General features: G+C 40.3%; 1 protein-coding gene across 2 annotated transcripts; it reads right to left on the minus strand.

The window, feature by feature from the left end:
• Positions 1-1,676: 1,676 nt before the first annotated feature.
• On the minus strand, positions 1,677-37,521 carry FAM204A (family with sequence similarity 204 member A). 2 transcript variants are annotated; one of them, XM_003994454.5, is made up of 8 exons: positions 37,412-37,521; positions 32,411-32,652; positions 31,778-31,865; positions 31,608-31,638; positions 31,347-31,446; positions 20,216-20,305; positions 5,757-5,863; positions 1,677-5,461 (listed from the first exon to the last, which is right to left on the minus strand). In XM_003994454.5, the coding sequence occupies exons 1-8, from the start codon at positions 37,482-37,484 to the stop codon at positions 5,410-5,412; spliced, it is 783 nt and encodes a 260-aa protein (XP_003994503.2). In that variant the 5' UTR covers positions 37,485-37,521; the 3' UTR covers positions 1,677-5,409. The 2 variants fall into 2 exon arrangements, with proteins under 2 accessions (XP_003994503.2, XP_006938278.2); XM_006938216.5 differs by lacking the exons at positions 1,677-5,461; positions 5,757-5,863 and adding an exon at positions 13,357-13,876.
• Positions 37,522-72,089: the final 34,568 nt, after the last annotated feature.

Here is a 72,089-nt window from a genome sequence, read left to right on the forward strand (position 1 = left end):
CCTAACGCGGGCAGACAGTAGGGCGCAGCCATTCTAACATAAAGGACGTGTTGATGCGATTTCAGAAAAACAAAGCTTAAAACTACCAAGTACGGGGCAAAAACAGTTGCGTGCGTTCCCGAGCCTGACTCCGTCGATGACCCTCACCTTTGTAGCGAGTCTAGGAAACAGTGAAACTCAGGGGTCAACACCACTCGCCGTGAGGTGGGCACGTGCGGATCAGTCACTAGGCTGGCGAGAGAGCCCTAGCTAGCTGCCCTCCAGGAAACTCCTTCCTAGAGACAAAGCGTGCCCACCCATGGGACCAAACTTTTAAGTTCAGGTTACTTATTACATGTAGATCATTCCTTTGCATTTGGCAAAGAAAAAGCCACAGACAGGTAAAAATCAAGTTGTCTAAAACATGGGTTACAAATACTTCCCATCAGACTGTGCTTATTCCTCTTTGCAGCCACAAGAGGTAGCGTGCTATCTGGCATACGGTAGGTATTCAGTAAATGTTTCTTAGATATTATGTAGGGAGGAATTCACAGCAATGGAAGGCTTCATTGTTTCACTACTCCTGTGACATTCATAATTACTTCTTCTAGTATTACCACATTACAAATGAAAACTTTGTATTCTGGGCAGTCATAATTATACACTATCCGTCAAACCATAAAATGTTTATAGCTGAGGCACATTCAGCCTGAAGATGAAGTGATATATTAACTTCTTGATCAGATGCCAGGGCTTACAGATGAATATGAAACAGACATCAATAATTACAGCTTGTACTGTAGCTGTTGGTTTCTAAACCTTTAAGTTCAATGAACAAGTAATAACTGGACAGACACACCCTTCAGAAATTAGAGGTGGGAAAAGATTACCTCATTCCATACCTGTCACACAGCAGGCCCCCTGCAGCAATTCAGCAAGAGGCAGCCCATGGCCCCTGGAGGAGGTTCGGGCCGGGGCTTCTAGAGCAATGCCAGGGAGCAGGCACAACGCAAACCGGGCCTAGGAGCACCCAGGAGCCAAGGTTTTTCGTGGGCACTACCCTCTGCTCTCCTTCCATCCCCTTTCATTCTGCACCTCCTTAAGAAACCTGTTCTGGATATAAAAGGCAGGTACCTAAATTCAATGTTTTAAAAACGTCATCTCAATAAGGAACATTTTTATACCTTTTCTAACAAATCTAAAAAGCGGCTACTAACACTAATAAAAAGAGAAGTACCCCTCAGCTAATTCTTCATTTTACAAGCACGTCTGAAAACACTGCAGACTTCATGGCATTTAACGGAGAGTCTCCCGGAAGGCCTGTAGTTGTGTTCCGGGGATCAAGACTGCAGGGGCCGGTGTGGCAGGAAGCTACTCTGATGGCACCACTGTATTTGAAGAAACGCTAGCAAAATGAACACTTATCTCCTTCTACTCAGAAGGAGAAACTGTTGAAGAAGCAACACGCTTCGTTTTAACACTGGCGCACAATGGGTTGGGGGCTCCTTTCTCAGTCTCTCCATGGCCGTCTAGATTGGCTATATACTGACTGCCACGTTCTTGACGGGAGTCACAGATCCCTTTCACGCCAAGTCTCGATGCGGAGGACAGCTCAACGCTGGGAGTGCGTGCGTGTGTGCGTGTTTCTTTCAAGGTGAGTAGTATGGAAGGAGGATAAAATAATAAAGACTAAAGAATGCAGTTCTGCTCATTTTATCAAAATCTATAGAGAACATCCCAACCTCAAAAATGGAAAATGGGTCTTATTGTCTCAGTATGCTACAGAGGTCATGAATAGATACACGCTGATAAAGCAATCGTTTGATAGTTCGTTGAAATTTACTCTAACATATATTCCACTTTCTGGCAGAAAGCCTCTCACTAATTTAAATCTGAAAACCTAGAAAGATGCTCTGATTACTTCATAATAAAAATTAATTCCTTGAAATTCATTGCCCTGGGTTTCTAATGCTTTAGACTTTCAAAGTGCTTTCAGATCCATTACCATGTTAAAAGGCCCTGATGCCACAAATACCAATCTACATTTGGTTTTGGAAAAAGATTTTCGTGTACATATTTTGTCCAAATATTACTATTTGTTTCATGAAAGTCAGGACTAAGACTTTTAGTAGAGTGTAAATTTTAAGCCAATGAATAAACAGTTGGCTTGAAAAAATATTAAATTGACATGCAAAGCATTTGTTGCTCTGCCAGATACTAAAAATAAAAGCAACTTCTGCCAACATGGAAAAACTTGAATTGTTTCAGTTGGTTCTGAATTTGACTACTGGGTTTCACGAAGCTAATTTTCCAAAATGAGGTCTGACATAACATTACCTTGTTTCCCCCAAGCCTTATCTCATAAAAAAACACACACACAATTGGCATCTTACTCAAATATCAACCTCATACGGTACTTTTTATAGGTTAGCAGGACATAACATTTCTAAAACAGTGGTATCTTTACCTAACAAACAGAAATTTGGACATTTTGAAAATTAACTCTCATATTTTAAGAATTAAACTCAAACTTGTCTTAGCGTAAACAATAAGCTATGTTATTAAAATACTGAAAAGAGAGCATTTTAGACCAAAGGTATCAGGGAAATCAGTAGATTTTAAATGTGAGGTTCTAGGCTGTTACTCAAAGTTCAGATAACATTTTATTCCCACCCCTGGCCTGCCCCTCCCGTAGCTGTCTCTCTCTAAAAAAAAAAAAAAAAAAAAAAAAACAAGTGTGCTTAAAATACGGAGTTTGAGATTTATGATCAGTTGCAGAAACCTGTTTAACTAGTGATTTACAGTTTTGGCCAAGGTATTTAACTCTGTCATCAGAACTAATTATAGCAAACCTGAGATTATACATCCAAACTCTCCTTTTGGTGAAAGAAATAGAATGTTCTGCTGAAAATCAGAAACATCCTGAGGGCTCCCAACCAACTTTACTTCTCAGAACCAGCGCTATAAAACTCGAAATTACTGTTCCTTAGTAAGTTGTTTTAGCCTGAAGTACTTAAACAGTAAATCATAGTTACGTTAATGCCATACCAACGACTTGAAACATATTAATCTCGGTTAACAATAACTGAAGTTTACACCCCTCATCTAATTCAGGCACTCGAGCAGTAGTAAACGCACATGCTGAAGCTTCAGGAACTGAAGTTATTACTGATCCAAAAAGAATCCTCATTTCACTGTGGACAGATGGAGAAGACAAATGACTATGCTTTTTGGGCAACATGGGTGCTCTAAGAATAATGTTCCCATTTTATTGCTTTACTGAGCAAAATGTCTAATTCAAATTAAAGCTGGTAAAATAAAACTGGTCCCAAATGACATGTCAGCAGGGTCAATCAAAGACACCCAGCCCCTTCCTCTCCCCCGAAACCCCTCTCTTACCCCCACTCCACCTGCTGTACCACATTTTAGAGCTTTTCACAAACTAGGTCCCCCCAAAAATGGAGACTTATGAGATGCGGCTCCCTTCATCGAATGAGTCCGCTGCTACATCCGATTCCACCAAGGCGCCTTCACCGGGTTCAAACGCTCCATGTGTGTCCGAGCCCCGGGGCAGGGCGGGGCAGGGCGGGGCAGCACAACTGTCAGCGAGGGACAGGCTGAAGAAGGGCTTCAATGGCTGGACTTCGGGCCACAGGCTCCCTGATCAGCCACCAGAGAGGCCACTCCAGCAAGGCCTCAGCATGAGCAGAGGTAAAAACATGCCTCCAAGGGTCACTAAATGCTCTCAAGAAGGGGACACAGGAGAAGGAAAATGAGGCAGAGGCTGCAGGGAGATGCTGTCTCCGGGCCCGGTGTGCCCAAACGTCTACCCCACCCGCCTGCCCAACAACAGCTTCCTGTTTCAGACAAAACACTGAACCGTGTAATGGCACGTCCCCCACGATGGATTATTTTAGGGAAAAGATTCCCATACCGTCAGTCTGTATTCACCTATTAGGAGTTTGAAATGTAATGTCGTGGGTAAACGCAACAGGAGATATTAAATCATAAAACGTGAGATTTTCCAGTATTTGGCCTGGACACCTTTTCGTGATGAATTCTGTAAGCAGAAACACAACCTCCTAAAATCTTGCTTTTTCCATACTGGCTTTTCTCACCGAAGCGGAAGCAAGATAGGATTTTTATTCTCTTAAATACCAGCTGGTTATTGACTTATTCCAGAACACAGAAAAAACTTAAACATGCTACCATAAGTTATAAAAATTTTGTTGCTACTGTAAGTCTAAAAATAACAAAGTAATAATAATGAAACGATCATCATGACTCATTTTCTGGGTTCCTGAATTTATATTCTCAACCCCGAGGAAGTTTACACCAGACAGCTAGAAAACCTCTGGCGGAGGCTGAGGAAGGCAGGTGAACGGCCGAAAGCTGCGATGGGCAATTCTTCCCTCTTCTAAGCGCTGGGCAGGGAGGGGCCAAACCAGCCAACGTCCAGGCCTATTTGCCAGCTTCGTACGGGATTTCTCAAAGCCCCTCTAGGAAGGCCTATGAAACACACATCTAAGAACAACTACTTCCCCCGGCACCGATCCACCTCACCCTCATTAACACATCGAACCTTTTAAGAAGGAATGGGGAAGAGGAGTAAAAATAATCAAACTATGTTCCTGGAAGGTTCCAAGTTATACTGTCTGGAGGTAGTCGTAACTGGCTAGTACGGTTGTGCCATTTTCTCTCCTAAGAGCCGTATCACAATTTAAGGAACAACAAGGCTGAGAGAGATATTTAGGAGGACATTTCCAGGCCGAGCTAAAGTTAAATCCTCCTCCAAATACTACTTTCTGCCCTTCTTAAAATTATGGTATTTTATCTCAAGGTATACAAAAATTAATCAATTGCTTTCATCATTTGATTGGGAAATATCAACTCTATTCCCTCCAATAAAGAACCAATAATTACTTTTATGATATTAAGATAATTCAAGTCATCTGTAAAAGTATCGGTTGAGACGTTCTCGTACTTACGACTAATCCTTCGTAAACAAACGCCAATCTTACAAACACAACTGCAGACGAAGTACAGGTACGCTGGGGACAGATAAGGAAGTACGAGGAGCTCACTGACTATGCTACACCGAACAGACGAAAAGTAAAACTGACTTTATGCTGGAGCGTTACATAAATAAATAATTAACAAAATCCTATCTTTCTTCCTGGTACGTACACTTCGATTTCGTGCACAAATAACAGAATGCTCCGCTTCATTCGTGTCAACAGAATGAACTCTCTAGAAAAAGACTAAAAAGGTTTAATAACCAAACCCCACATTTTACGCTTATGTTTCTGGCTTCTGGCAGTTCCCTGACACAGTTAACATCGGCAGGAGTATCTTCTCAGTCAATTGAGCAGCTGAAGACTCAAAGAAAAGCCCAAGTGAAACTCAAATGCCTTGAGGAACGCTGGCAAGCTACATATATCCCATGTTGCTCTTGGTTTCCCATCTCTTCTTTGCTTCAAACCTAAAATAGAAAACATAAAAATCTCAATTTATTTCTAAACACTTTCCTAAACACGCTTACTCAGTGCCAAAGTAAAATAAACCGAAACATTTTCGCATACTCCACTGATGACAAACTAAATATGAAAAGGGATGAAGAAATGCCCCCGTGTTTATAATCTGATAAACGTGCAGCAAAGACACAAGGACTAAAATGAGTGAACAATCACACACAAACCGGATTCACACAACGGATCCCAGGATTTCTGTAATTCCTATGAAGTTATTAGAATTACTAGTAAAAATCTTAAACTCACCCCCATGCAAGCTTCTTCTTTTTTCGAGCAACCTGTGAATTTTCAGCATCCCGTTTGGCTTTTACAAAGTTGTGGCAGGCAACCGCTTTGGCAATTTTCACACCAAGCTAAGAATTACAAAGGAGAAAACCAAACAAACAAAAAGGTGAAAATAAATATTCCAGCTGATACAAGAATTACAGTAATACAAACACTTGAGAACTTGCGGCTAAGCCAGCCATACCTGCAAATCAGAAATTCTTATGCTCAGGCCCCCGTGAACAAGCAAAGTAAACAAATGCACTCCGTGTGGCCCATACTTCCCTCACCTCCCACAGGCCCCAGACCCCGGTTGTGCCAGTCTCCTGGATGGAAATCCTTCCCAAACAGAGCCCCTCGAGGGTCCACAAGGATATGATGAAGATCTTCAAGCTATTCCAGCATTTCAGTAGGCCAAACAGGAATTTACCCCTGATAAGGCTGCGCAGACTGACAGAGACATCAAGTTTCTTTGCTCTGGGCTAGAATTACAGCAACTCAGTATGGTCACATCAGCTATCTCCTGCTGATCAGAAGCTCTGATTGGCAGTCATAGATGTGATTAATAAAACATGGGAAAGCTAATTACTGCTTCATAAACGCACTTTGCATGATGGGCAACAGCTTTTAATTCACCGAGAGAGAAGAGAATATAAGGGGTGCTAAGAGGTGAAAAGGCTGGGCACGCGGACCACGGTACCTAAGTGCTTCCTCTGCAGGCCCCTCTACTCCTGCTCCACCTGACGCCTATCTGCCCCGGGCCGGTAAGGTCAATGAAAACCAAGCCTCCTACCCACCCCACCCCACCTCTACCTCCTAAGTTTTCTCTAAGCCAACCTAAAACGGTCTCTGTGTCTGTATTTCTCCAGCCCTTCAGCCTCTACGCCATCATCTTCGGTTCCCACACACAGGCCTACACACGGCTCTCTGGCTGCAGAACTGTTCCTCAGAGAGTATCTCCAGGACAGGATGGTCATCTTCTAGTTCTGGCGGCTCTGATGTTAAAAATACCTGCCTATATGAACAGCTCAGAGATATCTGTGAAGAACCCAGGTTGAACAACAAAGGCTAAATATACATCTCCTTCTGGGGTCTCTTTCCCTTTCTTTCCCTGGAGTCACCCTAATGAACGTTACCGGACAACAGACTTGCGGAAGAGAAGGAAGGACCTGGAAGCCGCTGTCAAATCAATGTGTTAAAGCCCGAGTTTTAGGGATCTGCTGGCCAACGGTGAGGCATCATGGGTGGCTAAGACCACACGCGTGAGAAGTTGATTTAGGAAAATGAGGTTTCACATGCTTGACATTTCTTTCAGCTCGTTTCGGAGAAGAGTTTCCTTTAGGATGAAACGAACATGCAGGAATCAAGCACTGCTCGGGGCTTATAAATGAGAGCATAGAGTGGTTTGAGTTTCCAGTCCAGGTAAGAATACGCACCAAGAATGGAAGCAACCCAACAATCAAGCCAGAGGGCTGAACTGGTCAACACCAGCAGCACAGGCACCGATGAAAGAATGATCAGCCTTGACTCGAGGGCCCACCTGGGGAGGCAGACCAACCTCAGAGTCTCAAAATTCGTACCAACGCGAGCAGCACTTATCTTTTTTCACAGGACAGTATTCACTCAACAAATATCAGGAGGGCGCAAACGCATGGCTTTGCCAGGCACTGTTCTAGGCACCGGAGACACAGCACTGAACAAAACCAGGCTTCTTTTCACACCGGGGGCTGGGAAGAAGGGGTCGCCACTTGCGCTGCTTCAAAACTGGCCTTCTCTTGGTTGTCTCTCGGTTTCCGGTTGTTCATCACAGAAAGGTTCAGATACGTCAGCTAAGAAAGGGCTAAGAATCAAAGGGCTGCAGCATCATCATCTCCAGGGAAAATGAAACGGGACGGGCACCATGTGGCCTATTTATCATTAAGATGGATTCCCCTGAAAACCTTCCCATCTGCCATAAACGTGAAAATCAGGTCAGCACCTGTCGCGTGAGGCCAGCCGCAACTACACTTATCAGACAAATCCCCGAATCCCACTGGCTGCCCTTGGACTTTTTGTTCCGCTTCTGGTCGGCTGTGGCATGGCTGGGCTCTCCTCCGTCTCGTGGTGCCGGCCTCTCAGCGTGTGACTTTCGGGTTCGCGGCGGCAGAGGAAGGGGGCGGCCGGAGGGTCTCACACTGGCTCTCAAACGCTTTGGCACGGAAGTGACACACGTCACGTCTGCGCACTGCCCTCTGGTCGCGACTACTCACGCAGTTCCCCCTGAAGCCGGGCAGCCGGGGACGTCGGGTGCTGCGGGCGAGCAGGGGAGCAGCGAGTGCACCTAGTGAACGGCCTACTGTCGTAAAACCCAGCTGGCTACCTGTGCTGATACGTGTGCTAGGTCTCTCCACATTCACGTAGAACATTCAGTATCTTCCCTGCCCCTCACCCTCCAAAAGGTAAAACGTGGAACTCTGCGTTTTCTACTTCACCATATTCCTATGTGTTACGTATCAAATGCCAACTTGGTACGGGAGAGCTTTGCCAAGCCCACCTCCCAACAGAAGTCCCAGTCGCCTAGTTCATCTCCTATTGAAACCGAGCCTGTGCAAGGAGGATAAAACAAAAATGGTCCGAACCATATCCGCCATGTACCGTCAACCACGTGAAAACATTATTTCCTAAAACCGTTGTAAATTAAGAGGTAGTTTACATGTTTAACTTACTGAGATTTTCCAGCGTGGGTTTTCTGGATTGGGGATTGATAAACCAAAGAGTATCTCAGCGTGTTCGACTTAAATGGGACGCTTCATCTCAACGCGGTCACGCGCTCTAAGAACGTAAACGCTTTTCATTTTCTGGCAACGTTCAGGCCAAGCCAGCGCACTCAGCACCACAGTAAGGATTTAGAGCATACATTCCACAAGACATGGTATGAATCTGTTAACAGTAATTCATTAAAGTGCATGAAACATGTATTTACATGAGAGGGCTCCAGCATTTCTGTGGACTAAGTACATATAATAAATGACTGGGTACGTAGGCAATACTTTCAAACAGACCTCTTCGGGTACAAAGTGTATTTTCTAACTGTATTTTGCCTTGGGTTAGGTTAAATGGAATGTTCTTCGACTGATAAACATTCAACAAGCCTGGTCTATGTATTTACAGAAAGAATCTTTTAGCTTGTAATGATGATGAAAAGTCATATCAATTTTGTGTCCTTCACACGCTTAAAATGTGTCTCACTTATTCCTGTGGGGAAAGAAAAAAAGAACGGAAGTATTTGGAAATATGAAAGGATAATAAGATCTTCTATGGAAGAGACAGTTGAGAAGAAACTCATTTTCCCAGGCAAGATGACGAAGCCAAGTTCCCGGAGATAAAAGAATATCGTGCTATGTTTCAGTATTACAAATAACACAGGCCAACGAGAATCCTTTCACTCCCGTAAGAAGAAAAATGCATCCTCATGCCCAAAGTAAACATCACAAAAGCTTGGCCGATGGTTTTTATATTAAAAAAAAAAAAAAAATGTTTTGGGTCATCAGATAACTATAGCAACACAATGTGGCAAGAAAAATTTTTAAATGAATAAAAATATATACAGAATTTCTTGTATGTGTAGCCAAAGTATCAGCATTTTCCATATAGAACATCCAATATTTTGCTGCATTTTAATTAAGGTGTCTAAACATTATCACAAAGAACTGCAAATTGGTCAGAGCAAGCGGTAAGGAAAATTAAGCTCTAAAGGCTTTTTATCACCATATTTCAGGAACCAAGGGTGTAAAATGTTCTAATTTGGGATATATTAAAAGCCATAAAAGGTCTTTCAAAAAGATTAATGGTACTTTGCTTGGATTTAAGATAAGGGCTTTAGCTGGTTGGAAAAGCAGGGCCCTGGCTGGACCCTTGGGGCATTCATCTTTACAGACACTTGGAAGATTTGTAAAAGCGTCTGCATAACCTCAAGCAAATGCACGGCGACATTTTTTTAATTCCTTTCAATTTTACAGGTTTCGCATGTGTAAATCATATTGGGTTGTAAAAGAGATATAATGGCGCATCTTGTAACACGGTAGAGATTTTTAAAAGACAAACTTTCAAAATAAAGTTGGTTTTTCTTGCTAAGCCTTTGCCATTCTGAAGTTTGCTGATAAACATCTGAAGCATCTGATTCAAACAGCTTAATCTAGCATAACTGTAAACTTCTTATCCATTTCATAAAATATTTTACTCATCTCAAAATTACTAGCTTGTAGCAGATTTACGAAGTTTGCCTCCCTTTTGAACACTTTCAAGGCACTTATTTAAAAATACCAATTATCATACTTTAACTTTTTATGGAATAATAGGTCTCTATGAAAAATATTTATGCCATTCTCTTTTGTTCTTTAATTAAATGAAAACAGATGTTTTCTGAAGTAAAGCGGAACCATTACTGGAGTACTTAAAGTGTTAAGGTCTTTAATTTTTATATCAGTTTGGTCGACAATTCCTGATTGTCTTTACTCAAGCTCAACATTAATGTCAAGCGAGTTACCTAGGAGACGAAAGAGATCAAAGAGACAAAAACCCCTCCAATGTCTGATTAATCAAGCCTGCAAACAGCTTATTTCTTTTAGCCTGCATGCAAGTATGAAAATGAGATTCTGGGAGCCGAACATTGTGCAGATTTGTTCATTCTTATCAGAACAAAGCCAGCGGCAGCTTATTTCATGGATCATTGGCACTGTCATCAGTGCTACACAGAACGGGTGACAGCTCCTCATTTTGAGGCTTGAACAAAATTAGCAAAAAGTCGGCACAAATTAGCCTCTCATCTTTTTGGTAATATGACATTATTCATTTACTTTTTATCCAATTTTTAATTTTTTCCTCGTCAGCTATCCCCTTCTAGTGTCTCTTGCATGGCATCATAAAACGCCTTCTTAAAAACAAGCAAAGAAATAGCCAAAGTTGAAATAACATGGGAAGTTCAAAAAGCAAATAAGAAAAAGCTCTTCCAGGAACTGATAATGCTTTGTGTTTTCTACAACTTTCAGAACTTTGCACTAATATGGATAAATAGCTCAGGATACCGTGCAGTTCAGGAGTTTCGTGGAATCTGTAGCATATTTCGATACAGAGTGTGATGTGGCTAATGTGTTTCACTCAAACCACAATTCAGTGTGGTGTGTGCTATAAAGTACACTCGGGGCGTCTGCGTTTGGACCGGTACCTCTCCGCGGCCCCACCTGAGATGCCAAGGCTGTGACGGCTGCAAACAGGCTATGCTCCGCCCAATCATTTAAACTCCAACCTGACTTCCAGTCGTCCTCTCTCTGTTACAGTCAACGGCCTAACCTCACTCACTGTCATCTCCAAAAGCACACACACACACTTACGCATCTGTGTGATGGTACAAGCACCTATCATTTATTTTATACCTACAACTGCCTATCAGTTAAAGCCAAGTAGTTTTTACTTTCAAAGCATAACCCAACAAGTTCTGTTTTAAAAAACACGTAAGTGTATGTGTGTGTGTGTGTGTGTGTGTGTGTGTGTGTATATATATATATATACACACACACACACACATGCGCGCGTATGTGTGTGTATATACATACACATATATAAACGTATATATTATTCACCCTGCAATTTATAAAAATAGTATGTATTCGGTCTATAAAGTGTAAGAAGATATACTTTGATTCATATACTCAACTTTGATTTCATAGTGAAATAGTTTATATAACACCTGTTTTAATGATGACTATTAAGGCTTCAAATTATATGTAGATTACTGTATTCCAAAGGAGGGTGAAAAGACGTTATACTGTTGAAATTACTCCTGGATATAGATGATTTATATTCAAGCAACTTATCCCATTCATAAGGGAAAAAAAGCATTAAAAAATTAACCATAAGCTGTTAGATGCTTTACACAGTCCCCATAAGAAAGACAGTTTTTTTTTTAAAGAACTGTAGTACTGTTTTCAGCAATTTCTTTATCTCTGTTCTTCTAAGTAAGAAAGCTTATTAACAAGCTTTGAACTTAAAATCACATTTACAATAATGTGCCATCAACAGTTTTATAAGCTAATTAGAAAAAGATTAATTAATGACTGGCTGCTAATAAAATGGCAATCATGAAGAAAGAAACCAAGGGTGCTAAGCTTCAACTACCACCAATTAAGAGCTAATTACAAACAAATTATATATGTGTTTTGCTGTGGGCTTTAATTTACTAAAATGGTTTTAATTAAAAGAGAAAACATGCTGATTAATTGAACTGCAGAAAAAATCTACAGTATAAACTGTGCTTTGTCTGTCTCTTTAATTAGACTTGTAACATCTGAAATCTTTTCTTAAGGTTTGTTAAAAGCACAGATAAACATAATTAAAAGAGAGCATAAGGAACACCATTCTAGGTGATCACCCAATCATACCCCAAAGGTTAAAAGAAAATATCCTCAATGCAAGGAGATATGAGTAAGCACCCCTAAAAACCGGAGAGAAAAACCCATCACTCAGTACCATTTTTATTTTTCCCATATTAAAATGCTCCGACTTCAAGCCTATACACAATTTTTATGGGGATGAATAGATCTTTAGCCTCAATGTAAAGGAATTCGAACAGCTGGACCTTCCCTTACCTGGACAGGCAGGGCTTATTTTCCATACATTGTGCTAACTGTTCATCTGTATGAGACTACTGAAATTACTTCTAAGGACTGAGGAGAACAAGGCTTCAAAGAATTAAAATCACCATTTAAAAGTCCCCTGGACTACGTTCAGACTACAAAATGACACACACAAGAACATTTAAATTACAAAACCACTGAGAAATGACCAAAGTTAATGAAAGTAAGTCAGTTCTAGATGAGCCTTAGCAGACACACGTCGCCCCGCCACAGCAGAGAACACCCAACCTCCCCAGGTGGCTGAGCACGCTGTGACAGCAGTAGGCTGCCCTGGGAGGGCTTTTCCCTCCCCAGTGTCCTAGGTTCCTTTCCACTGCCAAGCAGAGAAATATACCACAAAGAAAACGGTCCTAAACTCTCCTGACTGGAAAGAGGAAAAAATAAAAAATAAAAATAAAAAAAAAACAAAAAAGAAGGAAGAAAAAATAAGGGACAGAAGGCAGAGCAGTAAAATTTCAAAGACAGACATAAAATACACTTTGCCAGAGAGTTCGCAGGCATTAGATGACTTGTATGTAATAACGTATCCTTCATACACACCTCCTGGTCCTAGCAACAAAAATAATAACCCTGCTGTAAAAATGAAATGTTGAAATGAAGATATTTTAGAGTCTATATATTTGTAATATTTAATGCACTTTACTTTGTTTACCCGACCTTCAGTGGCAAGAGATCACAGTAATTAAGAAAATACAAAGTACCTGCCATCCTTCTTAGGGTCACATATCCCAGTGGTGAATTCTTGTAACAGCTAAAGGGAAAATACATTCAGCCTCGTATCTGAAGGAACCGTTTTACCTTTGGAAACACGGTTGTTAAGGTATTTCTACCCAAGAAAAGTATCCACAAAAATGAAAAGAAAATAATTTTGCCCTCCAGATTATAAAATAAACGAGCTTAGAACGACAAGATTTGCTTCACTGTAATAGGTCTTTCAATTCAGCTTTTATTTATTTTTTGGTATGTAATGCAAACACATTGGCTTTGAAAACAGCACTGCTGAAGAGTAACTTTAAGCTTCCCAAGTTTGACAGAATCTCTATTTCAAAAATTTAAACAAATATTTCAATTCTGAACTCTATATAAGATAATGTTCCAGGTATTCTGATAGGTAAATCTGGCAAAATTGTATTATCTGGGGAGGGTGGGGTCATTGAAGCTCTTATTCCGTTAAGATGACAGTGCATGTACGTCAACAGAAAACTAAAAACCAAAATGAAGAGACTGAATTGTAGCCGAGTCCCCTCAGAGAAACCAAAGCCTAACGATGAAGCGCACCGGAAACATTCTGAATGCCAGAGCAAGTGCCGTAGCACCCGAGCATTTCCGAGAAAGGACGTCTTAGATGTGAACATAAAATGCAGAAACTATCTCAAATGTATGTATACCCTTCTTCAATGAGAACGCCTTCAGAGTTTTGAGGAAATTGCTCTAGAAATAAAGCATAGGCGACAAATTAATAATCTCCCCAAATTAAGAGAGCATTTATTTAACTAGGAAAGAACACAACCCCATCAATTCAAACATCAGGTTTTTCAAAAGGCCATTCCTACCTTTATTTAAATATTAACAAACTATCTATATTTCAGCATTATTAACTTTACCTATGTTTCGGAATCCAAAACTTTAAGTAGCCTTAATTTAACAAAGTTAAAATTTAATTCTCAGTTTAATTCATACTGCCAATGTAATACCCTTTCTAGGTTACACAAAATAATTACAATCTTACAACACGAAGCACTGACGTTTTCAAAGAATTGAGTTTAGTTGTTGCTGTCAAAGGCCATCCTCTTGGGAGTCATTTACAGAAAAAGTATTCTTTCAGGGCGTAAGCTATACAAAGTTCAAACGAAATTCACAGGCAACCTCTACTCCCCATTCATTCCTACTCGGACACTGCGCACTTGTAACTGAAAGCAACCTGAGCTATGTATCCAGTTCATGCAGATGTCATTCGTTCCCTGGTAGGAACCCACTGGTGCCAAACCAAGGGGCTTTTATTTATCCGTGTCAGGCTAACAGGAAGATGCCTAGAGAAAAATCCCCTTTCCAAAATGTGACATCCAACCTAAGCGCTGCCTACTTAAGTAAACCGAGGCTTTAGCATTTAATCTTAGCCTGTTTGTTTCTACTGATTTCTATAAAATTTGGTATCATTTGGATTGTAAAAAAGATAACGTGTCAGAAAAGACCAGTACCAAAAGATGGAATTTGTTCAGGATCACTATCGATGAATGAATGGAATGTACTTCCAATTCAGGCCTGAGGTTAACAAGTCACAAATATGCTCAAATACTTTGTGTGTATGTGTAAATGATACTTTTTGTAAAAACAACTTTTTTTTTTTCAAATTAGAACAGTTTCATCAGTATGACACAAACCCAAGCATATTTCTCCTCTCTATCTCCTCCAAGATTGTTAATGAAAAACAAGTATTTAATCAACAGGAGGGACAGTCCCAAAGCAACCAAATTACAACATGGCAAAACCAAAGATGTTAGCACAGTCAAGACTTCAAACACGTGAATTTGAGCCTTCCCCTAAAACCAGATAATATATATCTTTGATGTCATCATAAATTTAAGGGAATGTGATTCTGGGAAAAGTATGCATTTGCTTTGTCACAAGGACAGCGCACGGACAACTGGCAGACCGTTGTTTCGTTTTGTTGTTGGGGAACTGTGTTCAAGGCCCATTCGCAGGCATGGTTCTACTTTGGGCTTCATTTTTTTTTCAATACTCATGCTGCCCTATTAGTTTCACAGGCTTATAAATGTTAAACATCAAAAATTAGTTTCACTTATTATGGTTGGAAAAGGCTTTAAGAACTCTGGGGTCTGTGCCTCTGAGCAAAGGCTTTATCAGTAGGTCCCAGTCACTGCTTCTTGAAAAAAGAACACGGGACTGATTAAAAACCAATATACCTGATTTCCAAAAGGACACCTACCATGCATGTATACATTTAATTCATAAAGGGTTTCTGCCCCAAACTCACAATTACTTATTTCTCAAAATCCCATCTCTCATATCCATGGTGATTAGCACCAAGGGGATAAATATGAAAAATTAAATCTCAAACTAAACTATTTATTCAAGAATTCCATCTTGATTACTTTAGTCATTCTTCACGGGTGTTTAATTAACACGACATCAGTATCTTTCCAATGTCTGTGCCTGAACAGCAAACACTTTCCAGATGTTTTGCCACTCACTTATACAAGGAAAAGAAGAGAATTTTATTTTTTCTTGTAATCAGAATTCTGTAACACCACACTAAATAAGTTAATTTATTTTACTAAAACAAGGCATTATACTTATATGGAAGCAAGAAAAGAAAAAAAAACACTTGAGGAAAACATTTCATCCTTACAAGTGATGAAAATATCCTGTATTTCTGAAGCAATCTCACTTGTCATAAAGGTAACAGGAAATCACACCCTTAAAATGGAAAATACCTAGTCAGTGCCATGCAATTCCCATTTCTAAAACAGCAGCATAACAAAACAAAGCACAAAAAAAAAGAAACCTAATATCCTCAAAGAAAACACACGTCTCTGCAGCTGGGAAGGCACATCTTCCGTGCTTTCTGACATGCGCCTTCAAACGGCAGAGAAAGGGAAGCTCACAAGCGATCACTGCTAGCGGGGAAGGCATCCCTCCCAAGTGCGTCATTTAAAAAAACTATATCCAATTCTCGACTGTCCAGGTTTTTCTGCGAGATTTAAAGTATACATAGAAGATTACATAATCCACTATCTCATTCAAGACAAATTTTGGGTTTAGTTTGCCAGGTAAAGACGAAAAGTTCAATCACATAATGTTTTAAAGATCTGGTTTGGCAACCACCATAATAATAACCGTCCCAAAGATGAAAAGAATTAGCAGTAGATGCTAAACCTACTGGGTAAAGTATAATGAGAAATAGAATATTTACATAGTCTCAAATTCTCTCCCATCTCTCCATGAGATATGTATTAATTACATAAGGGACAACAGTCACGTTACAATAATGTGGAGAAACCTGGTGACACCACCTTAACCAAAAACTCAAAGTGACATCAAAAATTGGGACAGATATCATGTGCCTCCTGATATCTTGCATTGAGAAGAACACAGAATCATTTCTGCAACACCCCTGCCAAAAATGCATGAGGAAACATCAGACAAACCAAAATTGAAGGACATCCTAGAAAATAACTGGCCTCTACTCCTCAAAAATGCTAATGTCCTAAGAAATACAGACTGAGGAACTTTCCAGATTAAAGAAGAATAAAGAGACATGACAACAAAATGCAATGTCCTAGACCAGGAAAAAGAAACTGTTCTTTTAGCTATAAAGGAAATCTGTGAGACATTTGGCAAATCTAAATGAGGTATATAAATTAGAATGAATGGCAAAGCAAATGTTAAACGTTAACATCTTGGGTATCTGGGTGAAGGTAAATAGAAAATCTTTTCATAAACTTCGCAACTTTCTGAAAGTCTAAAATTATTTCAAAATAAAACTTTTTTAAAAAAAAAATCAAATGTATTCAACTCTTAAAATTTTAGCATTACTAACTTTACCTATGAAAAACATAGAGCCTGCAGTAAAGTGAATGCTTCTCTCCGAATCACCCTTGCCTCAGGTGGGGGTGCCAATGAACTGAAAAAGCCAAAAACCAGAAAAACAGCCAGCCACGGATGGGTCACGTGGAGCCCACATTTTAATGCTGTAGACGAGGCCTTGCATTCTTCTTTCTCCTGTTAATAAGCAAGGACCTGAGAAAACCTACTGACCTGGGGCCACTGGATGAGTCACAGCCAACTTGTTATTTGGTAACAAGTAAACAAGTTGTTTGGTAAACAACTCCTGGGTCTTCCAAAAGGAAGAATGGACAAGCACCAACCAGGGTACACCAGTCCGTCCCATGATCTTTGGGACAGAGGTAAAGATAAAGAAGTCTGCAGCGTTTCTGAAAACAATCAGGAAGCCACACCCTAAGGCCCTGCTAGTTTTTATTAGGCTTCTATCCTTGGCTTTACTGGAACTATACAGTCATCTCGGAGATCAGCCACACGCTGATGGTATAGCATTCGCTGGAGAGCAAACGGGAACAAACACCCACAATTTTTAAAGGGCTTCAAGAGACACGTGCTCAAGCACGTGTCACAAAATGCACTTTAGTGGTATATGTTAAGTACCGGTTCTCTAGGGAGCCTTGCTTCTGACCCAAATGAGAGATTCAGAAAAAGCTGCCAAAAGCTTCCACACCTACCTATTTACAGGTGACCAAGACCAGTGATTGGTGTTGCCGCCCTAAACACCTTCAGTCTCTGAGAGTCTCTGCCACTTATGTCTTCAGCCACTCCTCCCTACCTCCATCATGTGTCCCTACCTCCTACTGTGTCCACCCCTCCCTACCCTTACAGCCATACTACTTTACTCTCTTCCAGCCCCATAAGCATGTCCCTCCCCACCCTCCTCTGACATTTCACGGTGGACTCCCCCAAATTTGGAGATGATATAAACTACTGATAAAATTTGCTACATTGTGTATATTTGCAGGCTACCCAAGACGCTTACCTACTACCTCTGACAACAGCTCTATGGAAAACTAAGTGCCAAGTGCCAAAACAGAACCAACAAACACTAAGTGCTCTACTGTTGAACAGAATTTTAAAGATGGTCTTTTGACACACAGCTGATTGTAGAGATAAGTGCCAAGTACCTATCAAATTGAAGAAGCCACTCTACTAACTGCCAGCTAACACTTAAGTCCAACTGAGGTTGCAGGACCATTCAACACACTATCAAATTCAGTTCGTTAAAAGGTTATCCCTGAATCTTTCTATTTGAAAACAGAGTGATAAAATGCTATTCTATCCAATGAAGGCTATAATCAATAAAATCAAAACACGGCTACTCTAAAGATGAAAGAGAGCAAATGTCAAACTTACAGCACAAGAAATATAAGCTGGGAAGGGAAGAATGAATTTTAACAGAAAAAAAGGAAACTGATTTTTTTTAAATGTCGCTTTTTTTTCCCTAAAGTTTTTCTTTCTTTCTTTCTTTCTTTCTTTCTTTCTTTCTTTCTTTCTTTCTTTCTTTCTTTCTTTCTTTCTTTCTTTCTTTCTTTCTTTCTTTCTTTCTTTCTTTCTTTCCTTTCTTTCCTTCCTTCCTTCCTTCCTTCCTTCCTTCCTTCCTTCCTTCCTTCCTTCCTTCCTTTCTTTTTTTAATGTTTGTTTATTTTTGAGATCAGGACCTGGGCCAAAGCTGGCCATTCAATCGACTGAGCCACCCAGATGCCCCAAAATGTCACTTTTTGAAAGGCTGCATAACTGCCATTTATGCTGCTTCTTACCTATGTCCCAAACTCAAGCTCAGAACTTCATAATTTCCTTTAGATTAGCCGTTAATAAATAAATACACAGACACATTATAAACAGAAGTATTTAACGTGGCAACTGATTTTAAAGGCCTATGAGAAAAAAAGGTAACTTCTGAATCCCTAAGCCTCACTTCTGAACTTGTTCATTTCCCTACATAAAAACCCCAGATACTTATGGCCTGTAGCCAAGAACAGAAAACAAACCAGCAAACAGCCATCAACAGATTGTCTGACACTGGAAGACAGAAGGGTGAGATGGTGTTTCCATAGAAGAATTTACCGAAATAGTAATTCCATCGTTAATCTCAGTGTAGAACAAATGTTCACCTGCAGGCAAGTAAGAAAGAATAGCACATGTGGCCAACAGTTTACACAGATGACCTATGATGCTGCCTATGTAATTAAACACCAGGGAGTAGAGTTTAAGAATAAGGTGAAGTTGGGACGCCTGGGCAACTCAGTCAGCTAAGTATCCAATTCTTGATTTCAGCTCAGGTCGTGATCTCATGGTTTGTCTGATCGAGCCCTGAGTCGGGTTCTGTGCTGAGCGTCGAACCTACTTGAGAGTCTCTCTCTCCCTCTTCCCCTCCCCTGCTCATGCGCTCGCTCTCTCAAAATAAATAAACCCTAAAAAAAAAAAAAAGGCAAAAGCAAAGAAAAACAAAAACAAAAAAGAATAAGGTGAAGTAAGTAGGCAGCTTACCCAAAATGGGAAAGCTATGGTCGATCTTTTTTCCCAAAGAGGACAAAAAAGAACCACAAAACAACACTAACAACAATAAAACATACGCCGGTATGAGCTCTTAGCTCTTGCTTAGTGACACCTGACAGCAATTCCCAATTGGAGAAATAGTCCCCCCAAAAGGTGCAGGCCGGAATCTTCTGGAAGCCTTGTGTACTTGGAAAAAGAATATGCGATATATCTACTAGTTTTATACTATAGACTGTAAGTTTTAAAAAGCTGAAAATTATTTAGGGCTGAGGGAGAAGTTCAGAATATGCAGTAAGAAAGCGTGTGGGGAGCGAGGGCCAGGAGAACGTTGAGAGATGTGGCGCACAGCTGCCCTCAGGGAGAGTTAAACTGAATTAAAGATGCAAATGGAAAAAGAAAGCCAGTCTTTTCATCATAACTGGCAAAAAGCTCTCTGAAACCTAGGTGAAATCTAGGGTTGAATATCAATCATGGATTATTTCCACCACAAGTTTCAAACCAGAATGATTTAAAAACATTAAAGACAAAAGTAAAACCCAGCATTTCAGCATAAGTGGCAGAATAAGAGGGAAGAAAGTGGGCGGAAAAGAAAATCTAAGATCAAACATTTGAATACTGAACTTACTCATGATCACAAAAAGAATGCACATTTATTTTAGAAAATCTGCAAATACCAGTTTGACTCACCTCTCGCGTGGCCAGCTGGTTGCTGAGTTCCTCCGCCTTCTCGATGTCCCACTCTTCCACAGCCTGGTCGATGCTCTTTTCAAGGCCGGACTAGAAAGAAAGAAAGGCAAACATTTGCCAGCAAAGACTATGTCACAGGACTACGCCGAACACGTTGCATACTTAGGTCATTTAATTTTCACAATGAGCCCTGTGGCAGTCTGTACCACTCCCATTTACTGAGGAGAAGGGCACGCAGAGAGATCATAGGGCTTTTTCGAGGTCCGATAACTTCTTGAACTAAGAAAGAGGAGATGCCAATCCAGACTTCTGTGACTTCAAGGACTACGCTTTCCCTTACTAACCATACAATGTTAATGATAATAATGGTTAAATCGATGGCATGCTTATTATTATTACTGGCTTAGTACTATAAGAAAGCTCATTTACCCTCATAACAACTCCACAAAACAACACTGCTATCCTGTTTCGAACACGAGGAAACAGAGAGGCCTCAGACTAAGTAGGCCAAGGTCACAGAGTCTGTAAGTGGTAAGGCTATCACATGAACCTGGGTGTGCCAGAGCCTGTGTTCTCAACCACCCCTTTCCTCTGCCTCTTTTCTCTACTGCCCCCTCCTGTAGCCTAAGGCCCTCCTTCAACAGCCCGTCTAGCCTCTGACTAGAGGGATTAAGCTGGATATTAAATACAGGAGGAAAGTTACATACCAGAATGATTTTACTTTCCTATGGAAACGTATTTATTTACCAGCTGAAGATGCTTTAGGAAACGATAATTAAAATTTTCATGGGATTACCAAACAGACGAGGTAGGATTCATCACACATTTATGGAAAGACGCTTAGACTTACATAATTGAGTTTTAGCTCGTGGAAATAGTTACTACGGAAAATTAAAAAATTTTTAAATGGTCTAAGACGTTTCTCACAAGAACGTTTTGCCCTAACAATGGCTTAGCACATGTGTCTTCCACGTTTTCAGTTCCCAACTTCTCCCTCATCTCGTAAAGGGGACCCAGGAATGCCTCCTCCCGTCAGCCAACTGCTTGATTATACCCATCAACGAGGAGAAATTTCATTCCTGTGCAGCCTTTGCTGAAACAAGACTTAAAAATGCCCACACATAATCTGCGTAAAAAGATTACAGAACACAGACCCGGGAGGTTATCACCAGGGTCCCTGCTGAGTGAGGATCGTTCTTCCACACAATCCCTCATCCCACCTAAGGAAGGACCTGAGAGGATGACAGCCTTTTCTCTGCCTTGCTCCCAACTGCAGCTCGAGACCATCATTCAATAGCCCTAGTCCCTGAACCCAGGCCAGGTGGCTCTCCTGTCCTTTTCCCATGCGGGTCCTACGATCACTGATCGGTCGCCAGCTACTCTTTTTTGTATTTCTGCAGAAATAGTCTCCCATAGTCCTTCTCCTCACAGTCCAAAAAACATGCTGGACTCACTTTTCCAACGTCCTTCATCCTCAGGGACCTCTAACTAATGTCCCACCCCAGAGTCCATACTCTAGGCCGGGGACACTTCAAGTGTGGTCTGTGCACCAGTTCAGGTCTGTGAATGGTGCCAGTCCATGAACTGAGCTTGTGCCAGGATACAAATCAACTTTTGTTCTGACTTTTTTTTTTTTTTTTTTTTTTTTTTTTTTTTAGGGGAAAGGGGTAAGGGAGGAGGACAGCAGGACTTTCTCAAAAAAGAAAGCAGTACACGGAGTTGTATTCAGACACAAGCTCTGTATCTCCTGGAAGACCAATACTCTGAATAAGCTTGCTCTGGGCCACGTACTACACATCACCTGAAAGCTCCAGTTCCAAAGCTTTACAATCTGGAATTCTCTCTGAACTCAAGATTCTGTCCTTCCACTTATCCCAAGTCTTTGCAGCCAGTGAACCTTGTCTTCGTTTGTAACCCTAATCCTGGCACCACTGTATTTATTCCCGCCGTCCTCCAGCCCCTTTCTGGATTCTCCTATCCTCCCTCTCTGACCTGCAACCCATGATTAACCCTTTCAAACTCTAAGCCAGCGGTTGTCAAAGTCTAAGTTTGGACCAACAGCATCAGTATTACCCAGGAACCTGTTAGAAATACAAATGCTCTGAATCAGAAACTGGGATCGGGACCCAGAAGTCCACTGATGCTAACTAGGCCCAAGTTTGAGAACCACCGACCTAAGCAATATTTTTCATTTCCTCCAACATCTTACTTTGTTTTGGCCATTCCCAACCACTTGTTTCTACCACTTTAACACCTAGGTGTCTCAGCAGTGGCAGAGAAAACCCAGTAACTCAATTCACTGGCTTCTACTAAAAGTTGTTTTTCTTTCTTTTTTTTTTTTTAATTTTTTTTTTCAACATTTATTTTTTTTTTGGGGGGGGGACAGAGAGAGACAGAGCATGAACGGGGGAGGGGCAGAGAGAGAGGGAGACACAGAATCGGAAACAGGCTCCAGGCTCCGAGCCATCAGCCCAGAGCCCGACATGGGGCTCGAACTCACGGACTGCGAGATCGTGACCTGGCTGAAGTTGGATGCTTAACCGACTGCGGCACCCAGGCGCCCCTAAAAGTTGTTTTTCAAACTTAGCTGAGTGGGCACTGAATTCTGCCCTTGAGAATTCCCACATTCCTCTAAGAAATTGTTACTTTTCTTATTTTTCCAAATTCCCTCAACCCTACCTCCTTCCTTCTCAGATTACAACCCCACCCTCTACTTCATGGGAGGCTGAGGCAAGGAGAGAAGGGGAAGAGAAGAACCAAAGGTACTGGATGTTCTGTGTCCTTTCTACAACCTTCCCCTCATCCAACCTCACAAGGTGAATCTTCACCCGCACTGTCCCTCTGCCCCTACGGCCTCTGAGAAAGAATCATCTCTTTCCAAAACTAACCCCACCACCTGCGCTCATCACAGTCCTACCTGCTTACCTGTCATTCAGAAGCCTGTGTTTAAATGTTCTCCTCTCTCTTTTCTTCATCTTTCTCACCCTACAAACACACCTGTCCACCCCATTCTGGACCTGGGGGTGGACGGCATGACACAGCTTGCTTTCCTTAAACTGATCTCTTCTTAGGCTGGTACTTCATTTCTCTCTTGTAAAACAATGTATCGGTTGCCTCATGTCACCCCCTCCCCCAAATTCCATCCTCCATTCGTCTGGTCCACATCCTTCCCTAAAACTTGCTCCCTCTACAGTCACAAATGGCACTTTGTCCTCCTCCTATTTGATCATCTACTATGTCAACTATATCCTTATTCTTAAAATATCTCCCCAAATACCGACCTTCAATTTCCTTGGAGGCCCTTCATCTTCTCTTGTTGAATTATAACTCTAATTATAACGGTCCTCAAGGTTCTGTGATTGGCCCCCTTTTCTTCTTACTCTTCCCTCTTCTCAGTAACGTACTCAGTCCCAGGGCTTCAATTACTTCTTATAAACTGCTCTCTGTATCTCTGTGTAACTCAAACCATCTGAGCTCTCAGCTATACCAAGATCTACACCTCCAGCTACTTCCTAGTTACCTTCATATTGAAGCCTTGCAAAGGTAGGGTCTCCAACTTTTCGTTATGCCTAAAACCAAGTTCATCACTTCCTTCCCTGCTTCCCCCTTAGAGATGACCACCCACTGAGTCACCCCTACTAGAATCCTCGCTAGTCTTCAGTGCCTCCAATCCTTCTCTTATTTTAACTCTTTTTGTAGGGTATCTCATGCCACCTTCCTGGGCTTCTTCAGGGCCTCGTCATCTCCTGTTTGGAAGATGAGAACCCTCTCCAATCTAGTCTTCTATTTTTCTAAAGTAGAGATACCATGTCATTAGTCAGCTTGAAAACATGATCACTTCTTTATTCCTTTTTATTGCACTGAAATCCCTTCACAATAGGGTCCCCAAATGCTTTCTTAACCCCATCTCGGGCAATGCTATACTTCCCAATCTCTGGTCACATTTACTATTCTTATATGTCCCCTGTGCCTCTGATGTGTTTCTGCTGGAAAAATCTTAACCGTCCTTGTACAGCTCGTGGCGAATGTTATCGTCTCCACCTTTGCAGGTTCCCTCACCAGTACACACCCACCGATCCTGCTTCACTCTGCCCCGTGCCCAGTACCTAACTGCCTTCCGCACTGCTCTCGCCACTCTCTTCAGCACTTGTGGGTGCAACACACTACAGTGAGTTGTGGGTCTGTCTCCCCAGCTGGGTTCCAGGCTGACTAAGGACAGACATGTGTGTCACTGGCTTGGTGTGTCCCAGCACCCGTCTTCTTACATGTTACTGGGTTAGTGATCACAGTGCAATAATCCACGGTTGCATTAATACTGAAAGGACACCCACCCAAGGGAGGAACATTTATCCACCACTTGGACAAGAAAATTCCACAACAGTAATATTAGGGTATTAATACCCCAATGGTTTAAAAGTCATATTTTATTGTACTTATTTATATATAAATCTTTCCATTACTAGAATATTCGTTCCTTTAGGGCGTGGAGAATACCTTCTCCACCTTGGACTCCCAGAGCTTAGCACAGTACCTGCCTCTGGACCTTTTTGTTTACTATTTTTACAGTATAAGTAAAGCATTTTATTTAAGAAATGCTAACACAATGGCCTAATGGGCACTCCTTCCTGAACAGAATATTAAGTATCTCCTCAAACAAGTAAGAAAAGAAAATACTAACAGCAAACTCCAGTTTTCCCTGTTCCACAAATTCTGGGGGAGCCAGTGATCTCAACCTTTTATTTCAACAACCTGGTCACTAATAGCATCCATTCTTGGGCCTGTCTGGCTTATTCCACTTATTAGCTCTATGTAGTTCCCTCCGATTCCGTAGGCTTCCTAAGATTAGGTACGTCCTGGCTGCTGCACTCTTTTCCTCCAGAACCTGAGTAACCATACATCCGTGAATAAAAAGGAATCCATTCTACTTCTTACCACCAATACCTTGAATAAACCAATGATCTGCTTGTCAAAGTCATTTCGCTGCGTCAACTTGCTAACTTACGTCCTTTTGGTTTTTACAGAACCACCATTTCCAGTTAACATCACAAGGGCAGAAAACAAGGATATGCCCCTCCTCTAGAAACTTACATCAACTGCTGAGCTTGTAAGTATAATTTTCACTTAAAAATAAGTCAGCTAAAATTACAAAACTATCGCTTCGCCATCAACCCACTCCCATTTCCCCAGCCATTCCCAGCACTGGTGTAATATAGTAGACAGAGACTGGAACAGAAGCCAGGAGAGGTGGCCACGGCTCCGGGCAAATGAGATTTCCCTAAAGGAAGGGCAAAGCCTTGGTTTCCTTAAAGAAAAAGAGACGACTGGCTTGATAACCCAAATTCTCTCCTAGAAATAAAATTCCACTTACATGTTCAACTTTGTTTTTAGCTCTTTTAAGTTTTTTTTTTTTTTTTATTCAACATATTTCACTAGACAGAACTGGGATTTTTTCCTCCCTTTTCTTTTTTCCTTTTTCTTTCTTTTCTTTTTGACAGTTTATTTAAATAAAATATAATAGTGCCATTTGGCTCTGAAAAATCTCTGATTCTGTATGCACACCCAAACTTTCTGCTTCTATAAGAAAACATTAACATTCCAAATACACTCGAAATGCTTCACTCGTGGAAAAGCATCCTAAGGTAAAATATTTCCACTATGTTAAGACCGTAAGTTAATAATGGTTTACAAAGAACATGGCTGGTGAGGTCAGACCCAGAGTTCAAATTTGAGCTCCTCTACTTAGAGCCAAGAAACTCTGGGTGATTCCTAAACCTCTACAGGTTACAGTCACCTCACCCTCACAAAAAAAGTGATACCAGAGTCGCCACAAGTTTATGGTAAGGGTCAAAGAAAATATATGTAAAATACCTAGCAAAAATTTTAGAATGTAGCATCATTCGATAAAGAAGTTGGTCATATTATTTTATCTAAATCAGGGTACCATTATTAAAACCAACATAAGGCTTAGCTCTGTATGGCTACCGACCTCATCACAAATCATCAAGGGCTCAGCCCCAAGCATAAGACCCAAGAATTCAACGTAGAGTCAGTAGGTAGTCTCACGAAGTAAGATTTGAGTATTAAGGCTTTTACAGTCTTAAGTTGGACCCGAGAGTACCTTTCCTGGAATCGTCCATGATGTCTCTCACACCACAGAAGGTGCGAGGAGGCACAGAAGCACTGATGACTCAGCAGGGCCTAGGTGTGCTTCTAAGATGCCTTCCGGCGGGAATCAGAATTTAGCTGAAGCTATCTATACCTCAGTACAGACCAGTTAGGGTGCCAATTTGGCCACAGATGGAAGATCATCGAAGGCCGGTATCTAACAGGTCCCCAACGAGGCAATAAGTAACCTCTAACTAACAGTTTTGCTGCAGATGCCAAGAAGGCAGGATGACAAACATCAAAGAAACTTCTGGGTACTAGGTTTAACATTAAGGACCAATCCTCCATATGTGCATGTGCACAATCTCTTTAACATGTGATTAAGGCTCCTTCAGTCAAACTGCACAATATATTTCTATAGAAATGTTACTGTTAAATATTCATTTATTTAGATAATATATTCAATTTTTAAAGCTGAATATAAATGCATTGTCTGCTATAGTTTGCTGTACTCTAATTAGACCCAAATATCTAAGGGAAAAAAAATAGGTGATCTCTCCAAAAAGAAGTGGGGGGGGGGGGGGGGGGTTAAGGCAGAACTAAGAATTAGTGGTATTACCTTTATGTATAAATCATACCTACTTAAATTATTTAAATCAGATAAATAAAAACAAAGTTGGGCTATTACTTAGGAAACATCTAGATTTGAGACCAAATGACTTTGGTTAAAGTCTCATTTCACTTCTTACCTGCTGTTTGTTTTCTTACAGAAAATCATGCTAGGCTTTAGTCAATCTACATTATGAGAATACTGGCCCCACCTACACACCCCCACAGGGATCACCTGGGGATCAAAAGATAATGCTCTGTAATTAATGCCAGTGGAACAGTCGTGCGTGGCGCCTCTACACCTCTCCCCTCCACTGCTACCACTTCTGCCCCCTCCACACCACTACCCTTCTTCCTCCCTCCCTCCCACTCCCTCAGGGCAGCTGGCTTTTTATATGATTTGTGTAGTGGAGTTCCATGTAAGATTCTGATTGGGAAAAGCATTCTGCTAAAAATAAATAAATAAATAAATAAATTTGAAAAAAGATACACTATACAGGAACTGTTTCCTCTCATAAACAACTAAAAAAAAAATCAGACGTTGTGCAATTATTCTTAAAATTATTAAAATTTAACGGATTTTTCATGCCAAAAAGTATCCATGAAATACATATAAAACTACTTCAATAATGACTGGTGACTCATCAAATTGATTCAACTAAGGAATATTTGAGATTTTTATAATGAAATCAATGAGTGAAATTTGTTCTAAAGAAATTTCTATATAGATACAAAATAACTACGTTATGATTACAGAATGGTTAGTAAGTCCCAGAACTACTTCCAGAAACACAATTAAAGCTGCATTTAATACAAACTACATTTTAAAACAGCTTTGGATATTGGGAATACTACATTTTAAAAATACAACCCTTTCTGCAATGTTAAGAAAACAGGTGATGGCAGTGTCATAAATACATATAATCGGTTGAGCCACAGCTTTAGCTTGACAGTGTTCAAAAAAAGAAGGTAGGAAGGGAGGAGGAGAAAGAGAGAAAACTGGGGGTTGGTTGTGGGGGGGGGGCAGGTACGGAGAAGGATTGCACAGTAGACACAAGATTAAGAAGTCTGTTCTGTTTTACATTCTTGAGGATGGACTGAATACAGAATAAAGGGCTCTCTCACATATGGCAAAAGATCAGCCTCTGCACCAGAGAAATAAAATAATGGACTAGAAATTCATGCTAGTTTTCTCCAAACTGCATCACAGATTTTCATGAGCCTCTCTAGATTTCTAGCCTTACATTTCTTCTTAGCTTTTATCTTGGTGCCTCCAGCGTGGATTTCTTCAATGTCTATTTCTTCTGTTGGATTCACAGTAGACTTTAGCATGAGCAAAAGGGGTGCATGTAAAACAGTGAAACAGGATCCCAAACCGGAGTGCAAACCTGCTGGCGTGCAATGATGCTAAACTACCAAGAGAATACGAAATCTGGCCTCACTAAATCTTTTCCTTTTAGGCTTACATTTATTTATAGAATATTGAGTGCTGGCAAAATCCTGGCCAGATGCAAGTCTGGCCAGCACCAGTTTCCTTGATTAGAAAAACGCCGTAACTTTCTTAGTCAGATGTCACTCATATAGAGGATATCTACCATTAACAAAACCCAAACTCATAAAATAGATCACTGTTTTTAAAATGATGCTTGACTTAAAACTTCTTTTCCGGGGCGCCTGGGTGGCGCAGTCGGTTAAGCGTCCGACTTCAGCCAGGTCACGATCTCGCGGTCCGGGAGTTCAAGCTCCGCGTCAGGCTCTGGGCTGATGGCTCAGAGCCTGGAGCCTGTTTCCGATTCTGTGTCTCCCTCTCTCTCTGCCCCTCCCCCGTTCATGCTCTGTCTCTCTCTGTCCCAAAAATAAATAAATGTTGAAAAAAAAAAATTTTTTTTTAAATTAAAAAAAAAAAAAACTTCTTTTCCTAGAACACATCTAATGTATAATGTGAAAGAGAAGACTAGTTCATAAAACTGAGTCATTTAAAAGATTTTGCACAAGGAATCCTAGTATTCATAAGGCTCCTCTACACAAACCTCAAATTTTTGACAATGAATGACAGCCGTATCTGACCCATATCAAGAAGGGACAATTTCGTATATAAGGTAATAATAACAATCTGATACGGAGAGACTTTAAAAAGAAAATCTCTCAAATTTTCTACTCTTCAGAACAGTTAAAAATTTAAATTTAAAATTTAACTTCAGAGCCCTAACTTCAACTATGAAACTCGTTTAGACACTCTAAAGTCAACAGTTATGAAAAAACATAACAAGTGCTATAATTAATTGAAGATCAAAGACCACCTAATTCAGGAGTAAAACTTCAAAACAATTTCCTATGAGAAGCAATACTGAACCATTCCTTCCCTCGAAAGAACAACCAGCGGTGGGGACTCTGCAGGTCGGCCAGAGCCCGGCCCACCACCACGGCATGACCCTCCTCCCTCGTGCTGTAGAACAAGCTTATGCAATCGAGAGCATCCTTCTCACAAAACCAGTCCTCCCAGCCCACCACAATCACAGGGGTCCAGAACAGGACAACGACACTTTAAAGTGCCGACCAGCGCTTCTGCGGTGAAGCCAGAGGACTGAGAATGGGGTCATAAAGCCTGGGTTTTCATGTGATCTTTCTTTGTAGGCATCTAAGCACTTCTGCACCTGCTTGAACATTTGTGAAAAAGAGATTGCTCAGAAGCAGCAATGATGTAGGAGAAAGTGATCCTAGTTTCAAGTCCCCAGTGCTCTAGAACTTGACAAGAATTCTTAGCAAAGCTGGAATCAAAAGGTTTATATGCAAAGTTCTGCTGTCAGTTCCTTAATGCACGTGCCCTCAATGATGCAATACCCCCCAACGATGGGTTTACAGTCTGAGATCTATTTCACAAGAAATACTGATTAATCAGTAAATGGTAATGGTCTCTGTGTACACACAGTGATCTACAGAAATGATTCACGAAGGAGGAATCTGTCTACACAGGCAGGATACAATATTCCTGGGCTTCAACCAGGCAGGCCCCTGAGCCTCTAGCCCTACCGTTCAGTGCTCAGTTTTCATGCTCCTGGAGTCCAGGATGTGAATATGTAAGTTACTCACTCATTCAAGACTCTACTAAGGATTCACATCATCTATAGACTGAGGATGTCCAACTGTGTATCTCCAGCTCAGATTGTCCTGAGTTCTTGCCTCATTTTACCAACCGTCTCTCTATTCCTGCCTGCTCATACCACCCATGCCCCGAACTGAACTTTGGACAGAGGCCACCCTAAATCTTCTCCCCTCCCCAGCCTTCCCACGTTCGTAACTAGCATCACTGTTCATACCACTGCTGAAGGTAACACGTGAATGGCTCTCTTTCCCTCCTCACGCCCCAAATCCTATCACTTCACAAGCATCAGAGGCAAATAACAAATACTGCCAACTCTCCTTCTACAGTAGACCTCAAATCTGTCCACTCTTCTCCATCTTCTGTAGCAGCATTCTTGTTCAAGTCACCGTCCTCTTGTGCCCAGAAGAGACTCTTACCTGTTCTCTTCTTGCCTACTTTTGCTGATCCACAGTCTATTCTCCACACAAGAGCAATCTTTTTAAACACAACTTCGATCATAACACTCTCTTAACTTAAAACCCTTGAATGACTCTCAACTGCACTGTAACTAAAACCCAATTCCTTACCAGGGCCCTTAAGGTGCTTCATGCTTTGGTTCCTGGCTGCCTGCCTCTCCAATCCTATCCTGGGCCACTCTCCTCACTGACTCCATTCCAGCCAGGCTGACCTTCTTACAGTTACTCAAATGTCCCATGATGACTCTTTCTTCCCCAGGACCTTTACGCAGGTTATTACTTCTTCACGAGCATTCTGTGTATGGATGGTTCCTTCCTATCCTTCAGGTCTCAATGGAATGGCATCTTCCAAGAAAGGCCCTCCCTGACCACCTAAAGTGGGGTATCCATTTTAAATTTCTTTACAACAATCCTGTTTACTTCCTTCTTAACAGCCTTTTTTTTTTTTTTAATTATTTATAACTACATATTTACATGTTTACCTAGCATCTTGTTTGGCACACAGGAAGTGTTTTAACTTTTTCACTGAATTCATTACAAACATTTTCAAATTACAAGCATTACAATTTTCAAACATTTTTTTTTTTAATTTTTTTTTCAATGTTTATTTATTTTTGGGACAGAGAGAGACAGAGCATGAACGGGGGAGGGGCAGAGAGAGAGAGGGAGACACAGAATCGGAAACAGGCTCCAGGCTCTGAGCCATCAGCCCAGAGCCTGACGCGGGGCTCGAACTCCCGGACCGCGAGATCGTGACCTGGCTGAAGTCGGACGCTTAACCGACTGCGCCACCCAGGCGCCCCTAATTTTCAAACATTTTCTACTGACTAATGTAAGAGGCCATAAAAAAGTATCTTACCTTGTCAATTTTTTTCTTTTTAACAGGGGGGTCAAACCTATCATTGATTCCAAAATACTGAGTGAGCTCCTTCCACTGGGCTTCACTTGAGGTCTGGGCACTGAAAGAAGAGACAAGAACTCATTTTTAGTGTTTTTAATTGGTCACCACAGTTACGAACTACAGAAACTAGTTCCTATGTTTCAGAGGTAAGTAGTTCAACTATTGCTATAAGTATTACAATACTGTCCAGAATAGGCGAACATTTTAAATTCTACCCACCTTTGAGACTCTTCTTCATTCTTCAATTTACCTGAAAAGAATTCACAAAGTGTCAATACCTGAGTATTCATTTGTATTTCAAAATTATGTTTATTAAAAATTGTTGAGCTCAATTAGTCACAACTTAACATTAGCACTACTGACAACTAACTTGAATTAAAACAAAGCACCTTTCCTGGAGCGTTTTCTTTTCCTTCTTCTGAATCCTGATGCTGAGCTTTTCTGTTCAGAATGTTTTTTATGCAATTCTTGAAATTTCTATATAAAAGTTAAAAAAAGAAAAACAAGAAACAAATACATTTTGAAGCAAGGCACATATTCAAAAAATTACAAACATGTTACGGATTAAAAATATATTCTAGCATTTATAAAAACACAAATTTAACAAAAGGAGTTCAGTTCTTCTTGAGATACTCTATTCTCTAAGACTCCTTCACAATCTGAGTTTTTATCTTCATCTATTTCTACCTAAGTCAATCTGATTATCTGAGAGTAAAATTCAATGACTCATACAGATGACAAAGAGATCAAATTAGGATAGAAACTCATGTATTATGTTAGGCAAAGTAGCTAATCCTACCAGTTTTTTTCTTCCTCTTTTTATAAAAAACAAAATAAAAATGAAAGCAAGTACCTGAGTGGCCAACGGGTTGACCGCAGACCCACAGAGTACTCTGAGTCAATCTTCCCTACCTCTCATCTCCCCAGAACACAGGCGTTCTGACCACAGCAGAAACACACACAGGAGCATGCACAAACACACAGGCACCGGCTTCAATAAGAACACATCACAGAGAACCTACATTCCACATATTGAAGGGAACTCCAGAGGGGCACTCTTCATAGGCATTTACATTTGCCTCCACGTCGGGTTTTGGTCCATCTGTAGGGAAATCTGAGATCTCTGTTTTTGTAATGGCCCCATCTTCGTTATCTTCCTGTAAGTTAAGTCCAGAGTTCTTTAATGGGGCTTCATCTTCAGAATTCAACTCAATATCACTTTCATTTAGGCCAGGAGGTAGCAGCCCACTCCACATCTTTTCTTCTAAAGGGAAAAAGATGAATGTAGACGTACAAAGTAGAAATGGAAAGAAATTTAAAACCCCAAGAGTCTAGCAATTATCCCAATGGTTTGGGAACAGTCCACATATGCTTTCCTTCTTTTAATCTAAAATGGGATGGGATGCACCTTCCGTATTAAAATAATTGAAATCTTTGCTTGGATAAATTTTTTTTGGTCTTGTTTAAATCTGTTATAAGACACACCTACAGATGAATGACTTAAAGAAAATAGGACCTGGATCTCTAATATATGGATAATTTTGTCTAAAAAAAAATAAATTCAGTAAAAGCATTCATTGTTCAAGAATGTTAAGGGTCTAAAAACATACGCTCACACAATTTAAGATTTATAATATTGTATTTCAAGCTAACACAATTAAAGAAAGAAACTAAAGTCGGATTTTCACCAGTATTTGAAATTGGAACTTTCAGGGGACTTATTGTCTAAGGAGTAGAAGAACAATTTTCAAAAGAAAAATTTTAGGCTGCGCAGGTAGTTTGAGGAAAGCATGGTGGTAAAAAGAATGTCCTAGTTTTTATTCTTACACTGTTTGCTAAAATAATACCAAATGGAGTATAATCCTAACCGTTTAATAAAAACATATAGCTTTTTTGAATAAAAATACTGTATTTAGGAAACTAGGGTGAAAGTTCAGGATAATATTTATCATTAGCTCTATGGCGCATTGGTAGAGAGAACATTAACCGCTGTTAAGTTTATCAAAAGTGATTTTTAAAAATTGGAGTTACAAGCATTTGCTAAAATTACGATAATTGAGGACATTTTCACTACTCATCTCCTGGCACAGTCTATTCTAGCACACATATTCAGTCAAAGCCACTCGGTTCAAAAGATGCCTTAAAAAAAGAGAAGTTGGTTGTACTGCTCATGATTCACTATCAACTTCAAAGAATAAATAAAATGCAAGGATCGGAATATTTTTTGCTGAGTTTTCTGCCTCCTATTGTGATCAACCTAATGAGAAAACCATCACCATTGTCTCTGAGACAAAAAAAAAAAGCATTACGGATTTTGCATTGATCTGAATAACGGATTCTTGATAACCTTTAAGGACCTCCTCCCAGGTCAAAAGAATCAGATCTTATTTCTGGCAGTTTGGGTGCAGCCTCATCAGTTGTTAGCCCTCTGAAATAGCCTCACCAAAATACTCTTTGGGCTTTTTAAGAAGGGCTCTGATAGCTAACTGCTCCAATTGTAATCCTCACCCCACCACACACCAGCAAATCATTTTCACCACCTTTGACCCGCAATTTTTTTCTTCTGTGATACGAGGATAATTATATTGGGTACAGGGTTATTCTGAGAATTAAATGAGATAAGCTATGAAAACGCTCATCACAGTTTGGGAGGTTCTAGGGGCTGGATCAATGCTAAGCTCTTCTTGCTATTAGTATTCTTGTGACCACACATTACATTTTTATAATTTCTATTGTGGGTGGCGACATTCACAAGGTAGGTAGTTTTGAGGTTTCTAAGGTGGAGGTGCATTCGCTGCATTGATACAAGTCATTTACTTCCCGGATTTCCACGATCTAACAGAAATTTCTATAAAAAATACTGGTGTCTGGTTTCCTGAATGGAACAATAAAACCAGAAGCAGGAAGATAATGGAGCCCAAGTTTCAAGGCTCCTCTTTTGCACAGGTCGTTCGTTCCAAAGCATTATACCTAATTTTCTATTTAGAATCTGTATTCCTTTTCTTAAGGAGGAGACCCAAAATTACATAAGCTCCAAGCCCCGTAAGGCCTGGATCCATCCTAAACCTGACCTGGGGGTTTTAATATTTGAAATGGGTAATAGATGCTTTGGTAGCACAAAAGACATCACGTGAAATATGCCACTATTGAAAAATGGACGTTATGCTATCAATAAAAATATTTCTAGCGTTCTGAGGAGCAGACGGAGGGGGGGAATGATAAAAAGCACCAACGTGACTTTGCCGCTGACCTGTAATATACCTTTAGGCTCATTATCCATTTCATAATTTAAGGACAGTAACAAATTTCAGATTTAGCTTTCTTAGCACAACTGGGGCTCTATGTTTGAAGCCCCTGTTTCTCTCCCCTGTCCACAGCGTCTTGTGCATGGCCACTGTGTGCCGGGCACTCTTTAACACACGGGGACAGCAGTGGACAAAATGGGCAAAAATACCTAACCTCGTGGAGCCGACACTCTACACACACAGCACACCTCTGTCCGTCAGCAGCCAAGTACGACTTGGCCCACGCCGTCAGCTGTGGCTGCTAAGGAAAGGCAGGTGCCTCTCTGACGGGCACAGTTTTCCCACTAGAGCACTACTTCGGCGTCCCTACAGGGTGGGTCTACGCCTTGGGCATCCAAACGTGCCTCACGCTGGGGAACACTGTCAGTTGCCCTGGAGTGGCCTTTCCCCGCCGGCTCTCCAGCATTTTTGGATCACTTTTAGGCTTCCTCACAATCATCTGTTTTTAGCGCTTGTTGATGTGGCATTAAGGGTTGTCTTCGGGAGGACACTGGCTGGTATGATAATTCCTTGTGTGTGCCCACAGAGAAAAAAAGAAAAATCAAAATAAACTTTAAATACCAGATTCGACATCCAAATCCATAAAATGAGACAAAATTCAAATAACGCACGTTTCTGAACTCGATTCCTGAACATCTTTAAAGGGATGTTCAAATGTCTGTGCCATTCTCCTGTGACTGTTTAAAACATTAAAAAAAAAAAAAAAATAGAGGGACAGACAAAGGCAACTCGACGACCACCGACAAGCACAGATAAGTCACTGAGGAGCCTGCAAGGTTGAGCTGTCCACGTGAGCAGCAGCCAAAGTGTAAATCAGCCAATATGGAGGGGCTGCTTCGCGACTTGCTTTGGGTTCACGTTTGAAAACAGTCTAAATTCGTAGCATCTATATGTCATTCACACGCTTCCAATTGTACCACGTTCGGCCTCCTGTTACCCCTGTTTTGGCTGCTCCGAAAAGTGACTCTCTAGTTCGTTGAAGCGTCCCTCACCCCGTGCCTTATTTTAAAGCAAGTCATTCCAAATTACCCTTTCAATGTGAAAACTACTCCGCCATTCTCAAGAGACGTGATATACGAGTCAGAGGCAACACTGATTAAACCCCAATACCCCAGTAGATAAGGTTTCTCTCTTCAACCCAGCCACCATAGCCAAGATTTCTAGTTTTCAGTAAGACTGCGTGTCAGACAAAACACCTGAAAGATGCTCTGGAGAAAGCAAAAGGGACTCCAGTTACAACACAAGAAACAACTAGAAAGAAAAACAAATCAAGTCAATGCATATAAACAATGTGACAGAAACTCTTTTCCCGTTAATCCCTACAGCAACCGTTCCACTAGGAATTACTATCTAAATCCCTTTTAAGGTGAAGTAACTGACTTGCCTGATGCATTGTGACCTGTTTGTTTTACAAAAACAGAACTGGATGGCTTCAACTCAAAAGCTTTTAGGGGGCAGAGTTTGAGCAGTAATATATTCTTGGAGACAAAGATTTGAGAGTGGATATGAAGAATGACCTTAGCCTGTAATTCTGTTATCATTTGATCAAGAAAAAATTTTTTCTCACTCTTTAAGTGCAGAAAGTTATCTAAGATGCTATACTAACTTGTATACATAAAACTCACGGTCAGAGGTGTGGGTAATAATGTCAAATTTTCTGGAAGATCAGGCAATTGCCTGTCACCAAAACCCAATCTGAGCAGTTTAATGGGTAAAGGTCTCCCGTCTCTGATACTCCAGAATTTCAATTCCACTGTCACTATATGAAGCTGTCTTATTTCCCGTATTTTATATTCAATTAGACATAACCACAGAAATCTGAATTTTGTCTGATCTGAATCTAATCTTGACTTTTGTGTAACACTCATAAACCACCATCCACCATCAATGTTAAAACAATTTGCACGATAATCGGCTTCTGTGACTTGGAATTAGTTACTTAACAACAACACTTTTAAGTATGCATCAACATTCAGGTTCAACTGAATCAGAGGCCTGACTTCCAATTTAAGGTCCCAATCCGATTACCCAAACTATTGAGCAGGACTTTGTACGTATGCGTAAGTTTCAATGCGAGGCGGTATTTGTTTAATCCAGGCCTGGAAAACACGTCCCAAGACCCTGCATGGAAAAGACTGACAGTTCACCAATAACATTTGGCGGCTCGTTTTTAAGTCGGATGCCGCCGTGAGAATACTTACTGCAAGAGGGTGGCTCTAGAAAGGTACACCTCTTCCTGCAGGGCGGCACCACCCCGAGCTCGGCAGGCTCTCCGGCGGCAGGGCCACGCTCGGATCCCCAAACGGGAAGAATCCCATCCCGGGCACAGAACTAAGCGCCGCACAATCGGGGGCAGGACGTCTAGCCTGCTGACACTGGCACTAACAGCAGCTCTTTCCCCGGGATACAGCAGTTGTAAACAGGAGCCTGCTTCCCCGAAAGAAAGCCTCTTCCCCCACCCTCTCACTTTGGGGTGGGACGGAGAACCCCTCTGCCACCAACAAGCTCGGGAAGGCGCTGCGACGCCCCTTCCGAGCCAAGCAGAGGCCAGCCCCACCAACGCGCCCGTGGGCCCCGGCGGGGGCTTTGCTGGCTCGGCCGTGAGGCTGTGAGGCCGCCCATACTGGCTCGCCCGCTCCCCGCACCCGGCCCTCCCGGACCCGTCTCGTCGGAGCCCCGGCCGGCGGAAAGGCGGCCCCGGCGATCAGCGGTACTCACCCGTCAGGAGCCGGCCGCCCGGCAGCCATCTTATGACCCCGCCAACACCGCGCCTTCTCATTGGCTCCGGCATCTCGGCCAATGGGCTGGGGCCGTTCTGGCCTCGGGGTCGTCATGGCAACCGGCCGCGCTTAGCTCCGTTTCGAAATCTATTTGCAGCAATGGATTCGTCTCTTTCTACTTCTTTTCTCTTACCGTTTCCCCCCTTTCTTCTAAACGTTTTTAAAGGCTTTGTTTTTTTTTTCTTCCCCATTCCCTGCTGCTCACTGGTGTTGGGGGTGAGGAAAGTATTGGCTTAGACTTTGAACTGAGTTCATTCCCCAAGGAGGGAGGTGCTCTCTAGGCTCTCCTGGGAACGTTTCCATTCATTCATCCTTTTACCCCTCGCTCCCTCTTTCTTCCCTGCCTTCCTTTTTTTTTTTTTTTCCTTCTGTACGTATTTATTGAACAGGCACCGTGCCAGCCTTGTTTAGCGAAAAACAGTCCCGACTCCTGCTCTCCTGGTGCTTACCATCTGCTTCACTGACCAGATGGGTGACATTGGCTAAAACCTTGAGCCCCTTTTCCGTGACCGCCACTGGTTCGGGCCCCAGGGAGGGGCTTGGAGTAGCGTAGAAACTAAGAAAAAAGAAACCCAAAAAAGCGCTATGAAGGATATAAAGCAGTATAATGTGATAGTGATGGGAGTGCGCGCTATTTTAGAAATGCTTCCGTTTTTTGAAATAGTGTTCTGTAATAAGACTAAGAATATTTTCCTATTTTCCAGTGTCGTGAGGATGATAAAAGAAAATACGCATAGTCCATAACACATTGCCTGGCCCACAGTAATATTAAGTCTTAGCTACCTGTTGTCACTGTTGGTAACATGATCAATAAAGCTTTTCTTTGAAACATTCTAAAAATGTGTAAGAATTTTTCATCGCACTCTAATATATCATGATTTAGTATAAACAGATGTTTAAGCTTATTAGTTAGCTACCCATTACCTCACCCTCAGGTCCCAGAAGGATATGCCAGGTTTATGGAGTTTTCTGTAACCCCAGAATCATAGTAAAACCTGAATTGACAAGCTCAGGTCCCTAAAGTCCTTTCTCATGCTGACCTCTGAATCTAGAACGGAAGCAGGTCTGAGTGATTTCAGGATCTGTGTGAAACTCTCCTGGTCAACTGTGCCCAGCTTCCCAATAGCATTTCCCCCCAATCCAAATCTTTAACAAGTCAGGCAAAGAACTGATATGTATGAAAACGTTGCTGTAGCTGTTGCATTTGAGCCTCTTAATGGTGGGTCTTAGTCTGCTCAGGCTACCATAACAAAATACCACGAGGTGGTGGGGGGCTTAAACAACAAAAATTAATTTCTCATAAGGGCTGGGAAGTCTACGATCAAGGTGCCGGCAGGCAGATTTCATTTGGAAGCCTCTTCTCTTGGCTTGTGGGCGGCGGCCATCTTGCGGCGTGCTCAAGGTATCTCTTCGTTTGGTGTTTGTAGAGAGAAAGAACACGTGTGCGCAGGTAAAAGCTATCTGGTGTGTCTTCTTACAAGGACACTAATCCTAGGGGATCAGGGCGTCGCCCTTATGACCTCATTTAACCTTAATTCCTTTGAGGGCCCCATGTCCAAACGTAGCCACCCTGGGGGTTAGAGTTTTAACACAGGAATTTGCAGGTACATAAACATTCAGTTCATAGCCAATGCTGTTGGTGGAAATGTGACCAGCATGGAGAAAGAGAGCACAGAGGGCGAAGAAGAACTGAGACACAGGGTAGGCGGCTAGTGATGATGACCTGTTCAAGAACTATCTGGATTGCTTCTATATATATTCCATCAAAGAGTCCTCAGTATTCAGTGCATATAAATGTGCAAAGGGTAGAGGAGGAATATAATTATTCTAAAAGCCTACAAACAGCAGACCTCATATGAAAATATTTAGACAGTTGTGGCACCTGGGTGGCTCAGTCAGTTAAGCATCCAACTTTGGCTGGGGTCGTGATCTCATGGCTCATGATTTTGAACCCCGCGTCGGGCTCTGTGCTGACAGCTCAGAGCCTGGAGCCTGCTTTGGATTCTCTGTGTGTGTCTCCCTCTCTGCCCCTCCCCCACTCGTGCTCTGTCTCTCTGCCTCTCTCAAAAATAAATAAACATTAAAACAAAAAAAGACTCAGAGAGTCCTACTCCAAAAAAAATGTATTTTAAAATTTAAAATTTGAGAATTCTCAATCATCTGTTTATCACATTATTGGATTCCTATAATAAATGTAAATAGCTCAGACTTTTTTTCTGGCTCTGGTTATAAGACTTCCAGTCTATGAATATCATTGTTTTGCCAGTTTTCTGGGGGAAATGTCAGTCATTTGATTTATTTTAATCAATAAATTTACCTTGCCTCCAGCAAATTCCTGCCCTGGAAACCTGCCAAACCATGCATTTTGTGAATGAAATACTTGTATTTGTGAGATTTCTATGAAACATAGAATCGTTGAATACCTTTTACTAAATCATAGTGATGTGATGCAGCCAGTGAATTGGGCTTGAATTGGGCTGCATCTGGCAGTAATTTCAAACATGTACATTTCATTTAAATTCTCAAACATATCTTTAAAATCATAAAGCAGTTTTTCTTTGCCAAGAAATATTATAGTTTATGAAGGGTTTCCCCTATATTTAGTTATTTTTTTTTCTTAGTGTGGAGATTACAAGTCACACTCATGTTATAAAAGATTAATTGTGGAGGTCATTTTTGGTAGCTGTTAAATCTCTGATTGATGAAAATTTCCCCAAATATAATGAAATCCCTTAAATATTTCTCAGTTTGGAAAACTGAATATGACTTTGTTGAACATAGAATAAATGTCCTTCTTGCTGAAACTGAGAAAGAGAATAGTTAATTTCCGTCTGTACAAAATGCTTCATTTTCTGCACCGAAGAAAAAGTAGTCTAGTGACTTACGCAAAAAAATAGAAACAAGGGAGTTCTGAATTCTAGGAAATGTGTGACAATTTCTCTATGTGGATTTGTTGGCAAACTGAAGCATCCATAAACAAGGTTAGCCTTCCAAGAATATGTCGACCAGCTAACACCATGACATCAGCAAGAGTCGACATTTGAGGGAGCAAAATGTCTGTAATAAAGAATGTTGCCAAAGAAAAGCACTTTTGCTTTATTGGTCATGTCTGGTACTTTCAAACTCTTCAGTTCCAATAGATTGTACATAGGAAGGGAGGGATGGCAGGAGAGGAAGGCTTACAGAGCATTTCTGTATGCTAGATATTATGCAACTAATATACAATTTTAAGAGGTAGTTCCTATTGAATCCATTTTACAGACAAGGAAATTAAGGCTTCAAGGGTTTAAGAAACTTCTAGTAACAGCTAGTAACATGGAAAACCAGGGTTTCACTGGACTCTGAAGCTCATGCTTTCTTCATTGTCACACACTCCCCCTTTTCAGGTGAAGTCCCTGAAGAATTCCAGCTTAGTACAGTCAGTAGCAAATCATAGACACCACTGCTACCAGGTGGGATGGGAAGCTCCCATCCTTCTCATGGGAGCTTATGAAAAGGCGGGCTTCAGGAGCGAAATGTGTCTTCTCTTTCCATTCCCCTTGGTACATAGTGACTGATTAAATGCCATTAGAGGCATCTTCTTCGATCATTCTGGGTTTGCTACATTGAAGTCTATATTAGTCTCCCTTTTCCTAAGTCCTTCATCCTCCAAAATAGCCCACTGCCTGGCTAATCTCTCTACAAGAAGGAACACGTGTAAATCTTTTAACACAGAACCTAGCATGCAGTCAGTGGTCAGTAAGCATTAGTTTCCTTCCCTTATACATAAAAACTAAGGTGTGTGTGTGTGTGTGTGTGTGTGTGTGTGTGTGTGTGTGTGTGTTGGAGGGAGGAGGACTGGACAGGCAGAACACAGGGGATTTTTAGGGCAATGAAAATATGCTATATGATGCCATAATAATAGACACACGTCACTATACATTTGTTCAAACTCACAGAGTATACAACACCAAGAGTGAGCTCTAATGTAAAATGCAGATTTTAAGTGATTATGATGTGTCAATGTGAGTTTATCAATTGTAACAAATGTACCACTCAGTGGGGAAAATGGATTGTAGGGGAGGCTATGCATGTGTGGGGACAATGAATATGTGGAATATTCTCTGTACTTTCCCCTCGATTTTGCTGTGTACCTAAAACTGCTCTAAAATATTAAGTCTTTGAAATATCAAAAGAAGAACAATAATTCATTACTTGTGAAAATTTTATGAAATCCAAATTTTAGTGTCCTAAATAAAGTTCTGTTGGGACACAGGCACGAACAAATGAGTACACAAACACTGACAGATTATTGGATTAATCTGTCAACATCTCTGTCGTCCTAACTATGTGCCCAATGATCAGCGCTTTGCTAAGGTTTAAGGAGAATACAAACGGAGCATATGAACTGGCATGTCAAGAAGTTTGTTGAGATGGCTAATGTGCTTATAATTTTAAGGGTGCCTGGGTGGCTCAGTCAGTTAAGCATCCGACTTCAGCTCAGGTCATGATCTCACGGTCCGTGAGTTCAAGCCCTGCATCAGGCTCTATGCTGACACCTCAGAGCCTGGAGCCTGCTTCGGATTCTGGGTCTCCCTCTCTCTGTGCCCCTCCCCTGCTCATGCTCTGTCTCAAAATAAATAAAAACATTAAGAAATTTTTTGAAAATTAATCATTTTACACCATAAGTATTGAAATTGTGAGGTCCATGATGTAAGTAGAAACTATAGAAGTTCTAAGAACAGAAAAGTAAGTGAGGTGTAATTAGGCACATGCTATTTCCTTTGCCTCAAATACCTTTCTCTTTTATACCTGCTGACCTTCTTTTCATCCTTCAAAACCTAGGTCAAATATTACCTTCTAAGTTAAACCTTCTCTGACTTATGCAATTCATGCCTCCATAGTCCTAGGCCTTCATAATACTTGAAAAATAGCACAACTAGGGCTTTATTCCATTGAGAAACAATTAGTTGTCATAGGTCAGTCTACCTGAATAGATTGTGAACCCATTTGAAGGCACAGTCCTTGCCATATAGTGTTCAGCAAATGTTTGTGGAGAGAATGGATGAATGACAAAAGAGAAGATGTCAATGCATGGAATGAAGAGAAAAGGGGAAGGTGACACAGAACATCACGTGAACAATCGCAGAGAGGCAAGAATGCTGTGGTTTAGGTTGAAATGTAAGAAAAAACATTGGGTCAGATTATGGGATCCTTTCCTCAGGCAAATAGACAAGTTCCGCCTGGATTCAGTGAGGGAATTAGAGAATTCTGATCAAGGGAGCGATGATGCAGATTTTCAAGGGAAATTAACATTACAGTCTTGTGAATATGAAAGATGGATATGAAGGTAGTTGAGCCAACATGAAAAGCACATGGCTGGCAGACCATGATGGCATGAGTGGTCAGCATCTGGACAGAAGCAGTGGTCATGGAGGATGGAGGCAAATCGAGCAGCAAGTCTAATATTTTCCTCATTCATTCATTCATTTCCTTTCATTCTTGCTTGCATGCCTTTGACCTATTTTTGCTCCCTGCTTCCATCAATTCATATTTTGCATTCCAGTTTTATAAATTCAACCCAACCTTCAGGGGTGCTTCCTTTGCCATGAACTCTGAACTCCCATAAAACATTTTCAGTTAAATCTGTCTTTCAAATACCAACCCCCCCCCTGCACACACAAACACACACACACACACACACACACACACACACACACACACACACACACAAGTAGCCTGTCACGCCACCTGACCTCCTTTCCACCTTCAGCGCCACATATCCTCCATTGACTCCGAAGAATAACAGAGCTCTTCCAGGAGAGTACTGGTGATAGGTAGTCTCCTCCTGGTCTGCTTCCAGAATGACCCAACACATTTTCCTCTTGGTGCAGAAAGAACATAAAAAGTGTTCTTTGCTTCTCCTTTGATTGTGAACGGTTTAGAGTATTGAAATTCCACATCAGCTAACCTCTTCCTCACAGATAGAGGTACACCACCTAGAAACCTCTTTCCAGTTTTAGCCTAGTACCTTCGGTGTCTTGTTTTCCCTCATCTTTTTTTGTGACCTATAAAACACCACTACCCGCCACACTAATCCCGACTGCCAAGCACAAGATGATGATGTGCTTGCAAAGAAAAAGAAAGCTGTTAACTTTGAAGTGAAATAACTAATTAAAGAACTTGGCATCTCACCTGAATGTGTCCAGAAGAACTCTTTAGAATGTCTTCCAAAGCTTCCACCAATTAGAGTCAGGGAGAGTCATTTCTTATTCAGTATTAGTATTTAATTATTTTGTCTTATTTTATTGCAATGTGGCATTATCTTCTATGGCCTGGGAATCTAATCGGCATTTAGGATACTGTCTCCGGTGAAATGATTCTGAATTTCCTGCAACTCTTTGGAAGTAAATACTTGAAACAGTGTATTTGCTAAACTGAGGACATCCTGAATGATCTGCCCCTTACAATCTTACCCTTGCAAGGTTCTGTCTTGGAAATTGTCTTGAGTTGCTTTCTATTTTTAAACTTTGGCTAAGTTACCTATTTTATTTGAGTTAAGAAAAGCACATTCCACTCTGTGGTCTTGAATTGTAGACATGTTCTCAGTGGATCCGAGTGCATCTAGTACTCAGCCACACAAACCTTGTCACACTGCCCTCCCAGCCTTGCCTGTCCCTAGAGCAATGTCTTCCCTCCCCCCAAGCTCACTTCCTACATCCCTTCTAGAATGTCATTTTAATTTATATATTGGCTTTTTACATTTACCTCTTTGTCTTATATTTTAGTGATCACTATGAGGATTACCATTTGCATCTTTAATATTTCACAGACTACTTAAGGTTGATATTTTAACAGTTCTTATAACATGTAGAAACCTGGAAACCATACAGGCCCATATACTGTTCTTGACCCATCTTTGATGTTGTCATATGCATTAAATCTACATATATTATAAATCCCAAATACAGTGTTGTGTTTTGCTTTAAAGCATGTATGTATTTTAAGGGAATAAAGAGGGAAAAAATGGTCTTCACATATTTACTATTTCCAGTGCTCTTCATCTCATTCTGTGGACCTGAGTTTAATCTGGTTTCGTTTGCCTTTATTCTAAAGAATTTCCTTCAATATGCCTTGTAGTACAGTTTTGCTGGCACTGGATTTTCTTAGTTTTCTTTTATCTGAAAATAACTTTGTTTTGCCTTCATTCTTTTTTTCCAGGTCAGGTTCATTGAAGTCGCATTTACCTACAATAAGATTCACCCATACGGTGCACAATATATAAGATTACCTAAGATGCATATAATCTGCCACAGTCAATATACAGAATATTGCCATCACCCAAGTTCCTCTATGCCCCTTTGCAGTGAACCATCCTCCCACTCGCAGTCCTGAAAAACACTGAGATGTTTTCTGTCCTCACAGTTTTGCCTTTTCCAGAGCGAAGCCACGTAAGTGAAATCAAATAGCATGTAGCCCTTTGAGCATGGCCCATTTCACATACCATCACGCATTTGAGGATCATTCATTTTGAATGTATCAGCAGTTTGTTCCTTTTTGCTTTTAATGTTTGCTTATTTATTCTGAGAGAGTGTGTGTGTCTGCGCAAGTGGGGGAGGGGCGGGGAGAGAGAGAGAGAGAGAGAGAGAGAGAGAGAGAGAAAATATTCCACTGATAGGGCAGAGCCGAATGCAGGGCTCGAGCTCACAAGCCATGAGATCATGACCTGAGCTGAAATCAAGAGTCAGGAGCTTAACCAACTGAGCCACCTAGGCGCCCCCAGTTTGTTCCTTTTCATTGTTGGGTTGTATTCCATTTAGGAGCTATAACAGTTTATTCATTCACCCGTTGGGGGTTCTTTGATTATTTTCCGTATTTAGCAATTATAAATTATAAACAAAGATGCTAAAAATACTCTCAAGTAGGTTCCTGTGTGAAGAAAGGGTTTCATTTTTCTTGAGCCCATACTGAGGAGGGGGATTGCTGGGTTGCATGGCAAGTTTAACTACATAAGAAACTGCCAATTGTTTTCCAAAGTGGTTATGCCATTGTTCATTCCCATCAGCAATGTATGGAAGTCCCAATTGCTCCACATTCTCGTCAGGGACAATAAAAACATGTAGCCACTCTAACAGGTGTATAGTGATATCTCATTGCGGTATTAATTTTAATTTTCCTAATGACTAGTGATGTCTGTGACTTGTCTTTTGATTTTCTTAACAGTGTCTTTTAAAGAGCAAAAGTTTTCCATTTTAATATAGTTTACTTCATTGATTACATAAAGGAATTACGTTTCTTTAAAACCAAAAAGCTTGTGCTTTTTTTGTATTGTGTCTAAGAAATATTTGCCTTACCCAAGGTCGCAAAGATATTTTTCCTCTATTCTATTCTAGATATGTTTACAGTTTTAGACTTTAGATCTGTGATCCAGTTTAAGTTAATTATGCATATGGTCCAAAATATAAATCAAGGTTAATATTTTGGCAGTTTGTTGAAACTATTTCATCCACTGAATTGCCTCTGCGCTTTTTCTGAAAATCAAATTGATCGTATTTATGTACTGTACTCAATTCTGTCCCATTGGGTCTACACATATATACTTTCTCTAAGAACACACTGTCTTAATAACAGTGGCTTTACAGTGAGTTTTGAAACTGGGTAATGCAAGTCTCCCAACCATATTCTTTTTTTTTCCCCAAAATTGTTTTGGCTATCTAGTTGTTCACTTTTTCATGCAAATTTTAGAATTAGTTTTTTAACTTCTATAAGATATATGTATATACTGCTGAGGATTTGATTGAGAATGCATTGAATCCATAGATCAGGTTGGAGGGAACGGACTCCCTAATGTTATTGAGTCTTCGAACCCGTGAGCAATTTATCTCCTGATTTATTTAGGTTTTCTTTAACTTCTCTCATGAATATTTTGTGGTTTTCAGCCTGTAAGTCATGTACATATTATAGATTTTGCCCAAGTATTTCATGGTTTTTCTGCTATATTGTACATGGGACTGTTTCCAATTTCAATTTCCAACTGTTCATTTCTATTAAACAGAAATGCAGTTTAAAAATTTTGATCACGCAGGGTGCCTGGGGGGGGTTAGTCAGGTAAGTGTCTGACTTTGGCTCAGGTCATGATCTCACAGCTGATGAGTTCAAGTCCTGCATCAGGCTCTGTGCTGACAGTTCAGAGCCCAGAGACTACTTCAGATTCTCTGTCTCCCTCTCTCTCTGTCCCTCCCCCACTCACACTCTATGTCACTCTCTGTCTCTCTTAAAAATAAATAAACATTAAAAACAATTTTTTTTATTTTGATCACACACTTGAGAAGAATGTGGATTTTTCTGTTGTGTGAAGTGTCCCGTAAGTGTCAATTAAATCAAGTCGGTGGATACTGTTTACGTTTTCTACTTCCTTATTGATTTTCTACTTGTTCAATTAATTATTGAAGAGGAAAGCTGAAATCTCCAACTGTTATTGTGGATATGTCTATTTTTCCTTTCATTTATACCAGTTTGCTTCTGGTATTTGAAGCTAGTTTTAGGTGCATATATATCTGAGTTTTTAAGACTTCTTTATGACCTCTTTGTCATTATGTAACAGCTATCTTTATTCTCAGCAAAACTCTTCATCATAAAGTCCACTTTGCTTGACATTTATATAGCCACTCTAGTTTTTTTTATAGTAGTATTCTCATGGCATCTTTTACCATTATTTTATTCTTAAAACACTGATGCATTTACATTTAAAGTGTGTTTCTTATAGACAACCTATACTTGGGTCTTTCTTCTTTATCCTATCAATCTCTGTCTTTTTTTTTTTTTTTTTTCAACGTTTATTTATTTTTAGGACAGAGAGAGACAGAGCATGAACGGGGGAGGGGCAGAGAGAGAGGGAGACACAGAATCGGAAACAGGCTCCAGGCTCTGAGCCATCAGCCCAGAGCCTGACGCGGGGCTCGAACCCACGGACCTTGAGATCGTGACCTGGCTGAAGTCGGACGCTTAACCGACTGCGCCACCCAGGCGCCCCAACAATCTCTGTCTTTTAATCATAATTGGAATGTTTACATTTAATGTAATAGTCACATGGTCAGATGTAAACCCGCTATCTTTCTAGTTATGTTCTCTTTGTTCCACATTTTCTTTGTTCCTTCTGTGCTTTTCTCTGTTCTTTTTTCAGGCGAGCCCGTGATTCCATTTCATGTCTCCCTAATGGCTCTGTCATTCCTTTGACCTCCAGCTACTTGTTTGCCTGAAAACTTAGTCTTCGGAGCACTTTCTTATTTTTTAGAGTAGAAATGGTGTTCTTTCCAGTTGCTACAATCTGGGTGGAAAGTAGAATCCACTTTCATTTTTAAAGGATATTTTTTGCTAGATTTTTTCTTTCATCATTTTAAAGCTGTGCCTCTGCTGCTGTTAGTTTCTGTTGTTTCGGATGAGATGTTAGAGGTCCATCAAATTATTGTTCCCCAGTATGAAATGTGTCACTTTTCTCAGCTGCTTGAAAGATTGCCTCTTTATCTTTAGTTTTCAACAGTTTGACATTAATGTTTCTAAACGTGCAGTTTATATTTTGCATATTTTGCTTGGAGCTGGCTGAACTTCTTGAACTAGAAAAATCATGTCTTTAATCAAATTTGGAGAGTTTTTAGCCATTATTTCTTCAAATACTTTTTTATCACCCATCCTCTCATTCCACTCCTCATTTTGTTATTGTTCTGCAGGACCCTGAGGTTCTGATCATTTATTATAATTTTTCCCTCTATTCTTCAGATTATATCATTTTTAATGGTGTATCTTTAGGTTGTCTGATGTTCTTTTAAGCCATACCCATGCTGTTGTTAAGCCATGCAGCACAATTTTTATTTTATGTATTTTATTTTACAGTTCCAAAATTTTTATTTAGTTCTTTTTTAGAGTTTGTATCTCCTGACTGATGTATCCCATGTTTTCATTTGCTGTATTTTCCTTTCAGCCCTTAGGTATAACCATTTTAAAATTCTTATTTCTTTATTCCAACATGGATCATCTCAGGATTAGTTTCCACTGAGTTTCCTTGCTCTTGAAATGGCTCGTGCTTTCCTGTTTCTCTATATAATAAGAAATTTTGGATTTCATCCTGGAAATTGTGAATGATGTGTTGTAGAAACTCCAGATCCTATTCTGTGCCCCCAAAGAACACAATTTTCTTAAAGCAGGCAGTTAATTGGCTGAGCCCAGAGTACAAGCTCTGTCTCCCCAACGTAGGTGGAAGCCCAAATATAAGCTCAGTTATTTTAGCCTTGGGCTGCTTGGAGTCCGTCCTTCACCTGAACAGTTCAAGGGTCATCCAGAGATTTGGGCATAGTTTAAATGTAGAATTTAGGCTCACCCTCTCTATCACTCTTGTTTTCAAGATTCCCTTTTGTTTTCTAGCAGCTATGACTGACCTAAACCGTTTCCCCAGTAAGACCAGACTTCGGTCCAATATCTACCTTTTCTACACCGTGCTATGGCCTTTCCTCAGAATCAGAGCAGTAAGACAATGCTAAACTCATCCCTTGAAATGTTTTTCTGCCAAGTAACCAACCTCTCCAGTATCTGACTGCTTTCATTCACTCTCTAGGGCCTTCAAGAAGTTATCTTGCTTCTTCCAGAGTCTAGAGGTATTATCAGTGGAAAGATTGGTCAGACAGAGCTTGCTTGGCTATGACTGGGAGTGGAAGCGTTTCTAACTCAGATAGGTACATATGTTCTTAAACATCCTTGTTTTTCCGTGGAATCTTACTGTTGTTAGACTTTATTCACTTTAGGTTATACTCGTTAAGATCAAGGGCTGGTACTTTTTACTTGGCACAGCCTCAACAGGCCCTTGCATTGCCCTAAGGTGGTATACAGTGGGCCCTTCATAAACATTTAAATGATGAATAATGAGTAAACATAGCATACATTTTCCCTTACCTATACAGAATGCATTCAGAATGTATACAAAATATATTCTTGTTGAGAAAAATTATTTCACACAGGAACATTTAGTTAATAATTGCTATTTTACAATTCGCCTTTGGAAAATTGCCTTTGGAACTGAAAAAAAAAATGCTGAAATTTCTTTCAAAAACACAGAGCCCCACTCTCTTCTATTTTAAACTGGAGTTTTAATTTAATTTATCCAACACTGATTTAATATCTGTTAGATGCAAAGCACTGTGGGAAATACTGACTGTTTTAGGATGAAAGGGAAGGATAATTGCATAAGACAGATAAGACATGGTCCCTGCCATCCAAGAATCCCAAAGCTAGTGGGGAGACGGACAGATGTAAATAACCTTAATACGAAGCAGACAATGGTAAGTGCTATTTTGAGATTAGAACAAAGTGTTTTGAGTACAATAAGTAGGAGGCAACGAAATCACATAGGGACTGCAGGACAGTTTCTTGGTAAAGGAAGGCTATAGGCTGGCCTTGGGAGGGTATAAAGAACTTAATAGGTATATCTGGTAGGGAAATTCATTTTAGGGAAATTTGGGAAATTTAGGTCACGCTTAGGAAAAAATAATATGGTTTAACTGTAAGACTTTGGACTTTGCAGTCACAAGGATACACGTGACTATGTTCAACTTCCTAACTTCCTAAACCTGACCCTCAGTTTCATCATCAGAAAAAAATGGGAAAGTTAGGCGATCAAACCGTGGAGGGCCTTAAAGACGGGTTGATGGAACTGAGCAGGCTGGCACAGGGACGCGGGTGACCAGGCTGCACAGTGACCCATGTGACAAGTACTTGCAATAGCACTAGATGCGAAAACAAACAAACAAACAAAAAACCGTGTTTTCTGTTTCAGCTATAGACTCCAGAAAAATAGAAAAAGAGGTTAAAAACATACAGGATTTGGCCCCAGATTTTATGTAAGAAAGGAAGAAATGAAACCCAGGGAGTTTCATAGAAACAGCCAGAACCAGATTGTAGAGGACAGTTATGTGAGTTTGGTTTATGCTTTGGGTTCTGTTTTGCCTACATAAAGGCAAAGAGCTGACATATTATATTTTAATATAATCATAAATGGTAATGGAGCTTTAAAGATGCTGAGAGAAAAAACAATTTTCAGAGTTTTCTAATTTCCCCCCAAGATTTTATTTATTTGTTTACTTATTTACTTGCTTACTTATTTATTTGTAGTCCCAATATTATTCTTATGTATGTGGGAATCAGTAGGAGTGGGAAGACTTGGGGTTTATAGATTTTTCCATGAAAGCACACAGTTCTAACTGGTCATTTTCATTCCAGAACTTTTCCCTCTTTTCACTTACACTAGATGCTCAAGAGAGGGGCCCTTCATTCCTTTCCACTGTTTTATTCCAATCCTGTCGCTACTTTCGTATTCTTCTCCTTGTACTGGAATTATATATAGCTTTGCGAAAACCTGTCGTATAAAATTAAAATCGCTTTTCCTTTGAATATAGTAGTTGCAGCATCCCTTCCACTGGTTGAACAATGTGTCCTGAGAGGCAGGAAAAGTCTTGCATGGTAAGTTACAAAAGGCAGGACTTCCCTCCCAGAAAAAGTGGCAAGAGTTTCCTTGGCCAGGGCTTTAGCAAGTGGTGTCAGAAGCTTAGAAGTGACCATGGGACGCAACATTTTCAAATTTTTTAGTTAAAAAGAAGCTCAAGGAACTTTCTCCATAATTTTGCTTAAAACACAGAATTTCTATACTTTGTTTCTACTTTTTTTGGTCATTGAATTCTTATAAACGTATACTTCTTCCTTACCCATATTGTAAAGTTTCTTTATGGGAACATCCTACTCACTAGCACCTCCTTGGTCCTTCATTGGAATGCTTTTCCCAAATGACACTCTTGTGATTTTTTGTTGTTTGTTTGTTTTGGATAGTGGGGAAATATTCACATAAAGGAGTTGGTATTTATGGTCCATAAGCCTAGAAACGGTTAAGGGCAAACAGGCTGACATCATGTTAGGAGACTGCAAGAGGCAGGGTGCCTGGGTGGCTCAGTCAATCGGGCATCTGACTCTTGATTTTGGCTCAGGTCATGATCTCACAGTTGGTGAGATCAAGCCCCTCATAGGGCTCAGTAGGGTTCTGTGCTGACAGCCTGGAGCCTACTGGGATTCTCTCTCTCCCTCCCTCTCTGCCCTTCTCCCGTGTGTTCTCTCTCTCTCTCTCTCTCTCTCTCTCTCTCTCTCTCTCTCTCTCTCAAAAATAAATAAATAAACTTTAAAAAAGAGAGAGACTGTAAGAGGTAATTTAATATTTTAAAAACTGTGCTATTGACTTCAAATATTTGTGTGTCTTTTGCCTTTATTAGCATCAACAGCAATAATTCATTAATGCAAAACACCTTGTTAAGCACAATGTATGCATTCTTTCACTTAGTATAACCAGATGAGATACTTGATTATCCCTATTTGATACTAAAGGAAATTAAAGTCCAGAAAGGCTAGGGGCCCACCACCACATAGCAGAATCCAGATCCGAGCCCAGGATCACCTGATTTCCCACCTAGAGCGTTTTCTTCTATGCCATGGTTACCTCCTCCAGGAAGAGGAGGAGGAGAAAGAGGAAGGTAACACGAATATCTTAAAAATTAACAACATACTTGCTAAATGCCAGCACCATTCCAACTACTTTTTATACACAGTAACTAATGGAATCATCACAGCAAACCTGCGAGAGAGATTTCTTTGTTACCCTCATTGTGTATATGAGTAAACTATTCCAAAAAAAAAAAAAAAAAGAGAGAGAGAGAGAGAGAGAGAATAAGTCATCATATGGACCAGAAAAGGAACCAGATCTTCCACAGGTCATCCAACAATTCTACAAGTAAAGTATCCCTAATAACCAAGAACTTGGATCTAAGTCACAGTATTTGATAGTCACTGGGAACATCGACCTGACCTCTCAATATTTTTGCCTGGAATTTATGCCACTCAAGATAAAGGTAATCGTGGGAATAAAAACACAGGAAGCTTTATTAGTTAATAGCACTGTTTTGTGACTGAAGGACCAGCTGGTGTCAGGACAGGGGGCTTTAACAGGAGAAGGAGGACTAGCAGACCACAGGGTGCCCAGGAGGAAGGGAAATTGCCAAGGGGAGGAGGGTGTGAGGGGACACTCCTGGGGAAGGTTAAGGCACAGGACACCAAACTCGCCCCCTTCACGTTTTCCTGGGCTTGGTCTCCCTAAAGCCAAACTCATATTTGTGATGCATAAATGAGATGAGACAATTAGGTGCATACCCCGTGTTCCAGAGAAGATGCTGAATTAAAGTACATTTGGTTTTTACTAACGAAAGAACATATTACACTTTGTGTGAGATTAGATGTTAGGAGCTGTACATCCAGCTCTGCCAAATATTAACTCACGTTAACCACGGGCTGCCCAACCTATCATTCACGTGACAACTTCAGAGTTTTAAATGGCGCATTAAATTGTTCCTCTAGGTTGATGCTCCTCCCACACTGAATGTCACAGGTGATATGCCATCCTACCTGCGTGGGTGTGTAATGCTGTGAGCGACCCCGTGGCAAAAAGAGAAGTGCAAACAGAGTGAGGCAGGGTTCGGATTGAGTCCGGATCATGCTACATCCGGGTGTGATATTGAATTAAGTTAATCCGTGAGTACTTTCCTAACTGTGGACTGAAACATCTCATTCTCAAGAAGTGGTTTTGACTTTTAAGCAGAGGATACTATAAAAAGTAGACTCTTACACGCTCTCCTGAAGCAAAACACTGTATTTGCTTTAAGTAAATAGCCTTCTCAAGGTAATAAATAATTAAGGCACCTCAAAATAAAATAATGTATGAAGCTCTGAATTTCTAACCAAAAAGACTTCCCAAGATCTACCTTTGGATGAGGATGAAAGGATCACAACTACATGCAAAAAGCATTACATTCGGGGCGCCTGGGTGGCTCAGCCGGTTACGCGTCCAATTTCGGCTCAGGTCATGATCTCACGGTCCGTGAGTTCGAGCCCCGCGGCGGGCTCTGTGCTGACAGCTCAGAACCTGGAGCTGGCTTCGGATTCTGTGTCTCCCTCTATCTCTGCCCTTCCCCCGCTCATGCTCTGTCTCTCTGTCAAAAAATATATAAACATCAAAAAAAAATTTTTTTTAAAAAAGGGGGGGACCACTCTGCTCTAGGTGTCACATGGACCCGAGCACTAATTATTTTCTTAGATTCACCATCTCGGTTGCTTCATCCTCTCGGTTAGACCTTAGACGTTCTCACCTCTGAAATAGGCACCTGCTCTGCCTGCTTCCTTGTAAGGTTCAAGTGCGGAGGCAGCAATGAACGTGGAGTGGCACCCATACCGATGGGACACTACTCGTGTCCTACAAATCAGGACACAGTTCTACATAGTATACAAAGTACACACAGCAGTGCCACACCGTGCAGTCTGGCACAAGCCCCAGCCTCAGACTGTGCCTGATGCCGCTCTCGGGCCTTGCGGTACTGTTCTGGAAAAGTTATTTTGGAAGGTGGAAATCACCAAGAGCACCTTAGAGCTAAAGCAGGATGGGAACTTGCTTCAATGTCCTGTCGAGGAGAAAGGGCCGGAAGGAGCCAGGCGTTCAGCAACCTGAAATTCTGGGAACGACTCAAGTTTACAGGAAGACAGCAAATAACATTCTTAAAATGGGTTAAGTCAGAGACCGGGGCAAATGGGGCAGGCGCCTGTCCCGGGACCTCTGTTGGAATGGGTTGAAGAGGAATGGGATGAGACTAGTGATTCTGTTGCCCTCTAGAGGGTATGGAAGTCCTCAAGTCTGTGAAAAACAAACACTAGGCACTGGCTGTGGCTGTACCTGGATGGTGGGACTATCGGCGGGCATGTGTGTGATTTTTACTCTCTGGTTTAGACTCTCTAATTCTTCCCTAATGAAAAATGTGTTATTTCTGCAAAAAAAAAAAAAAAAAAAAAGATGTTGTTTATATAAACCGGAAATATAGAAAATGTAGCTTTAAAATTCCATATTATATGCTTAAAAAAACGAGACGTTTTCCCACTTCCCAGGCACATTGTTTTACAGGTCTCATCTGTGAAGACAGAAGAAAACGTGCTTCCTGACCATCAGCCACTGTTCCCGGTAGGTAACCAGTCCTTCGACTCCCTTCCGGGAGTTGCATCGGCCTACTACTTGGCTTGGGGCACACTCCGCTAAGAAGGGATTGGTTGTGTGAAGGGGTGTGGCACAAAGAACCCTCAGGAATATAGGCCACGGAGCTAATGAAGTGCCCCAAGGAAAGAAAGTCTTACCTATCAGCCATGAATTCTCTCCCCCCACACGGGAGACCTGAGGGCACGTGACCTAGGAATGTGCATCCCAAGATAATACTACCTTCAGAGAACTCTACTTATAGGTAAGTAACTCTCCTTTATAGGAGGTATCTTTGTGTGGCACACTGTTTATGGGAGCAATTTGAATTGAACTTTAAATGAAAAAGGCATATCTCTGTAAGTGGTAATAATTTTAGTCATCTCGCTGTGGCTAGGGGTTGTGGAATTCATTAGCACAGATTAACATATAAAGTGGGTGAGATATCTAATAGCAAACGGAGAGGTTTAGGGGCCTTAATTCATCACTGAATGAACAGCGTGTACAGTATTAGGGACTATGAAATTTTTAATTTACACAAAGTGTCCAAGAATATAGGGAATAAATTTAAACCCAAAACAGATAATGGAGCTATGCCCTGCCTGGCTGGCAAGTTGAATTGTTTTTACACTGAGTGAAGAAAGCTAATTATCCCAAGCACAAGGAGACTGCTAAAAATAATAAGATTATAAGGAATAATTTGCTGATATAATTACAACAAAATTGGGTACACACAATCGTCAGATACATGTATTGCTTGACCTGGGTGAGAAAGTGAAATAAATCCTTCTTCTATAGCCTTCGTAAATTTGTTTTTATCATCTCCAAGTGCTGTTTGCACAGGCAGCACAATTTGCATGTGTAATGTGGCTGTACAAATTGACAACAAGTAAATTATTCAAGGAAATAGGCTGGTCGCGGGTCTGAACTATCTCGCAAAGCCTATTCATTTTGAAGAATCACTGAGACGTGAAACTCATACATCAACCGTTTTCTGACAATCCTCAGACTTATTGTCTCCTAAAATGTCATTATGGCTATTATTTATGAAGCTAATTCATTTATTAATATATATTTAACTCTGACTTGTCATGCACCTTAGCAGACATTCTGTGCACTGCATATTTTTGTACAGATGAGAGACTTTTGCATGCTTTAATGATTACTGTAAGCTGCTATAGATTTATAGAATGCAGCTTTATTATCTACTCGCGTTAATACCTTTTTATAACTTTTTTTTTTTTTTTGCTTCAGGCCGTCAGATATAAATGGCAAATGACACATCCAAAGATTGTATAGGAATGAGATTTTCCAAGAGTTTGTTGAATTTTAGAACAAAATGGGCAATCTGTCAGTGAAGGCCTAATTCACCTAAAAAGATGGATATACCCCAATTATGTTGAATTTTGCTGACACACGTAAGGCTGCAGTTTTTCAAGAAAAAAGGAGAAGATGCACGATTCATTGAGCTCTCTCCTTCTGAGAAGACAGCCCACACTTTCATGTGCTGAGTTTGGGCAACGCTCCCCAAGAAAGCTGCATCTTAGGTGTTCATTATTACTTTGGGCCTTGCACTCTGCCCTTTACATTGTCTTTGATCCATAAATAGGTGTTGCAAGAATGAGCGAATAGATGAATGACCTCTAGGTTTTCTGATAATGCCATGAATAAAATCAGTAGAAACCGGCTTTGACCTAGAATACTCTTTTATGCATTTCTGCTTTCTGCATTAGCACTTCTAACCTCTAGAGAATGTTCTGTGACTCCCACTATGATTTAGAAATGAACCAGATGTATATGTAATCAACATACACAACACTTGTTATTTTTATAGCATGCATAAGAATATATCAATACTTGATGTGCGTGGCTACTTGTGGCTGTCCCTGCATACAGTCACTAGCATCTTCCACCGTATGTGACCATGGCTACTCGTGTGTGTGTGTGTGTGTGTGTGTGTGTGTGTGTGTGTGTGTGTTGAGAAGGAACTGGAGAATGAAAAGGAAGAAAAATACAGTAGTTTGAGATATTCTTCTCTGAGTGCTTCATGCTAACCATTTAAGTATTTGTCATTTTTCTTTTGTTTTTCATTTATTTTTTTTAATGTTTATTTATTCTTGAGAGAGAGAAAGAGAGAGACAGAGTGTGAGCAAGGGAGGGGCAGAGAGAGAGAGGGAGACACAGAATCCGAAGCAGGCTCCAGGCTCTGAGCCATCAGCACAGAGTCCGACGTGGGGCTCGAACCCACAAATTATGAGATCATGACCTGAGCTGAAGTCAGACGTGTAACCGACTGAGCCACCCAGGCGCCCCAGTATTCACCATTTTTCTAACTTAGCATTCCTACACTGGTGTAGGTATAGATCTAGAACTTGTGTAGTACCAACCAAGAAGGGCAGCACAGGTAAACACAATACTACCAACCGATCTGAAATATTGCAAACCAGATAGATGCTTTGTTTTAAAGATGAAATTGATAAGAAAATAAAGAAAAAATACCATGAGCTGAGGATTGTATTGAACGCATTGGCTTTAATAATGTCTTAAAATCACCAAAATTTTTAGATAATTAAAAGTTGTTAAAAAATAAAATACCACAGGGGTGCCTGGGTTGCTCAGTCGGATAAGCGTCTGACTTCAGCTCAGATCATGATCTCATGGTTCGTGAGTTCAAGCCCCATGTTGGGCTCTGTGCTGACAGCTCACAGCCTGGAACCTGCTTCAGGTTCTGTGTCTCCCTCTCTCTCTGCCCCTCCCCCATTCCGACTCTGTCTCCCTCTCTCTCAAAAATAAACATTAAATTTTTTTTTAATTATTTAAAAAAATACCACATAATCTACGGAGACAAAAAATAGATTAATGGTTGCCTAGAGCTCCCATGGGGTGGAGAAAACAAGGAGTGACTGCCAGTGAACACAGGATTTCTTTGGGGGGTAATGAAAATGTTTTAAAACTAGACCGTGGTAACGGTGGCACAAGTCTGTGAATTGACTAAAAGCCCCTGGGTCGTGCATTTTAAATGGGCAGACTGTGTGCTGTGTAAATCAAATCTCACCAGAAGTGTTTTAAACCTACTGTTTGACAAATGCCAGAATTAAATATTTTACTGCATATAACCAACACCATGAACTATAAGTAAGAGGAAATAACTACTCAGGACAGTGGCTTACAAATGAAACTAAGTTGTAAATAAGTAATGTATCCACAGAAGTGGAGGAAGGAGAACTGCTTTACAGAACTGCAGCCTTCCACAAGAATAGTAGCCATGTCAAGTCGCCTGACAGGAGAGAAAGAATCCTGGCATCTCAGATACTGACATAAGCCACCAAATGAAGTCAAGAGAAATCTTTAGTAAATGCATAGGGAGGTGCTATATTTCATTTAGAATTACTGTAGAAGACCGACAAAGCATCAAGAATCTACTTTTAAGGGGCGCCTGGGTGGCGCAGTCAGTTAAGCGTCCGACTTCAGCCAGGTCACGATCTCGCGGTCCGTGAGTTCGAGCCCTGCGTCGGGCTCTGGGCTGATAGCTCAGAGCCTGGAGCCTGTCTCCGATTCTGTGTCTCCCTGTCTCTCTGCCCCTCCCCCGTTCATGCTCTGTCTCTCTCTGTCCCAAAAATAAATAAATGTTGAAAAAAAATTAAAAAAAAAAAAAGAATCTACTTTTAAAAACAATTTTCTCATCTTAAGCCTTCCCTTAAAATATCCTTTTCGACACGGAAAGCAAACCACGGGCATATATACGAAATGTCTTTCTAACTGCGTGACCCTAGCAGGGAAGGTTGACGACATTTTTATTAGTCATATTAATCACATACTTAAAAGAAAAAAAGTCTCACTTTTCTAGGAACCGTAATATTTACCTATTTATACCTTTTAAAATTTCAGTAACTCCAAGTTAGGACCCTTAACCCCCATAACCTTCAGAAATCAAGTAAAATGAAAATTAATAAATGTTCCCTAGTGTGCTATGAACCATTAATTGTACAGACTGAAAAGCTTTAGCCTAATGAGAAACATGCCTTCAGCATAAATGTGAAAGTCATCTGTGATGCTCATGATTTAATGATAAAAATGTGCAGTCAATTTTCAATGAAGTGAAGACCTATAACCCAAGAATATTTTCACTCACAAATCCTCGCAGATACCTGAGGAACTTTTGAAAGGTGAACAACCTGAATTAAATAATTCATCTCTGAAGTGGTCTGAAGATAGAGGCAATAGAATTTCCAGCAATAACAGATGATCAGAGATGGGTTTGGCCCATGCTCCAAGAAAGCAAGGCATTTCATTAATCTAGTGATAAAACGATTTTATTAGTAAATTTTTAAAGAAGAAGTATTATAATATGAGGGGTACAGACATGTTAATAACACCATTGACCATAAATCTCACCTAAGTTTGGAAAATCATCTCTCGGTTTAGCTATAAAAGTCCGAAGCATAGGAGTCATCATTCAAATAAATATTTACTTAGTTCTTATTACGAATCAAGCCTGGGGTCGGTAGGCATTCCAAAAGATTGTCAGGGTATATAAAGATAACTAAAACATAGTCCTTGTCCCTAAGGAACTTGAAATCAGACGAGGATTTGTAACATGCTTGCAAAAATTTTGCCGTTATTGTTTCAGTTGTTTACAATGAGCAATGTCTTATTTTTGTAACCATTTAAATGTTACTGAGTGAGGTACAAAGTTTCATTGGTGTTCATAAGAGGGGTCCCCACCAAGGAAAATTTTCAAGGAAGGGTTAAAATGCAAGCTGGGCTCAGAAGGATGGCCAACGTCATGGCAGACTCAGTTGGAAAAGGCAATCCAGGTGGAAAAGATTGTGTGGGGTAAAGCTGGAAATAAAAGCAATATAAAGTAATGCGTTATGACTTCAGATTAGGGTGCGTGTAGAGCAGAGAAAACAGAACCTTATGTCGGGGCTGCATCATGGGAAGCCTACCCCATCACGCTTGGGAATTCAGATTCGGTTTGTGAGGTCACGGGTGTAAGGTACTTAGCTCACAGTACCAGGTGCATTGTAAGTGTTCAGTATATACGAGTTCTTATTATTGCCCAAGGTCTCCAAAGGAGCTGGGGCCAAGCAAGGGCTGACAGTCGCCTGGGGAGCCAGTTTAAGTGCCCTTCTTTCCATCCTATAGGTAGACTCTAGATGAATGCTCCTCAAGGGTAGGTCCCTATTGGGGTGCAACCCACTCTCGGATGGCCCCTGACCCATCTCTACCCAGCACTCCTCATATCCTTCAGAGGCATGCAGGGACTGGTCAGAAAGTTCCTTTAGGTGAAGGCCATGTTGTCTTTCCTTTCTCTGTTCCCCAGGCCTTAGCATATGTCGGGTGTTCAAGAAATGCTTGTCGAACCAACTTTCCTCCCCCGTTGGGTGTGCACTCCCACATAAGTTAATACATTGACACTCTGGCCTATACATCGGAGAAAAGGGCTGATTAGTTTAGTAGCTGACTTCATCATTGCTGGACATACTAACGATATCTTGTTTCTGGACCTGTCAGGTTCCCAGATCAGGTATTGTCGTGAAAGGCCCTCGCCTGTCACCGTGTGGGTATTGGCATCCAGCAGTTCTCCCCCACCCCCAGAGTGCCAACGCACCCGCACAGAGGAAATGTGCATGAAATAAACTGTGACAAGTGCCCAGCATTGCCCCTGCTGCAAACTAACTTTCAGAGCGCCTAAACATCAGAATTGCTGACTTACCCACCCATCGGCTGCAGGTGGCTCTATCCACCCCTCGTAGCTGAGCTCCATTCTTGAAAACCCAGAATTATAGGGCTGCACCGTCTGCCAAGGTTTGCTGTTTCTACAAGGAACTAAGGAATTGAGGCCCAGAGGAGTCAGGTGACATGCCTTTGACGAACACTGTTGTGATGCAGGAAAAAGGAAGAACTTCAGTTTTCGACCGAATCTTTGCCGTCACAAAGGCAGTGGAGCCTGGTGGTTAAGATTAAGGACAGGTGAGCTCTGGCCCAGAGGCCAAATCCTGCCCACCAGCTACTTTCACCAAGTTTTATCAGAAGAGAGCCATACCCATTTGTTTGTACATCGTGTCTAACTGCTTTCACACAACAAGAGCGGAGTTGAGCAGTTGCAAGATTATATGGCCCACAGAGCCTAAAATATTTACTATGTGGCCCTTTTCAGAAAGTGTTTGCTGCTTCTGGTTAAAAATAACGGCTTTGTCAGTCAAAACTGACAAAAATCCTAGTTCCGACTTAGGGAAGTTAACCTCTCTACACCTCAGTTTCCTCATCTAGAAAATGGGAGTAATGGTAGTGTCTACTTCATAGGGTTATTGTATTACATACCCCAAAGTATTAGCACAGAACCTAAAACATGGTAAGATAGTTAAATATGAGCAATGATGAGGATGATGGTGAATATATGGGCAAAATCACCATCCACAAAGCACCATACCTCAAAAAGAGTTAAAAACTGGCTTGGGGTGCCTGGGTGGCTCAGTCGGTTGAGTGTCCGACTTCGGCTCAGGTTACGATCTCACGGTTTGTGGGTTCGAGCCCCGCGTTGGGCTCTGGGCTGACAGCTCAGAGCCTGGAGCCTGCTTCGGATTCTGTGTCTCCCTCTCTCTCTCTGCCCCTCCCCTGCTCATGCTCTGTCTCTCTCTGCCTCTCAAAAATAAAGAAACGTAATAAAAAAAATTTTTAACTGGCTTATTGAAGGCTCACAACATAATACAATGTAATACATATATTGTATATTACAAATATATATAATAAATATACGTATTTATATATAATAAATACATATTTATATATATAAATATATATAATAAATACATATATTTAATATATATTAATATATATATAATAATACATATATATGTGTATATATACATATGTAATATATATATAATAAATACACATATAATATATATAATAAATACATATATAATATATACACACATATAATATATATAATATTATATATAATATATATAATAAATACACATATAATATATATAATAAATACATATATAATATATACACACATATATAATATATATAATATTATATATATTATATATATAATAAATACACATGTAATAAATACGAAACACATATTTAAACACATATAATAAATATGAAAAAGATACATATATAGGTACTAATGCAAGGAGAATATGCATGCACATATATACACACATATATAATATAGGTCAAAAAAATGAAAAAATCGGCATTCATGAAAATAAAATATATATTCATAAACACACACACATGTAAAATCCTGTGCCAAAAAAAAAAAAAAACAATCTTTCTCAGTTTCTAGGCACCAAACAAGCACGTTGTGATGAAACTGCTCTACCTGATTGTGTGACCTTCGCACTACAGGTAAAAGGGCAGTCACGTGGAGAGTGAGATTAGGGTGAATTTAGCAACAACTGAACAGGCTTCCCTTTGCCTTCCCTGCCTTCTCAATCACTCTCCAGCTCCTTTGCTTTTTTCCCACCCAGTGGTGAAATGGAGTCACTACAGGAGCTGAAGGAGTACTCAGGGATCACCGCCTAATTCTTAGTTCTGGGAAAACAACTCAAAAAGGCGGTAAAGTTGAGGGAAATGAAGACGTTGAAATGATTGTGATTCCCAAAAGACAAAACTGCTTTGGGGGAGAGAACTAGGGTGGCCAATTACCACCTTCTAACGTACCATCCTGCTTATTTATTATGTCTCTGTCTATGGTCTGTGTCCCTGTTCATAATGTTACTCCCCCAAGGGTAGGGATTCTTTGGCTGTTTTGTTTATCAATGTACCCAAAAGGCCAGAAGCAGAGCCTGGCACCTTATAGACACTCAGTAAATATTTGCAGAGTTCAATAAGCAGCTTCAGGTCTACAGATTATGCTGCTCTAAAGAAAATGCTAAAGTGTGGTCTAAGACAAGGTCATTGATAGCTTATCCTTATCCCTTATGGCCCCCTGGATTTGCTTTGAGCCTCTGGAACTAGAAAGATGAGGCCTGTTGGAACTATTTCAGAAAAGACTCTGATACTTTGGGCACCTGAAGAGCTACCCTGGGGCCCAGGTGGGGGGAAAGTGATAAATAATAAAGAAGAAAAAACGACCCATGAGATACAAGCAAACTCAAAGAAATGGAACAGGTTTCTGGCTTCTGGTAATCCTCCTGCACATAACAGCTATAAATCTGGACAAAATATAAAAAGCAGCTGTCCAAAGGCACTAGGGAGCAGCCAAGCAGGCAAACACAGGAGTAGAGTCTGCATTTGGAAGAAGGCAGCAACAATGGGCAAGTTTCCCATGGGTACTGGTTTTTACCAGAAAGAAAGATTCAATCATGCCAAATAGGAGTGACTGAAACTTGGAAAGAAAACATGTAGTCTTACGGGCAGGAAGAGCCAGGACGTAGAGAGTCAAGGTGATTATAGTAACTGGAAAGTGAGAAAGAACCATGCAAAGAATAGAGCCAAAGAGGGGAAGCAATGAGCTCTGTGTATAAACTCTGCACAAATCATTGCTGGCACCCCAACCATGCACGCAAGCAGCCCCACTAAGGCTAAAGGAACTAGGTAGAGATTTCTGTTGCTGCTAACTACAAGGGAGGTAGTTTAGAGTGGGAGCTCAGCTAAGATAGCTGACTCCTTTTAAAAAATCAGTACTCTTTGGAGGAACACAACAGACTCCAGAAGCTCTGCAACGTATCATTCACACATTCTTGGATGTCATCCAAAATACTAAGCACATGAAGGAAAAACTTAAATGTGAGACAAAAGGCAATCAGTGGAGACTGGCAATGAGATAAGTTGGTGGCTGGAATGAGCAGAGAAGGATTTTAAATCAGCTACTATAGCTGCACTTATGAACGTAAAGGGAAATATACTTGTAAAGAATGAACAAATATGAAATCTCAATGGCAAACTATAATAAAGAACCAAATGGACCTTCAAAAGCCAAATGATACAATATCTGAAATAAATTTCATTGTATCAGCTTGGCAAAAATGGAGATGGCTGAAGAGTCAGAGAGCTCGAAGAAAGAGCAATAGAAATAATCCTATGTAGAGGATATTTAGAAAAAAATATATTGGGAAAAAAAATGAGCAGAGCCTCAAGAACATATGGAACAATATGATGTAATGTACATATAATTAGAAGATGTGGAAGACACAATGAGATAGAAAAACACTGAGGAAATTTGGTATACGTAGATGTGTAAGATACATGGCAAATGCCATGGGGAGATGGGTATATTCTAAAATGTGGTTTTGGATTTCATATATATTACATATGAGTGTATATATTCAAATATAGATTACATATATATTAAATCAGGAAGACAGTAATAGTCAATATATGTGTGTCTTAGAATAGAATCTCAAAATACATTTTTTAAAAAATTAACAAGTTAAAGGGGAAAATAGACAAATCCACAATCATTGTTAGAAATTTTAACTCTCGTTTCTCAATAAGTGATTTTTAAAAGCTAGACTAAAAAAATTAATGAAGATATAGGTGATTTAAATAACGTTATCAACCACCTGGACCTAGTTGATGGTTATAGAATGCTATCCTCAATATCAGCAGAATACACAATTTTTCAAGTACATATAGAAAATTCAGCAAAGCTGACCATATGCAGATCATACAAGTCCAAATATATATTTAAAAATTGAAGTGTATGTGCTCCAACCACAATGAAATTAAATTAGAACTCAATATCAAAAATACATCTAGAGCCTTTCCTTCTGATATTTTAAAAGTAAACAACACATTCTATGTAACTCATAGATTAAAAAAGAAAACATAAGAAGAATTAGAAAATATTTTAAAGTAAATGATGGTGAAAATATAACATATCAAAATTTGTGTGTTGTAGCTAAAGCATTGCTTGCAAGGAAATTTGTAGCTTAAAATGCTTTTATTGGAAAAGAAGAATGAAATAAGATTAATGATCTACACTTTGGCCTATAAAAATAAGAGCTGAGTGGGGTGCCTGGGTGGCCCAGTTAAGTGTCTGACTTCAGCTCAGATCATGATCTCAGGGTTTGTGGGTTCGAGCCCCACATCGGGCTCTGTGCTGACAGCTCAGAGCCTGGAGCCTGATTCAGATTCTCTGTCTCCCTCTCTGTCTGCTCCTCCCTGTTTGTACTCTGTCTCTCTCTCTCTCTCAAAAATAGATAAACATTAAAAAAAATTTTTTTAATAAATAAGAGTGAAGTAAGCCCAAATTAATTAGAAAAAAGGAAAAAATAAAGAGCAAAAATTGGTTCCTTGAAAGGATTAACATACTTGCACACTTCACTGGCACCTTGCCTTTGCTCTGCTGCCTTTTTGGTTTGTTTGTTTGTTTGTTTGTTTGTTTGTTAATCCTAAAGTATTTTTTTCTCCTATCTCACCTATTTACAGTCTCAGGGCAAATGTCAGTTTCTCCAACACATCTTCCAAAATTCTGCCACCTAGAAATAACCTCTCCCTTTCAAACAAATATTTCTATAGTTCCTTTAATGATATTTTGTGTGACAGGAATGAAGAACATTTGGTATCTTATCAAGCTCCTGAAATCCCAGCCTGACTCACAGAATGAGCAGGACAATGGTCAGGAATTAAAATTTTTGCATGTGAGGGGTGCCTGGGTGGCTCAGTCAGTTGAGCGTCTGACTTCAGCTCAGGTCATGATCTCGCAGTCTGTGAGTTTGAGTCCCGCATCGGGTTCTGTGCTGATGGCTTCGAGCCTGGAGCCCGCTTTGGATTCTGTGTCTCCTCCTCTCTCTGCCCCTCCCCCACTTGTGCTCTCTCTCTCTCTCTCTCTCTCTCTCTCTCTGTCTCTCAAAAATAAATAAATATTAAAAAAAAATTTAGCCCTTACTTGTTTTTCTCAGCAGAACAAAAAATATATGGATGTTAATCAAAATCTAAATGAAGGAAATTGATCTGTGATACTTTGTTAGGATAACTGTAAAATAAAACAAGATTCTTATCAATAAGGAAAATTTTAAATATAAATAACGAAAATTTGAGAGAGTAGAAATTAACAGAAAAATGACTTGAGGCAAATTTTCTTCAGTGTAAAAAGAACAGAGTAGTTCTTAGAATCAAATATTTTTCAGTCGTAGATCATTTTAAGAAATCTGACAAAACTATGGACTTTCTCCCCAGGTGAAAAAAGAAAATCCCAAACATTAATTTTGCATCTGATTTTAGCTCAGGTCATGATTTCACGGCTCATGAGATCAAGCCCCACATCAGGCTCTGCACATGAAATCTGATCTGATTTCATGGATCTTAGTTAAGAATCCCTGTCTTAGAAGTAAACCTAATGTCTGCCACAGATTTTTTTTAATGGCCAAACAAAATTGAAATGGCTCAAATTTGTTGTAAATGAGTTGACAATTCTTATGAGATGGACAAGGCTAGAAAGTGCAGCAAAGAAATCAAAGATAAACCTACGAAATTGGTTTTGGAACCTGATAGAAAGATATTTGGAATATCTCTGAAACCTGATAGAAAAGAAAAATTCAAGAAAAGATGATTCCTACAGAAGGATAATAACATGGAGACTCAAACTGTGTGAAAAATAGACCTTCAGATATCAAATATCAGCAAAGTCACAAAAGATATTCAAAGTCACAGGAGAGTAAACCTATTCCAAACTAGGGGTGCCCCGGTGGCTCAGTCAGTTAAGCATCTGAGTATTGATTTTAGCTCAGGTCATGATTTCACGGCTCACGAGATCAAGCCCCACATCGGGCTCTGCACTAACAGCATGGAGCCTGCTTGGAATTCTCTCTTTCCTTCTCTCTCTGCCCCTCCCCCGCTTTCTCTCTGTGTCTCAAAAATAAATGAACAAACTTTAAACATAGTTATTCCAGACTAAATAACAATTAAGGCATAAAATAAGAAACATTCTCATACCCACTTATAATTAGGACACCAGAGTTTTCACCTTTCAAAGAGAAAGATAAGGTTTGCATTCTTTTTAAAATGTAATATAATTGCAGGGTGCCGGGGTGGCTCAGATGGTTGAGGGTCGTGGGATCGAGCCCTGCGTTGGGCCCCACACTGAACATGGAGCCTGCTTAAGATTCCCTCTCTCTCTCCTTCTGCCCCTCTCCCACTCAGGTGCACGCTCCCTCTCTCTCCCTCTCTCTCTCTCTCTCTCTCTCAAATAAGAAATAAATAAATAAATAAATAAATAAATAAATAAATAAATAAATAATAAATAAAATGCGATATAATTTTTATTTCAAATTTATTTTGAAATTTTTCATATATCAAGAAAAACTGTAAAAGAACGTGGCAAACATTTGTGTGATGTCCTCCTAGTTTAAGAAATAAGACCTTACCAAATGCTGTTAAACTCCACCATTCACCTTTCCTTAAATATATTTCTCCATACACGCTCCTGATAGTAATGACTATATTGACGTTTATCATCACCTCAACTTTTTAATATCAGGGCACTTATTGTTAAGCAATATATAGCTTTAAATTTGCATGCTTTTGTACTCTAAATAAATTGTATTATACTATATGCTTTCTTCTGCACCTTACATTTTTTACTCAGTGTTGTGTTTTCTAATATTTCAAGTGCATGCACCTCACTGTCCATTCATTTTCCCTGCTCCACAGTATTCTAGGAACGCATCGCAGTTCACTTTTTCACTCTGTCTTCCGTGAATATTTGGGTTGTTACAGTTTTTTGTTAATACCAGAAAAAGGCTTCTGTGAACATTCTTGTACATAAATTCATATTCACATGTTGAAGGGTTGGTCTAGAACAGTGGTTCTCAAAGTGTGGTCCTGCATCACAACTTGTGCATCACAATTTCCCGGAGAGCACATTAAACGTAGATTGCTGTCCCCATCCCCGGAGTTTCTGATTCACTAGGTCTGTGTTGGGGTCCAAATATTTGCATTGCTAACAAGATCCCAGGTGACACTTCGGCTGCTAGTACAGGACCTCTGTAACTGTCACTGTAGCAAAAAAACTATTATCAAGTTTCAAGTAACTTTTCATCAATTTATTCCTGGATATCTTAGACATTAATTGCTTTGTCAAGGTATCTTCTAAAAGTAAAACATTTTTTCAAAGGTTGGCTGCTGGAGTAAGAAAACACAATTGATTTTTGTATGATGGTCTTCTACCCAGCAACTTTGCTTAATATCAAAGTGGTAAAAACCAGACTATTTTCATATTTCTCTACGGTAGCAAGTATTGCAGGGTGCTGGAGTCACATCTATAGAACCCTTAGGAAAAGATTTGGGCCACTTGATCAAGGTGTCATTCAGGTATAAAAGCAAAAAGAAGGATATTCTCCCATCCAAGTACTAACCAGGCCCGACCCTGCTCAGCTTCCGAGATCAGACGAGATCGGGCGCGTTCAGGGTGGTATGGCCGTAGACAAGAAGGATATTCGCAAGTCACAAAGTTTCAGACTCTCTTTTTTGCAGCTTGTTGGAAGCTATACTCCATAATATTAAGAACTGATAGAATTAAAAATATTGGGGCACCTGGGTGGCTCAGTTGGTTAAGCGTCCAACTTCTGCTCAGGTCATGATCTTCCAGTTTGTGAGTTTGAGCGCCGCATCGGGCTCTGTGCTGACAGTTCAGAGTCTGGAGCCTGCTTTGGATTCTGTGCCTCCCTCTCTCTCTGCCCCTTCCCACTCATGCTCTGTCTCTCTCTCTCTTTCTCTCTCTGTCTCTCTCTCTCAAAAATAAATGAACTTTTAAAAATATTTTTAAAAGGAATTTTAAAGATATTGAATGGAGATACTACTGCTAAGATGAATTGGAGGCAACCTCGGGTGAATAAGAAATAAGTAAATATGAGCTCAACCAAGTTGGCTGCTTCTGCTGTCCAGTTCAAGTGACTGAAAAAAAGGATAGTAGTACACAGAATAGATGAATATTCTGGAATAAAATGGGAATTGAGGGATCTTAGGATCTTGGATTTAAGAAATGAAGGAGGGGAAAGTGGAGCCCAGTATGCAAAACCTCTTGTCTTTCATGCAAAGTAACAAGCCTATTGTTTTTAAGAGATACACTTGAATTTTAGAAATTGGGAAATACTGTTATATTTAACCATATGATTAGAAATGTAGGTTCACACCCAACTTGGTTTAAGGCATCAAAGGAGACAATATTGTACCTGGGGAACAAAAGGTGTATAGAGAAGAGACAACGAAGTATAAAAAAGAAGGTGGAAATAACTGTATGTGATGATTATAATGAGTATAGTTATATAAATTCCCCACTAGGCTCATATTGAATTTTTAAAACTTCAATAATATTTTACTTAGAGTTCTGTAAACCAAAGCACTACAAACATGATTAGAAATAAAACGATGGTTATTTCATGCACAGAAACTCTACTGACGAGGACAGTTTTACCTGGGAAAATATTTCTGAAGATTTTGCTTTGTACAGCAGGACACAGAAAGATATGTTCAAATCGATTACAAAAAAAAAGTTTCTAAATCTCATTTATTTTATTTATCTATCAAATACTTACATAGTGCTTCTCATGGGCCAGCTATTATTCTAAGTGCTTTAGAAAGAGGAACTCATTCTATTAGTCAGGATTCTGGCAGGAAGCAGATGGCACACCCAAATTGGATAAATTGAAGCGAATTGAACAAAAGGTATATTTACAAAGGTGTAAGTGGGATTTAGAAAACGCAATACGGGACTGTGCAACACCCTGGCTAACAGCAGCAGGGAGCCTTTACACCCCTCAGCCTGCCTAAAGGGGCGAGGAGAAAGCATGAATAGAGGGACCCAAAGAGAATGCCGGTGGGTTGCAGACAACCTTGGCAACCTGGCAGGGAGGGAGCAAGAAGAACAAACAACCCAACCCCACTTGCCTCCTAACCACCCCCACCCCCCCATCGGCCAAACAGGACAGAAAGCCAGAGGGGAAAGAGCTCCATGGCGCCACCTTTATGGGCCAGCCTCCCAGGGTACAGAAGCAGGATGGAGAAGGGTTCAAGGAAGATCTAGGGAGGCAAAGAGAATATTCTTAGAACATTCATAATAACCCTATTTAGTAGCTATTATTGGTGCATTCTGTTTTCATAGCAACTGACGCCCAGAGAGGTGAAATAACTTGCTCAAGATTGCCTAGTTGGTGGATGGTGGATCCAGGATTTTAACCCAAGCAGTCTGGCTCCATCGCATGAGGCCTATCTCTCTTATCATGATTATACTATAAGCCTATATATCTTATTATAGTCATGCTCTATTTTTTTTGTATTTGTCCTAATGCTGTCTGATATACTGGGATTTAAATGGATGAAGAAAGACCATTGTAAGAGTCACTTCTGACTTCTTTCTACCACCTGTTAAAGGGCTGGGAGGCATTTTTACGTTATTGTAGACACTTAACTACCAAGACTCCCATTATGATTCATAGATCATTTTGAAAATTGAGCAATTTTCATGATAGGCATACTTCCCAGCAGCTTTTTAGTATAGTTGGAAAGATTATAGCCAGAGGAAACATAGGAGGTGAAAATTTGGTCTCATTTATAAGTGTGCAGTTGTAAATGTGGACTGTGGTTTCATCAAATTCATATACTTGAAGTCTTTTTAATTTTCCAATAGAATTGTAACAATCTGGCAATTCTTAATAATCAAGGCGTAAATCCTTTCTAGTTCTCTTTTTTGGTAAATATTTTCGAAATTAAAATAATATTTTCGAAATTAAAATAACAATCATGAGTTCAATATAAAATGTGTTCCAGAAAATCAACTAAAGCATATTTCAAGAGATAAAAACATGTTTTTCCTGCTGATTTCTATCATTAGCTTGGTATTCTCTTGAAGAAACTGTGTACTAGAAGGTTCAGAATTGGGAGCAAGTGCAAGGCTAAAATGATTGCCAAATCCAATACTGTTTTCCTGGAGGTTTTTGTGTTGTGAATGCTTTTTTTATGTTCCCCCCAATTTTAGCCCCTCTTTATCTACCTCCTGCCATCTTGCACAGCCGCCTTTTTCTCCACTTGTCTGCCACACGCCCTGTACCCCCAGTGCACTATCCGTCTTCCTCCTCCCCGGAACACACCATTTCATTCCCCACCACCACCCTCTGCCATGCCTGTTTCCCTTCATTTTTCTCTTCCTTCTGCCTTGAATGACCTTCTCTCACACATGGTCATTCCTGCTTTCCATTTGGGAGTTCAAACGCTACCTTCCACGGGAGGGCTTTCCCACCTCCCCTACAAAGAAACCTTCACTCCCTTCTATGAGCTGTTAGGATCTTGTATACATATCTTTTCTGAAGCCTCCACTATACTGTGTTAACTTTACTTGTTTGTATCTCTTTGTCCCACGGTACTATGACTTCTTGAAAGCCGAGACTATGGACTGCTAAGAGTTTTCAAACAGTTGTTGAATGATCAACTATTACTGAACCAACTAAGAATTAGTTCTATGATTCTTGACTCTCGTACAAGGACCAGAAATCCCTTCAAAGCCTATTTATGCTTTTCTGTGTCTGCCACCTGCAGGAAGAGATTCAGAGGATAGCTAAGAAGCATGAGCAATCATATCCATCCTGCTTTGCATTTTAATAATACTAGGATCCATGAGTTAAATACACGTCTGGTATAGTTCTTCAGTAGGTAGATTTAACACTTCCTCATGAGAACCAAGATTTCCAAATTATTAATAGCTTCCTTACTGTTCAGCTTCTTATAATGATGCCCTCAGTAAATTCACTTAATTTTAAGTATACTAAAAATTATATTCATGCTCAAAACATTAAAACTGTCTAGGTATTATTTCTAATTACCTTCCTCTGAATAAGTATTAAAATTATAATATGAGATGGGCCCAAATCATCACAAATGCAGATGAAACTTTGGTTTAAAAAATATTCTTCAGTACCCTGAGTGTTATAACAAGCACAGCATCTTTGTTTTAAATTTGTGTAGGAGAGTTGATCTTTTTTCAAGAGTGAGTGAGCCTCTGCCTGAATCTCTTTTTGGACCTCAGATGTTTTCACCAACAGGTGCTATTTCAAACTGCTTCAATCTGAGCTTTCTGTGGTGTCCACCCGTCCACCCACCCAGTTTCCCCAATTATCAGGACCCACACTGCTTCCTTTAAGTTCAGTCTCTGCTGAAGCAATCATCTATTTTCTTTTATCCCCTCTACCCGTTAACTTCTGACCGTTCCTCCCTCTACTTTTATCTAGGAGTAGAACAGAGTGAGGCCAAGTTCACAGATCACTTAGCTTCTGGGTGTGGTGTTAGAGCTGGAGAAGTAACAGCTTTCCCTATTCCTGTCTCTCCCAAGTGTGCCGTGGTGGATATGAACTCTCAACAGTGTTGTGCAACCTTTGTCCACTTGAGATGCAGTTCGGTGAGAATCTTTCATTGAGATAGCCTTTCCGTTGTTTCTTTCTGTGGCCAGACAGGTTCCCAGTGTTACTTAGCAGCTGAGATAGTGTACGTGGACGTGTATTATAAACTGTGAAGCCTAGGAGTAAAACATTGCCCTTACCAAAACTATGAGTGAGCAAAGACATGTGTAAATGTTTTTGAAACT

Source organism: Felis catus, chromosome D2, assembly GCF_018350175.1.
Source record: "Felis catus isolate Fca126 chromosome D2, F.catus_Fca126_mat1.0, whole genome shotgun sequence".
NCBI lineage: Eukaryota > Metazoa > Chordata > Mammalia > Carnivora > Felidae > Felis > Felis catus.

Bases quoted from the DNA above. Each gene is read 5' to 3' on its own strand.
- FAM204A (XM_003994454.5), bottom strand. From the start codon at position 37,484: ATGCCGGAGCCAATGAGAAGGCGCGGTGTTGGCGGGGTCATAAGATGG. The intron at 5,864-20,215 runs GTGAGTCAAACT...TGTAATTCTTAG, and splicing joins ACCAGCTGGCCACGCGAGAG to CTTGGTGTGAAAATTGCCAA. The intron at 5,462-5,756 runs GTGAGTTTAAGA...TTTCTATTTTAG, and splicing joins AAGAAGAAGCTTGCATGGGG to GTTTGAAGCAAAGAAGAGAT.